The sequence below is a fragment of the Berghia stephanieae genome, chromosome 5 (assembly GCF_034508935.2).
Source record: "Berghia stephanieae isolate SIO BIC M18660-M18661 chromosome 5, UCSD_Bste_1.3, whole genome shotgun sequence".
In the NCBI taxonomy this organism is placed as follows: Eukaryota; Metazoa; Mollusca; class Gastropoda; order Nudibranchia; family Aeolidiidae; genus Berghia; species Berghia stephanieae.
In genome coordinates, this window is record NC_088364.1 from 67720192 (window position 1) to 67784517 (window position 64326).

The window sequence follows — 64326 nt, forward strand, 5'->3', positions numbered from 1 at the left end:
CAAGGTGGTTGGACTTATCCATTCTTTATGTTCCGATTTCTTTACCCCCAATACCTCGTGGCAAGTTGTTATGTAAACTTCCTTGATCTTTGCCCAATGTGACTCTACATCTATGTCCTCCTCGAGCTCAGTAAGAGGTTGGAATCTATTACTCAATTGTAGTTTGAATTCCTCATTCTTTTCCCCATCAAGTGCATTCACCTCGAATTTTCTTCTTGTATGTGATCTGGCCCCGTGTTTTCTGAGTCGGAGCTTAAGCTTTGCCAATAGCAGATGGTGGTCTGATCCAACATCTGCCCCTCTCCGTACTGTCACATCTTCCAATGAACGTCTGAATCTACGAGAGATACAAAAATGATCAATCTGATTCTCTGTCACACCATCTGGTGAGACCCAAGTTGCTTTGTGGATCCTCTTATGGGGGAACACTGATCCTCCAATCACCAAACTGTTGAATGCACAGAAATTTGCAAATCTCTCACCATTATCATTCATTTCTCCCATGCCATGACGTCCCATGATACCTTCATAGCCTACGTTATCCTGTCCCACTTTTGCATTAGCATCTCCCATCAATATGTTGATGTCTTTCCTTGGCAACTTGTCAATGACTTGTTGTAGCAGACCATAAAATGTATCTTTGTCCTCATCTGTTGCATCATTTGTTGGGGCATAGATCTGTACAATGTTCATGCTGATCTTCTTACTCCGTGTTGTAAAGGACGCCATGATGATCCTTTCTCCGCATTGTTCCCATCCTCTCAGTGACTTCTGGGCAAACTTGCTTAGAATTATTCCTACTCCCTGTGTATGAATCCCGTCCCCTCTCCCTGAATATAAAATCTTCTCCCCAGACTTGAGGTGTTTCTGTCCGGATTGTATCCAGTGGGTTTCGCTTACTCCAAGTATATGCAGCCTGTATCTTCTCATCTCAGTCACAACTTGAGAGCTTTTTCCTGCTTCATACATGGTGCGAACGTTCCACGACGCAATTCGAAGCTGCTTGTTTGGCGAAGACGTCATCGGGTCAGCAGAGTCCTTTCGGCTTTGTCTGTTGTCCTTCATAAATTCTGTAATTCCAGAAACTCTTCGGTCGCCCAAGCTAAAAAAAGGATTTGGTTTGTCTGTCTGTGTTTCTGTAACGGTTTGAGTTTAACGGAAAGGGGTGTTAACCCTTTGCCAACCCCCAACCTGGAGGACCAGGTGACTCAAAGATGGGGGAATCACACACCATTAGTCGCCTTTTACGACACGCTGGCTTGGCGTTGGGCTATTCTTGACCCTCTCAGTTGAGGGACCCCGGGCACCACACGGGGAATAGAAAAAATGATAACATAAATACATTACTATTTTAAAAAATCAGATCTACGGTAGAGAAATGTTAATATATTAGGCACCCATAAGCGATGGTTGGTTGGATGTGTGTATCAATTCTTCACGAAGTCCCAGGTTTGAGAGGGTTTTTTTTTTTTGCCAAGATGAGGGTCATTTAAATCGATCGACATTTGAAGGACGACGAGTTTTTTGGCCAAATTTTAAAATAAGAGTTTTTTTCCAGAGAACGGCACTATGGATAGATTGAAATTGACGTCATTCGGGTCTTTGCTATAGATAGTTCGAAGATGACGTCATTCGGGTCTTTGTTATAGTTTTTTTGCCATCCGCGTTTATGAGTAATTCTCACTAAACTGTATTAACCTGACTATAAACGTTCATCGATACACACAGTTTTGTGTGTTGGTCCATTATACTTCCGGATGGCAATGTTGTGAGCTTCTTAGCCAAGCGCATACTATCTATAGATAGATTGAAGTTGACGTCATTCGGGTCTTTGTTATAGTTTTTTTTTGCCATCCGCGTTTATGAGTAATTCTCACTAAACTGACTATATAGATAGTATGAAGTTGACGTCACTCAGGTCTTTTTTATTGCTTTTTTCACTCAGGTCTTTGTTATTGCTTTTTTATAAGCCTCACTAAACTATATTAACCAGACTATAAACGTTCACGGTTGCACATAGTTTTGTGTGTTGGTCCGTTATACTTCCGGATGGCAATGTTGTGAGCTTCTTAGCTAAGAGCATACTATGTATACAAATGCTCAATTCAATCATTGTTGAATATTCCGTTACCAAATCGATCCTCTCGCCCCCCCCCCCTCCCCCCTTCTGAACCCCCCCCCCCCCACAAAAAAAAAAAAAAAGAATCCATTAGAAATAAACCAATTAAACATATTTTTTCAAAGTATAAAATAAGTCTTGTTAGAAAGAACACCACCAGTTGGTTTTAGTTTGTCTGTTTGTTTATGTTTTTTGTTCGTGATTATTCTAGTTTCATTTTGGGTTTTTGTTTGTTTATTTGTTTTTTTGGTTTGTTGATTGATAAGATTTGTTTCGTTATATTTTTTATTCTGTCTTTGGAAGGGAGGGTGTTTTCGTTTTTGTTTTTGTCTTTTTTTTTCGTTAATGTTGTTTTTTTTGTTTTTTGTTTGTTTGTTTGTTTGCTTAAGGTGCAGAGTATTTTGATAAGATTTCTTTTTATATCTGCGTTAGATCTATATCGAAAATGGGCAAGGCGTTAAAAATGCATTACAGAATAAATAGAAAAGCGTGGGATGATTTGGTTCCGGTATCAACATCACGACAAACGACGCTGTCAAGATCCGGTTTGTAAATTTTGATTATATTTTTTAATGTACTTCATTGCAGCTATCTGGTCTAGTGGTAGGATACTCGCTTTCGGATAGGAAGGTCCGGTGTTCGATCGGGACTCGAACCCAGGACCTTTCGATCTGATGACAAGTGTCATTTCAACTAGACCACACAACCAAAGTTTTAGAAAATTTTTAAGAAGTCTGGCCAAAACGAAAGTAGGCGTATTGTCCGTGTAATAATAATAATAATAATAATAATAATAATAATAATAATAATAATAATAATAATAATAATAATAATAATAATAATAATAATAATAATAATAATAATAATAATAATAATAATATAATAATAATAATAATAATAATAATAATAATAATAATAATAATAATAATAATAATAATAATAATAACCGATGACTGGTGATAGGTTCCAATGCTTTTAATGAGATGAAGCTAGGATAGTGTACACCCCCCCTCCCCAACCCAACCCCCACCATTACACCTGAATGTAACGACCACCTGTCCCTTGGGTGGTCGTTATAGACAACTTTGACTGTACTTCGTAAAGCAAATTAATAATAAAACATTGTATTGTAAATTATCTGAACTTATGCCTTGGCTGCCACTCGAATGATTCTCATTTACCCAACGTGTACATATTTGCAGGTCTCATAACCCAACGTGATATGGTCTCATTGTTGTAATGGGAATATTCTCAAACCAACGCAAAATGTTGTCTATTATAACAATGTTATATTAGGTCTATAATTGCGTCATAATGGGGTTCCCGATAGGTCAGCTGATAGCAAAGGGACCGAGAATGATTACGAGTGAAGTCGAGATTGTTTTCTGACACCCCCCCCCCCCCCCAACCCTGTCCACCCAGCAGTGATTGGGTAGCTGCGTCTTTTAGATATCTAGCGGAAAGTACTTTGCGAATAACTAGCGTCCTATCCACTCATCGGTGGAATTGCGTTAGAATAGCGTCTTATCTAAAGGGTAGCAAAAATTGCTATTGTCCGTTTCACGCTATAGGAACCGGGATAAACTCCGGCTCCATGGGCCTAATGACTCTGAAGGAATAATTGCGTCCCATTATCAGACACGTCAAGATGTTTATACCTAACATTTACCCAAAGACGTCTGATATATAATATTCATTCACATCCGGGTTGCCGCAAATTAATGCTTTAATATTAATACAGCCGTACTCTGAAAAAACAAAAACACGTAAATTAAAATTTTGGCCAGAAAACTCTTCCTCCAAATATCGAGAGATTAAAATAACCGTCACCTTGTCAAAAGCTCTTAAACATGGAATTTTGATAAAGTCCCAGGTTTGAGAGATTTTGGCAAATGAGGATCATTTTAATCGGCCGATATTTGAAGGATGAGTTTTCTATCCAAAAATTTGAATGCGTGTTTTTTTTTTTTTTTTTTTTTTATTTGTTTTTTTTTTTTTCAGAGTACACCAGAATATGAAGTAATCTTTCCTTCAATAGAAACCTTTCAGTTTATTTTCATGTCCTGACACGGTGTCTTTGATCTACATATTATAATACATTTATTTCTGCACGAAGTAATTATTAATTTCTTTTTTTCCCCCTTTATTGCTTTCCTTTCTTTGTTTTTAAGGGTTTTACGGCGCTTGCAACACATTTAGAATATTTTGTTTCGCGATGAAATATCTTAAGTCCCGCCTTTTGAAGATTACAAAGTTCGATCAAACTGCCCATATTATTTCCAAGTCTATGAGGCTGATTTCAGTAATGAGAAGTGAAAAACAAAATCCACTAAACGTGTTCAATTCGCTTTACAAGAGTTCCCTAGCCAGCAGAAACATGTAGCATGTAAGACGAGCCATGACACTTATCAGGCGGTTTTACAATTTTTTTTTCGGACAGAGACACTGCTGTTAACGGCTGGGTATCCATTTTAAACCTGAGTCGGTGAGAGAATGTGAGTAAAGAGTCTTATCCAATGGTTCAACTATGCGCCGCTCAGAGCGTGTCTCAAACCCTGGGCCTTCCGATCTGAATGTGAGAGTCATACCACTAGACCACAAAGCCCTGTAATTGTGGTAGTGATTATAATAATGCGGTGATGGTTGTAGTAGTGGTGATAATGGGTTGTTTTTTTTTTTTGTTTTTTTTTGCATTGATTTAACTAAAAGTCCTTTAGATAACCACGCCTCTTGGACATTCGTCATAATGTAACAGTGGCAATAATTGGTAAACATAGCAAACCACACAGGTTTTACTATCGATGGTATTTGTGTAAGTAAAATACCCACTGTTCTACCGCTTGGTCAATAGATAGTATGACGTTGACGTCACTCAGGCCTTTGTTATTGTTTTTTTTTGCCATCCGCGTTTATGAGTAATTCTCACTAAACTGTATTAACCAGACTATAATCGTTCAATGTTAAACATAGTTTTGTGTGTTGGTCCGTTATATTTCCCCGGCACTTACTATCTAGAGAATCAATACAGAAAACTTTGCGTAAACTTTAACGTTTATGATATGATCGAGAAAATCGTGTGTCAGGCCATAACTTTACAAAGGCCATGCTAGAACCCTCTAGGACTGACAGTATGACGTCATTTTTTAGGTTTGTGTAGCGTCTAGTGAGTTGCCGTTAGTAGAGCTCAAGACAGCAAATTATTTCATTGGCTGAACTATTGAATACAACTCACGATTTGTTTTCTTTTGTGGCAAAATACTGGCATTTTGACGTCATTTTTTGGTCAGTGTCAGGCTATAACTTTACGATGGCTACGGTGTCAGGTTATTAGTTACCGATGGCTACGAATGGTTTATTAACTAAACATCCCTGTTTAGTTCTAAATGCAAAAGCGACGATTACTTTGATTTTTATTTTCTTATTCAAACTGTAGGCATGAAAGAAATTTTAAAAATTGTAAGCTGGAGTAGGGGTGTGGGCGAACCGACGTGCACTTATTTGCAGGTCTGATAACCCAATTCATTATGGTCTCTTTGTTGTAATGGGAAATCTCAAAAAAACAAATTGACGCAAAACATTATGGTCCATTACAATAATGTTAAACTTGGGTTCGGATGTAAGAACTGCATATGTATAGATAGAACGAAGATGACGTCAATCAAGTCTTTGTTATTGTTTTTGCCATCCACGTTTATGAGTACTTCTCACTAAACTGTATGAACCAGACTATAAAAGTTCATGGTTACACATAGTTTTGTGTGTTGGTCCGTTATACTTCCGGATGGCAATGTTATGAGCTTCTTAGCCAAGCGCATACTATCTATATGTAAACGTCTGGGCGAACCCGATGCCTGCAATTCCTTTGGCCAGAGTTCAATCGTGAAACAGTGACTCATCATTTCCAATTTTAAAACATGAACTCGAACCAAAATCTAATTTTAAATGTACATAATCTATATATAAAAAAGAAACCCTAATAATAAATAAATAAAGAAATAAAAAGAACGGTTATATTTATTCGTCAAAAAGGTCATCAGGACCTTATAGCCTGGTGTTAACATTGATTAGAATATCGCCACGCCATTTAGATTTTTCACCTTTATAAATCATTATCGTCAGAGAGTCCGTGAATACCGAAGGGCTTGCAAATAAGTATTATATATAGAACGTATTACGTTATGCGATTTTGCTATAAATTTGAAAAACAAATTATTATTTTTTAATCTGAATATATATATATATATATATATATATATATATATATATATATATATATATATATATATATATATATATAAATATATATATATATATATATATATATATTATATATATATATATATATATAACTCAATATCCACTAAACGGGCTCAAACACTTTACAGATGGTCCAGAGACAAAAGCAACACTTAAAATGTAGGACGAGATATGACGCCTGTTAGGCTATAATACATCTTTTTTTTTCCGACAGAGACACAAGGCGGTTAACGGTCGAGAACTCATTTTACACCTGAGTATGGTGAGTAAATAGCCTTTTCCAAGAACTCAACGATGCGCCGTTCAGAGCGGGACTCGAACCCTGGTTTCTGATGGAAAGGAAGCAGCTTCTAATGGTGTTACACTACTATATTAAGATGATCTATCCAGGACGCAATCTCATCACCTCAATCGCGAACCCACCCGGAAGTGTGGCTATGTGGTCTAGTGATATGACACTCGCTTTCGTATCGGAAGCGCCTGGGTTCGATCCTCGCTCGGCGCATAGTTGAGTCCTTGGAAAAGACTCTTTACTCACATTCTCTCACCGTACTCAGATGTAAAATGAGTACCTGGCCATTAACAGCGTTGTCTCTGTCCGAAAAATTGTAATATCGCCTAACAGGCGTCATGTCTCCTACGTGTTAAGTGTTGCTGTTGGCTAGGGACCCCTAGGAAAAGCGCTTTGAGCAAGTTTATTGGATATCGAGCTATATACAAGCTCATTTTTTAAAGCTTCGTAAACACAACGTTCAACTAGATGCTCTTGATCCCAACGGTTACATGTCAGACATGTGGCAAGTCCCCACTGAGGGTTGGGCACGTGATCGATCTCGGTCCTTTTGCGTGTGAAGCGAGTGCTCTACCGACTGAGCTATCGGGAGTAAGTTTAGTAGGACGGGACATGACGCCTTTTGGGCGATATAACATTTTTTTTTTCGGGCAGAGACAAAACTTTTAGCGGCCAGGTATTCATTTTTCACCTGAGTATGGTGAGAGAATGTGAGGAAAGAGTTGTTTTCCAAGGACTCAATTATGCACCACTCGGGACTCGAACCCAGGACCTTCGTACCACTAGACTACATAGCCGCACAATAATAAATTTATTTTTTGTTTTGTTTGACTGTCTTCCTCCTAGCGAAGGATCCCAGCCAGGACTTGGGGGAAAAAGAGAAATCCCCCACCTTAACAGAGTAAAAGGCTTCCTCCTAAAAGCACTTCAATGAAGTCTAACATGCGGCGTTGTTTTTTTACACGGGTATCCTGAAAAGTCTTGACGCGGCGATTGTATTTTCATATCTATAATATACAAAATTGATAAAGGTCCTTGTATTCGGTGGTTATTCCGGTTTCTATAACGCGAATTGGATTATAGCGATTGTTTGCTACTTTTTGGACAGGACGAGAGTTTATCGCAACGTACTTTCCACAATATCTAGCAGATCCAGCAGCCCAATCGCTACTGGGCGGACAGGGGGGCGTGGAGGATGGTTAGAAAATAATCACGACTTCATCAGGGATCGATCGCAATCCTCTGTGTGTGAAGCGAGCGCTCTATCAACTGAGCCTTCGGAACCCTCTATGACTCTAAAGGACTACTTTTTCCGATGTCATTTTAACTAATCGGTAACTGAACAAAAGGTTGTCTAGCCAAAGTCATTAACCCCCCCCCCCCCCCAATAAAAAAGAACAAAAATTACCCCCCCCACACCCCCCCCCCCCCACCCCCCGCAAAAAAAAATAGATAAATAAATAAAAATAACGGGCCAAAAAAAAAAAACACAACAAAGAACAGAAAAAAAAAGTAAAACAGATTGGCTACCAAATCCGCGTTCTTCGCGTTCATTTATGTATATTTTGCTTTTGTTTAATGGAAGTGGAGATTTTATTTTTAATATCCAATTGAATCTTTGATCATTAAACACGTGTTCTATAGAAGGCCGATAGCTTATTAAAAAAGACTTGTCAACTTGATTTGAGAATAAGATTAAATATTATGATCATGACATTCCAGTGTTGTGGTGCAGGAGACGAAAGCTCAGCGGGCTTGTGTGTCCTTAAGTACCATTGATAGCATAGCAGCTATACATATCTATGACAGTAATCATAATATTAATGATGCATTGCGATTAGGTAAAATACTCATAACATCCGCCAGCCGTTTTTCACGTACCAACACACAAAACAAAGTGTAACTTTTAAATTTTTTATATTCTGATTGATACAATTAAGTGAGAACTACTCATAAAAACGGCTGGTTAAAGACAATAACAAAGAGGTGAGTGACGTCAAATTCATTCTATCTATAAATAGAACGAAGTTGAGGTCACTCAGTTTATAACCGGCTGACTGATGTTGTAAGCTTTTAAATTAAACGCATAGAATCAATAAACGTTCAAGGTTACACATTGGTCTGTGTGTCGTTAAGTTATTTCCGACTGGCGAATGCTGTGAGGTTTTTGCCCGAGCGCAAAGCATCAATAATCTAGTTGATAATATTTGGTGAGTACTACTCATAAAAAATGGCTGTCTTAGAACATTATAGATAGAACGAATTGACGTCATTCGGGTCTTTGTTATAGTATTTTGCCATCCATCCATGTTTATGAGTAATTAATTCTCACGAAACTGTATTAACCAGACCATAAACCTTTAAGGTTACACATAGTTCTGTGTGTTGGTCCATTATATTTCCGGATGGCAATGTTGTGAGCTTCTTACTATCTATATAGATAGAATGCGCTTGGCCAAGGAGTTCACAACATTTCCATCCGGAAGTATAACGGACCAACTCTGTGTAACCATGAACTTTTATAGTCTGGTTAATACAGTTTAGTGAGAACAACTCACAAACGCGGATGGCAAAAACAATAACAAAGGCCTGAGTGACGTCATCTGCATACTATCTATAGATAGTGGGTAGTTGTAGGTAAAAGAATGCTGGATAATAAGGATTAGAGCATATAGATAGTTCGAAGATGACGTCACTCAGGTCTTTATTATTGTTTTTTGCCATCCGCGTTTATGAGTAATGCTCACTGAATTGTATTAACCTGACTATAAACGTTCATGGGTACATACAGTTTTGTGTGTTGGTCCGTTATACTTCCGGATGGCAATGTTATGAGCTTCTCAGCCAAGCGCATACTATCTATAGATAGAATGAAGATGACGTCATTCAGGTCTTTGTTATTGTTTTTTGTCATCCGGGTTTATGAGTAATTCTCACTAAACTGTATTAACCAGACTATAAACGTTTAAAGTTACACATAGTTTTGTGTGTAGGTCCATTATACTTCCGGATGGCAATGTTGTGAGCGTGCATCTTAGCCAAGCGCACACTATCTATAAAACGATCGTCTCGACAGAACATTGCGAGTGTTCTTATTTATTTATTTTAAATATATATATATATATATATATATATATATATATATATATATATATATATATATATATATATATATATATATGTGTTGTGTGTGTGTGTATATATATATATATATATATATATATATATATATATATATATATGTGTGTGTGTGTGTGTGTGTGTGTGTGTGTGTGCTTATAATTCCCTATACTCCGTTTTTAAATATGTAGTACTTACAAGAACGTGTCCAAATAATGTAAAAGGTAAAAGTCCCAACTGAACTTTTTTTTTTTTTTGTTTGTTTGTTGCTTTAGGTCTCTTCCAACACAATTGAGGTTATATGAGAGACCGCTGAAACAAAAAAACAAGCAATCCAACAAAAATAGTACAAATGTAAATCAAAATCATAACCTAAAGATATCATAAGCTAAATTATAAATAACCAAGAACAAACAGGCAGAAGATTTACAGAGAAAAAAAATATCCCCTGTCAAAAATACAATCACAAACCAAAGAAACAGGATAGGCTAGTAAAGAGAAGAAGAAACGACATCACTATCGGATCGTACACCCATGCGAACATCATAGGTATATGATTCAAGGATGATGCTCCCATCCAACCACCCGCTCCAACTGAACTGAAAGACACTGTAATCAATGATGACGATAACTATAATAAATTACGATAATATTATTACAATTCCACTGATCTTTGACCACACAATGAACACACTCCACAACCTTTAAACGAGGTTAAAAAATCACAGATAGTCCAAGTCTTGTCTTGTTATGTTTATTTCCCAAAGAATTCAAAATTCTTAACACACATAATCACGCAAATTGCACTTTTGAGAGGAGCATCTCTATTCTAAAAAAGTCCCAGGTTTGAGAGTTTTTTTTACAAGATATTTGAAGGACGATTTTTCTGCCCACAATTTTTAAAAATTGTTTATTGTCTGAGTACGTCAGTATTTTAAATAACTCTTGTTCTAAAATCTAAAATTCTTTTCCAAACCACGAGGCTAGCCGGGCTACTTGATAGCACCTGCTGGTTAAAACTAGGACAAGCTGATAGCAAGGAAGGGGTAGGAGGGGTGAATAGTGGGGAAGGAACCGGCGGGGGGGGGGGGGGGGGGGCTGTGAAGTGTGTTCTCTATATTGACAGAGAATCAGGGACTTCGTGATATCCATTATCAGTAAGTAGTAACTCCAACACACGATAGGTACCAAGGACATGACTCGAACTCTACTCGTTGGAAGTGGTCGAGAATACGCATCGTCATCGTTATCATTTTATAAAGCTCATCACTATCTTTAACATCCTCCACCTTCCTTCTTTAATCTATCATCATTATCATCATGAGGTCTCGATAGCTCAGTTGGTAGAGCACTCGCTTCACACGAAAGGGGGACCGAGATCGATCCCAAGTGCAGTCGAGATTTTTTTTTCTTCTGACCCCCTGTCCACCCAGCAGTGATTGAGATTTACAATTAAAGCGCACGAGGAAAGGTAAGATAAAGGGGGATTGGTTCAAAAAAGGATAACCCAGGCGTCAGCCGCAGTGCAGCGCCGCAAATTGAGCTAGGGCGAGATGACTTGCTCAAGGCCACATAGCGCAGCGGCGGGTAAACGAACTCTGTACCTTTTGGGTATGAAGCAAAGACCATACCGCTGAGCCACGCCGCCCCCTATGAAAACACCTGACATCAGTTTGGATATGAGATCCGCACAATATTTGATTATCATACGAAATCCATAGTTGTTCGTTTGTTTCTAAGAGTATTACGGCGCTTGCAACACCTTAAGGCCATATCAGTGCCAGTAAAAAGCAAGTTGTTTGTTTTGTTTTTAAGGGTTTTACGGCGCTTGCAACACATTTAGATTATATCAGCGCCAATAAAAAGGAAGAAAATGGGATAGTAAAAAGTTCTAGAATTACAAGTAAAGCACCCAAGAAAAAGTAAGACATAGGGGAACTGGGAACAAATAGGGATCAGATGTAGATTCCAAGAGCATACCACCAATGTACTTAGTTTGAGATCACCTATAAGTCTCATCCGGACACAAGCACAAAAGCCAACAAAGAGGAATAAACTCAAATGCTTACATTATACATTGAATATTACAAATATAATAACACATAACAGAGAGGTGATTTACAAGGAAAAAATATCATCTCCCAAAACAATATGCATTTGACTGTTTCCCTCCCAGCTAGGATTCCGGCCAGGGCCAGAACAAAACCAAGTAACCTCATTCCAAGACAAAGACAGAAAGCATGTTGGAAAAAAGTTATAAGGGGATAGAAGACACAGTATGTACCCCCCCCCCCCTGCCCACTATGGGAGGTAAAAGGGAAGAAAAAATGGATTAGTAACAAGTTCTAGAATTACAATTAAAGCACCTAAGAAAAGGTAAGACAAAAGGGATTTGGTTCAAAAAGGAAACATATGGATTCCAAGAGTACACTATCAAACGTACTTAGTTTGAGATCAACATATCAGTCTCATCCAGACAAAAGCACAGGTCCCCACTAAGAGGAAACACTGAAATGTTTACAAATCATATACAATATGTAAATAAAACATATTATAGTGCATAACAGAGAGATGATTTACACGACAAAATCTATTCATTTGACTGTTTCCCTCGCGGTTTGGATACCCGGTCAGGACCAGGACAAAACCAAGTAATTTCATCCCAAGACAAAGATAAAAAGCATGTTGGAAAGAAGATAAAGAGGGTTAGAAGACACGGTATGTGCCTCCATGCCCACTATGGGAGGTCAGGATCCCCACCCAGTAATCCAGAGTTGAAGGGAATGATGATTTAGAAGCAAGTATTATTATTGTTATTATTATTATTATTATTATTATTATTATTATTATTATTATTATTATTATTATTATTATTATTATGTGACTGTTTCTCTTATAAGGGATAAAACCACAATATGGAGAAAGTCAATGTTGTAAATCGGATTACTTCCCTTGAATTTTTATTTTATTTATTTAGGAGTCTTAAAATTATGTGTCGCTTCACGGCTCAAAAAATAAAAAATGCTCGACAAAGACACGTGAAGATGTTTGTTTGTTTTTAAGGGTTTTACGGCGCTTGCAACACATTTAGGTTATATCAGCGCCAGTAAAAAGGAAGAAAATGGGATAGTAAAGAGTTATAGAATTACAATTAAAGCACCCAAGAAAAAGTAAGACATAGGGGAACTGGGAACAAATAGGGATCAGATGTAGATTCCAAGAGCACACCACCAATGTACTTAGTTTGAGATCACCTAAAAGTCTCATCCGACACAAGCACAGGACCCAACTAAGAGGAATACACTCAAATGTTTAACAATTATATAATATAATATGTAAACTAAACATAATACAATGTATAACAGAGATGATTTACAAGGAAAACAATATCATCTCCCAAACCTATAACTATACATTCGACTGTTTCCCTCCCAGCCAGGAGCTCCGGCAAGGATCAGGACAAAACTAAGTAATCTCATTCCAAGACAATGAGGGGAAACAATTGGGAAATGGGTATGGGGGGATAGAAGACAGAGCATGTACCTCCCTGCCCACTATGGGAGGTCAGGATCCCCACCCAGACACGTGAAGAGGATTCCCGCAAAAAAAAAAAATAAATAAACACACAGGCATTGTTATCGAGAAATTCTATATCTCTCAAAGGTCAAGGACAATGTTTATCTAGTAATTTATTTTGCAACAGAATCTTGAAATAGAATCTTGAAATAGAAAAATATACACGAAAAAATAATTAAGCATAGTGTTGTAAAGATATTGTTTAACGATTTTAAGGGTTTTACTGCGCTTGTAGCACATCTAGGTCATTTCAGCCCCAGTAAAAAGTAAGAAAATAGGATAGTGAAAAGATTCTGGAATTACAAGTAAAGGTACCCAAGAAAATGAAAGCCAAAGAGGACTGGGAAGCTGATGTATATTCCAAGAGTATATCATCAATGTAACTTGTTTGTTCACTTGTTTTAAAGGATTTTACGGCACTTGCGACACATTTATGTCATTTCGGCGCCAGCAAAAAGGAAAAAAAATGGGATAGTTAATAAAGCTATAGATTTACAATTGAGAAAGAGTAAGACGATGGAGAAGGTAAAAATAGGGAACATACGTAGATTTCAAGAGCACACTATCAGTGTAATCAGTTTGAGATCACCTAAAAGTTTTAACCAGACACAAAAGCAGGATCTGACATGAGGAATGCACTGAAATGTTTACAAACCATTATATTTATATATTCAAACAAAAATTGTAACCGTACATAACAGGGGGATGATTTACAAGGGGAAAAAATATCATCTCCCATAACTATAGTGATACATTTGACTGTTTCTCTACCAATCAAGAACTCCAGCCTGGGCTAGGGCAAAACCAATTAATCCCATTCCAAGACAAAATCGAAAAGCAACTCAGTAAACATCTATAGGGGGATAGAAGACACAGCAAGTGACTTTGATCTACCATGGGAGGTCAAAAGACCCCACCCAGTTTAAGGTTTTTTAAAGGGTTTTACGGCGCATGTAACACATTTAGGTCATATCAGCACCAGTAAAAAGGAAGGAAATGGGATAGTAAAAAGTTCTAGAATTATTAATAAAGCACCCAAAAAAGAGTAAGACAAAGAGGAATTGGTTCAAAAAGGGAACAGATGTAGATTCCAAGAGCATGCTATCATCAGTGTATGTACTTAGTTTGAGATCACCTAAATGTCTCGTCCCGACACAAGCACATGTCCCTGCTGAGGGAACACTCTCAAATGTTAATAAATGATATAACTATAAATGTAAAACAAATACAGTGCATGACAGAGAGATGGTTTACAATTACAAGACAAAAGAATGTCAGCTCCCAAGACTGTAACTATATATTTGACTGTTTCCCTCTAAACTAGGGTATCCTGCCAGCGACAGGACAATTATCTCATTCCAAGACAACGACATAAAGCATGTTGGAAGATATAGGGGGATAAAAGACACAGTAAGCGCCTCTCTGCCCACTATGGACGGTCAGGAACCCCACCCAGAAACCCCATCACAGTTATGTGACCTTAATTCAATTGTTAAAGAAGTAACAATCTAAACAAGAAATCAAATAAGAGTAAATTGAAAATCAGAGCAGTCATTGATAAAAAATGCATTGTAAAAACTGCTGTATCAAAATAATAATAATAATAATTTCAAAAAAATTAATTAATTAATTACATAATTAAACGATAATAATAATAATAATAATAATAATAATAATAATAATAATAATAATAATAATAATAATAATAATAATAATAATAATATAATATAATAATAATAATAATAATAATAATAATAATAATAATAATAATAATAATAATAATAATATAATATAATGATATAATAATAATATAATAATAATAATAATAATAATAATAATAATAATAATAATAATAATAATAATAATAATAATAATAATAATAATAATAATAATAATAATAATAATAATAATAATAATAATAATAATAATAATAATAATAATAATAATAATAATAATAATAATTGATAATAATTATTATAATAATAATAATGATAATAATAATAAAAATAAATAATAATAATAATAATAATAATAATAATAATAATAATAATAATAATAATAATAATAATAATAATAATAATAATAATAATAATATAATAATAATAATTATAATAATAGTAATAATTATAATAATAATATAGTTATTATTATTATTATTATTATTATTATTATTATTATTATTATTATTATTATTATTATTATTATTATTATCATCATCATCATCATCATCATTATTATTATTTAAAGCACCAATACTATATCAGTGACCTTTTAATAAACAACAAAATGGCTATTATTCTAAATACAACATAGACATGGTTACATATTACTTTATGATAAAGTTAATGAAATGGGGATCAGCTTTTTGGGGGAAAAAATTATAACCAATCATTTGAACCATAAACATCAAGTTCAACCAGTTAACTTTCGGGGCTCTGGAGAAATTTGTATTTAAAAATTTGGCTAGAAAACTCGTCCTTCAAATATCGATCGATTTAAATGACCTTCATCTTGGCAAAAATTCTCAAAACTGGGACTAAGCTGTTATCCATCAAGTCCAAGGATTGAGAGTTGTTGCCAATATTAGGGTCATTTAAATCGATGGATATTTGAAGGACGAGTTTATGGCCAAAATGGAAAATATGAGTTTTTCTAGAGTACGGCAATTAATTGGTTAAGTTAACAGATTCAAAGTCTAATGATATGACAATCATCCTCTGACCTATAGGTCCATAACTCAAGTCCTACAGTGAATAGTACAAACTTGAGTCCTTGGAAAAGACTCATTACTCATTTTCTCCCACATAACTCGAATGCAAATGAGTATCTTTGTCAGTCAAAAAAAAATTAAATTGTTATAGCTTCTCACAGGCATCATATCTCGTCCTACAAGTTAAGTGTTGCTGCTGGCTTGAGATCACTTGGAAAGTGCTGTAAGCACATTTAGTGTATAATGCACTGAAGAAAAACTCAATTTAATTTTTTTCATTATCCCATTTCTATTCATTTCAAATTCAATTAAAAAAGAAAAAAAACCCCCAAAAACTTGAGCTTTTATAGAGAGCAATATCCACCAAACATGCTCAAAGCGTACAAAGGATCCCTGACCAAAAGCAACAGAAAACATGTGGAACAAGATACGAGGCCTGTTAGGCGACAGTACAATTTTTTTTTCCGACAGAGACAACGCTATTACAGGTAATCATTTTACACCTGAGCACGGTGAAAGAATGTGATTAGAGAGCCTTTTCCAAGGACTCAACTATGCACTCAACAAGGCTCGAACCAAGGACCTTCCGATCCGAAAGCGAATGTCATACCACGAGACCCAATAGCCGCACACTGTACTTCTTTTCATCCATTGCAACTTTCAGTAAATTACTTTGCTCCTCTTTGATGAGTTTGGGGGTCCCTTTAACTCAGATGGAAGAACACTCGCTTCACAATCAATGATCAAAGGGACAAAGATCGACCCCCTATCCACCCAGCAGTGATTGGGGAGCTGGGTCTGTTAGATCTGAGGAAAGTACTTTGCGATAAACTAGCATCCTATCAAAAGGGTAGCAAGCAATTGTTAGTGTCCATTTCTCGCAATAGAAACTGGGATAAATCCAGTTCTATGAGCTAATAGCTCTGAAGGACTACTTTTTTTTCTTTTTTTTATAATTTGATGAGTTTCGTTTTTAAATCAACACCAATGGTCAACTGGAATGGATGCTTCAATTCAATTATCAAAGACAGATAATGTGATTGTTTCGGGTTTCCCCTTTGTCAACAAAACACAACGTGGATGTCTATTCAGGTAGATATTTTTTGTCACAGCAAATTGTAACATGCAGCTTCAAAATGATATTATATCAGGATTAGTTAGATGAAGCAAATCTAATTCAAAATAAATAGCTATGTGGTCTAGTGATATGACACTCGTCTTCAGACTGGAAGATGCTGGGTTCGATTCACGTGCTGAGTGATAGATGGTCAAATGCTTGAAAAAGGCTCTTTACTCATATTGTCTCACCATCTCCAGATGTAAAATGAGTAATTGTACTTGTAAGCATTGTGCGTGTCGTAAAATTAATTGCAATATCGCCTACGTGGAGTCAGGCCTCATTCCTACATGGTGAGCGTAGCTGTTGGCTAGAGAGACCTTGTAAAATGCTTTTAACATGTTTAGTGGATATTGCTCTATATAAATGGAGAGGGAGGGAGGGGGGGGGGGGGGGGGGGGGGGGGGGGGGGAGGGAGGGGGGTGGAATGAAGTTTGTGGTATTTAGTGAATGCATTTCCAACCTATTCAGTCCCTTGAATGGTGGGCAATAGTAATTACAAAGATCTTACCACACGGGAATGGTATCTCAGTGTTGTCAATTGTTGTTTTTAAGAAGCTTGTGCTTTTGTGATTCTTATTCACACTGTATAGTCACCCGGAACAACTACAAAAATCTTCTATGTCATGGCACACGACTGAAGGGCTAGAGCTCAGGTGCTCGCTGGTTTTGGATAAGTAAGTGAGTGATTCTTATTCACTCATAGGAACCACCGATCCCTAGAATAACTAATGTTTGCATGTGTGATGTCCTGTTAATAGTGTTTACTGTGTTGAACAAACCAAAGGACAGAATCTGTGACCAATGTATTCTCCTAATTGAGCATAATTTGTTGAAATATACACAACAAAAAACTAGTTTTATAGTTAAAACGAAACTGACGTCCCTCAACTCTTTGTTATTATTTTTAGTCAGCCTTTCTTACGAGTAATTCTCACTAAATTCTATCAATCAAACTATAAACCTTCAAGGTTACAGATAGTTTTGTGTGTCGGTACTTTATATCCTGCTGACGGATTTTGTGAGCTTTTTGGATCAATGCAATGCATCAATATAATTTTCTGATTATTTTCACCTCAATTTCACTTTTTTTTTCACCCCGAATAAATACCGTTTTGTGACCACAAGATTTTGTTAACAAATGAGATTCAACATAAATTGTACCAATGAGTAGTACACAACAATTTCAATTCTCAAACTACACAAATCTATACCAATGTCACTGGTGTAAACATGATGACATTGATGACGATGATGATAATGATGATGGTGGTGGTGGTGGTGGTGGTGATGATGATTGGTGATTCTAGTGGCGATGATGATGATGATGACTATGGTAACGATGATGATGATGTGGTGGATTTGTTTTTTATCTTAACTACTTTTTTTCTTCAATAAAATGGAAAACATACAATATCATTCTATATCATTTTCACAAAAAACAACATATCAATATTTTAGGCACCGTAAAGATAATCACAACATCAGTGTTAACAACAATATTTAAAGTTAGATTCATTATGTTGAAATCTCACTCATTTGTAAAAACTACCTAATTTTCCCACCTCTGACAAATAAGTGACTTTTTTGTCATGATCCCAATTCCACTTCCATTCAAACATTCAAAATTTTTCAGCAACACATTCCTTAATCATATCCTTCAGGTCTTGATACCGTTTGGGAGGGGCATGGGCTTTAGAAGACTGGTACGTCTGTTGTAATTTTTCCAGCTTGGCAGCAGCTTTTCCCAGCTGTGACTGATACCGGCTGATAGCTCTTTGCTTTCGTCCATTGTCCCGCTGAAGATCGGTGTTAGACATTACATCCTCATCTGTGAAAAATTCAACACAAAAAAACAACTAAATTTTTATTTTCTCTAACGTCAATCTTTGTTTTTAAATAGTATATTCATGTTTTTTTTTTCATTTGTTTTTTTTTTTTTGTTGGCTGAGGAAGGGTTTTGAGCCCGAAAAGATACGTGCTTGGTATTTTTTTTTTTTTTTTACACTCTTATTTTCAATTTTGTTTATTTCTTTTTTCAGTTCACATCTTCTAGCAGCTTAGTATCACTTTAAAAAAACAAAATAATTTTATGTCTTGGTGGTTCTATGTCTTGACTTTTACCTTCAAGTACTGTAATGTTTAGCATAGTCAGTGGCTTGATGGGTGAAAAGGATTGTGAAAGATTTTGGTCCCCATGATTTGTTTTTGGATAAGGAGCTTTACACCCATTACCCCACTCAACTGAAGTGTGAAAGAGTACCAGTCTATAGGCAGTGATGGATATATAAATATATATATATATATATATATATATATATATATATATATATATATATTATATATATATATATATATATTATATATATATAAATGAAAAGCTTAAAAAAACATCTTTGCCTGCTATTGGTTCGTCTGAAAAGCCAGTGATATTTTTCAACTTCTTCATAAATCCAGACATCTTTCCACCCTTCCCAGAAGTCTTTGCACTAGATTCTTGTTCCTGTTGTTGTGATCCACTGGAAAAGTCTTGAGCTCTTTTTAGAAGGGATGTCATTCCACCTTAAAGAAAAGATATAGAGATGCTCTTAAGGATCTGAATAAGTGTGTATGAAAGGTGCCAGACAAAGCAAGAAAAAAAAAATACAAGAAAAATACATCTAAAAAAAAATCAGTCTACCTTGACTGGGGATCGAACCTCAGACCTCCTGATTACCGGTCAGATGTGATCTTTACTCATATCATCTCACTCTATCCAAGTATAAAATGAATGTGACAAGTAAAAGTGCTGTAACTGTCGGAAATAAATTGTAATAGGATCATACAGACGCCATGCCTTGTCTTAGATGCTGTGTTGCTGTTGGCTTGGATGCCTTGTAAAGCATTTAGAGCCCATTCAGCTTATAAAATCTTAAGTAGTGAAATGAGAAAGTATGAAATATAAATATAGTGCAATTTACAACATGTTTCAAATATAATCATGTAACATTTGTGATTAAGCATTTGAGAGCCCTCGCATTGCATCTTTGGGTGAGGCACTTTACATATCCTACTCCACTAGGGTGGAATAAGTACAATAGGCAGTAGTGAATATTGTAAGAAAACTAGTACATAAAAACACTAAAAAGCAAAAGCAACTTGTCCTGGATGAAATTGAAATTTGATTCCATTTGGCCAAAAAAATAAATAAATCTTGGTCATATAACTTTGAAAAATGTTGTAAGTGTAATAGAGTTACAAAGAGAATTTAAAAGTTTAACAAAATTCTTATTAGCTCTTGAAAGATACGATGATACGATACGAAATAAAGTATTGAAAAGCCCATTCAACATGGTAAATATGTGGAAATGCTCCATATATGTTCATAATTATTGGTTAATGCTATGATCTAAGGTTGACAGTTTGACTTTTATAATGCCAAAATTTAAAAACTTTGCATCCTTTGAAGCTGTTTTGCATGAACAAAAAATGCATTTTAGTAGTAAAAAATGATGCCTAAAACTTTTGGCATTTTTAGACCATTTAGCATCTTTCTAAAACTTGTTTGGCACTTTACGCATACATAATCTGACAACCCTGCTATGATCTAACAATATGTTTTATTTACCACTTTTTGATCCAGAATTCTGAGACTGTTGTATAGTGTTCCGAATTCCTGCAATGACTTGATCACTTGCTGTGTTCTTGATCATATCCTTGAGCTGTCCATATCGGTTGACGGAGAACGACTCTTTGGAGGCGGCATACGTGTCTTCCAGTCTTTTGAACAGCGCTTTCACTTCTTCATACTTTACGTTCAGGTTGTTTTCCTCTGCAACAAGCCGGCTGTGTTCAGCTTTGAGCTCTTCTCTTGAGTCAGATCCCCCTGATGTTCAAACACGTAATGAAAATGTGTAAATTTTGGTGAACAATTGAATGAATGTTAAGGACATTGAGATATTTTTTTTTCTGAATGGGTGCTGTACCAAAGCTATTTATTGTTATCAAATTATAGAACTTCAATCAAAATAAGTGCAAATATATAAAGAACAAAATGGACGTCACTCAACTTTTTGTTGTTATTTTTAGAAAGACATTTCGGTGAATCGTTCTCACAAATTTATCAGACTATAAAGGTTAAGTGTGTTGGTAAGTTATATCCGACTGGCGGTTGTTGTGAGTATTTTACTTAAATGCATGGCCTCAGTAAAATATTTAAAAAATGAAAAACTAGAAATGAGAGGTAAAATAATATGTACTTATGGACTGCTTTGACCTGTCCAAGTTCCAAATAGCTCTTAAGTTAAACAAATAAATGTTGTTGTCAAATGACATAAGCCGAATAACCACACCATCACCAGTTGATCACCATTAAAACACATGTCATCCTAAAGCTAAAGAATGTGTGTGTATGTGTGTGTGTGTGTGTGTGTGTATGTGTGTGTGTCACACAAATCAATAAATCAATCAACACGACATACAAATCATAATTCAGAAAAGTGAGTGATTATATATAATATACACTTACCCTTTTTATCTCCATCCTTTCCCATAATGAAATTCAATATTGTAACGCCGTTTTCAATTTCACCACTTGTCACAAAGTCATCGAGTCATTAGTCCATTGATGATGAAAGGCGTAAAGGTAGGTAACTATCTGGTTTGTCATTTACTTTTAAAAAATAAATGTAAAAAAGATAACCATGTCATTGAAATATCCAAAGGAAGAAATGATATGAATCAAAATACAGTGGAATCCTGATAAAGCCAACACCGCCGGACCAGAAAGATTGGTTGACTTTAAACAATGTTGACTTTATCCATTATCAATGGAACATTCTTAGATAAAGAACAGAATTTTTGGAACCAAATTAGTAACTGGTTGACTTTAAACAATGTTGACTTTATCCATTATCAATGGAACATTCTTAGATAAAGAACAGAATTTTTGGAACCAAATTAGTAACTGGTTGACTTTAAACAATGTTGACTTTATCCATTATCAATGGAACATTCTTAGATAAAGAACAGAATTTTTGGAACCAAATTAGTAACTTGTTGACTTTAAGCAAAGTTGACTTTATCCATTATTACTGGAACACACTTAGATAAAGAACAAAAAATTTGGAACCAAATTAGTAACTTGTTGACTTTTACCCTCTCCTACCGGCCATTTTCAGAATTTTCTCCAACACACCTAACACAAAAATATATTTTTCTTACTCAAACAGGAAAGCTACAATAACATTCTAAACATAATATTAGTAAGCAAATTGAGCGCTACAATCACTTTCAAAGTTTTATAGCGATAACAAAAAATTATTATTAAAATTTTGTGATGTAAAATTGAAATAAGAATGAGAAATTGTTGGATTTATCGTAACGAATGTGACGATTTTCCTTTGGTTGGTAAGAAGTTGCCTGTAAAGCATATATGAATTAAATGATTGTAGATAAATAAAGATAAAGGCATATACAGACAAAATGAAAAATATCATTAGATCTAGATTAATTTGCGTTTAGAATAAAACAATGTTCATATGTCTTACACATGTTGGACACGACACAACACCCCCCAGTGTTTGCAATTTGAATTTGATTAAATTAAAAACATTTCGACATCACCTAAGCCAGGTGTGGATGACTACAAACCTGACTAGACCACCCACGTACGATAGGATTTAAATTATAACCCGTGTAATGTTATAGGTATGTAATATTATAATACTGATTTTGATTCAATATGTAAATAAATGAATCAGAAAACATCTGCCGAGCCAGTGGCGGTTTGGGTCTAAAAACGCGAGTTGTCGCGACGGGGATGACACACTAACGTGTGAAATTATAGATGTATCAAGTACAAGATGCGAATTAATATCATCATCACCACCACCACCACCACCACCACCATCATCATCATCATCATCATCATCATCATCATCATCATCATCATCATCATCATCATCATCATCATCACCATCAACGTTAAAAGTTTACGTTAAAAGTCACAATTAGCTTGACTCAAAAAGGATTTCATGATCTTCAGTTTTGTACGCAATAAGACGCTCGTTGACTATCTAACTGGTGTTTAAATCTGTGAAATAAAAGAGCGTATTATCAAGGAGGCGTGAAAATGGTGTCAAGGGTCACAAAATGTAGATTTCTAATAGATAGCACTTGTGAGTTTTGATATATAGATAGTAAACTACCTACAAAAGACTAGTTATTATGGCCAGTCCTTTATTGCAACTACTAGATACCTAATTACAAAATTAATCATGCATTTGTGATGTGGTTATCCACACAATAAAGAAAGTGGCAATGTGCGTCATCCACTTCACGGCATACAATATTATTGGTCTGTGACGTCTTCATTGGTGCCTGCGCATCGTGTGTGAGTCAGATTGACTGATTATGATGATGTTGTTGTTGAGGAAGATGATGACGATGATGATGATGATGATGATGATGATGATGATGATGATGATGATGATGATGATGACGATGATGGTGGTGGTGGTGGTGGTATTGGTGGTGGTGGTGGAGATGATGATGACAATGATCTTAACCCAAAATCTCTCTAATTTTACTTGCACCACTATGAATAAAAATAATAATAATAATAATAATAATAATAATAATAATAATAATAATAATAATAATAATAATAATAATAATAATAATAATAATATTGTATAATGATGATGATGATGATGATGATGATGATGATGATGATGATGATGATGATGATGATGATGATGATGATACTACTACTACTACTACTACTACTACTAATACTACTTTACACATGAATACGCAGAGAAAATGTGATTAAAGAGACTATTCCAAGGACTCAACTATGCGCCGCTCAGAGTAGGTCTCAAACCCTGGACCTTCTTATCCGAAGGCGAGAGTCATACTACTAGACCACATAACAGTTATATATATATATATATATATATATATATATATATATATTATATATATATATATATATATACAATATGCATGTGTGAGTAGTATACATGAGTGTTTGTGTGTGTGTGTGTGTGTGTGTGAGTAATAAATTAAACTTTAAAAATGGTTGTAAGCATTGGCGTCAAACCGATAATATGATACCGTTTGAAAAAGATGGGTCACTTATTTAATATTCCACGCAAGATGTTTCAAAATCAGCGGATGTTGTGATCACGGCTTACAATGAAGGATTTCATATTTGTGATAATAAATAATAATGATAATAATGAAACTCTATAGATAACCGACATCTGTTGACACTATTTTGACACGAAAGGATTATAAACTTATGATTTAGGTACTTCTCTCGTGCATGGTGATAATAACAATAATCGACATTACAGTGGAATCCGCATATATATATATATATGAAAAAAATAAAAATGAATACGATCACTTATTTAGAGCATTTCCACGGATTAACCATGCACAATGCGCCTCACAATGCTTCATTTTTTTCCCAGGTGGACCATATGGAACCATTTTTCCATATCATACAGTACTAGTCACCTTGTCTGGCGTCCTTTTTGTACTATTACTCTAACAATATCGTCACTGCCTGTAGCCAGGTACTCATTCACTCCTAAGTAGAGTGGGGAAATGTGTGTGACGTAAATGCCTGCTTTTTGTCGCACTATTGTTCCGAAATAGAAATAAATAAAATGGTGGTGGTGGTGGTGGTGGTTGCGGCGTGTTGTGGTGGTGGTTGTGGTTGTAGTTGTAGTGGTTGTTGTTGTTGTACTTCTTTCTCTCTCTCTCAAAAAGCGTGTAGGTATAAGTCATTGATTTAGAATGATATGAGTACCTCTCTAAGTTGTTGCCATAACGCCCGACAATGCGAATAATGTTATAATGGAGGGTGCATTATTCATTATCATTATTATCTCTAATTCAAGAGACGTATGCGTGTGACACCCGCCACAGTAATTTGCTGCTCAACGGCTCTGTCGTACTCTGAAAACAAAACACCTATTTAAAATTTTGGCCAGAAAACTCGTCCTTCAAATATTTGTTGTTATGTTTTTAAAAATAATATGGCTTGTAGTGAAATATGATTGGTCTTAATTGGGCAAGAAAATGCCACGACGAGTTATCCCTTCATATATATATAGCTTTGCTTAACTTAACTGGCGAAGTCTGAGAGGAGGTAAGTATGTGTAGTAATTATATTCTCGTGTCTACACTGGAGGATTTTCTCCTCTATAATTTTAGATGGCAACATCGGTATACAGTAATTTGAGGGACAATACGTGCATGGACGTACAAACACGCACCTACACATAAGCGCGCGCACAGACATACACCGGCTTAGCTTAGACAAACGTAAGTATGAACATAAAAAATCAGATTCGGTAGATAAGAAGAAATAAATAATTATATTATACGATAAATGGATACATAGAGATAAATATTATGGTGGATGGATATTATATGTAATATGATATGTCTGGTTTGTTGGTAAGATGGATGAAATAGCGGATGGATGGATAGATGGATGGATGGTTAGATAGATGAGATGGTTAGATGGATGGATGGATGGATGGATTGATGGATAAATGGTTGGTTGGATGGATGGATGGATGGATGGATGGATAGATGGTTGGATGGATGGATGGATGGATAGATGGTTGGATGGATGGTTGGACGGATGGATGGATGGATGGATAGATGGTTGGATAGATGGTTAGATGGATGGTTGGATGGATGGATGGATAGATAGATGGATGGATGGATGGATGGATAGATGGTTAGATGGATGGATGGATGGATGGATGTATAGATGGTTGGGTATATGGTTAGATGGATGAATGGATGGATAGATGGTTGGATAGATGGATGGATAGATGGTTGGATAGATGGTTAGAAGGATGGATGGATGGATGGATGGATGGATGGATAGATGGTTGGATAGATGGTTAGATGGATGGATGGATGGTTGGATGGATAGATGGTTAGATGGATGGATGGATGGATGGATGGATGGATTGATGGATGGATATTAGATGGTTGGATAGATGGTTAGATGGATGGATAGATGGTTAGATGGATGGATGGATGTATAGATGGTTGGATAGATGGTGAGATGGATGGATGGATGGATAGATGGTTGGATGGATGCATGGATCGATGGATGGTTGGATAGAAGGTTAGATGGATGGATGGATGGATGAATAGATGGTTGGATAGATGGTTAGATGGATGGATGGATGGATGGATAGATGGTTGGATAGATGGTTAGATGGATGGATGGATGGATGGATAGATGGTTAGATGGATGGATGGATAGATGGTTAGATGGATGGATGGTTGGTTAGTTGGATGGATGGATGGATAGATGGTTAGATGGATGGATGGATGGGTGGTTAGATGGATGGATGGATGGATGGGTGGTTAGATGGATGGATGGATGGATGGGTGGTTAGGTGGATGGATGGATAGATGGTTAGGTGGATGGACGGATGGGTGGGTGGTTAGATGGATGGATGGATTGATTGGTGGTTAGATGGACGGATGGATGAAAGTCTTTTCCTAGGACTCAACTATGAACCGTTCTGAGCAGGACTCGAACCAAGAACTCCTGACCCGAATGCGAGTCTCAAATCACAAGACCACATAGGGATGGATGGATGGAGGGATATATAGCGAGAGGGAGGAGGAGTGTGGTAGCAGGCGTTTAATAAAATTAAAAATGGAGTCGGGGAGAGACGAAACAATTCTATCTAAATTCCATGGCTGTCGGAAGCTGAAACCACGGATCAGCTATAAACCTCAGATTTCTGTAGACCTGCGAAAAATTTAGAGCCCTGATACTAATAATAATACTACAAATAAGTACACAATGGGGAGGGGAAGACAAAAAATAAAAATAAAAAGACAAAATCAAAGCAGCATTTCCACCAGTGTAGTCAGAAAAACCTATCAGTCACAGATACTCAGACTGGGGCGGTAAGTATATCATGAACCTGGGACTCAGGGAAGTGTACACCATTAGGAAGTGAACATGGGACTGGGTTTCGGCGGGTTTAGTAAAAAAAGCAATTACTTTTTTACGAAACCCGACAATATCTGACTAAGATATGGGAAGTAGGCAACAGTGGGGAGTTAACCTGAGACTATGGTTTTCGACGGGTTCCATAAAAATCAATCCCAGGGAGTTTTTACTTTTTTTACGAAACCCAGTCACGGGTTCACTCCCAAATGGTGTTCACTTCCCTTAGTCCCAGGTTCACTCCCCACTGCAGTAGCTGCCTACTTCCCATAACTTTGTTGGGTTTCGTAAACAAGAAACACCGGATGATAGGATGACGTCGCTAAGGTTTATTCTCCTAAGTCCCGACCACCCGCATACGCAGCTTCCCTTATGAGACAGTGTGGCTCAGCGGTACCTTCTTTGCTTCGTACCCGAAAGGTACCGAGTTCGATCACCCGCCGCTGTCCTGTGTGGCCTTGAACAAGTCACATCACCCTAGCTCAATTTGCGGCTGACCCCTGGGTTATTCCAGTCTTCCCTAGGAATACACCCAAGAGGCACATTTCTCCCATGGGATGAATAAAGGGAATTTTTAAAAATTCTTTTTATTCCCTGACTTCGGTCGAGAAGCTGCCTCATGACACACTCCCTTCATCAGTGGAGACTTGCCACCTGCCCAACATGAACCCGTTGTGCAACTAAAGAGCCCGAAACCTCAGAGCATCTAGTTGAGCGTTGTGTTGTGAAGGAAGCTTCCGGGCGTGATTTCGGCGATGAGTTTGCGACCTGGATAGATCATCATAATATAGTAGTAGTAGTAGTAGTATGTATATATATACACCATTAGAAATTGCTGCCTTAACGAAGCCATCCTTTCATTTATCATTCGTCTTTAGCGTTTCATTCATCGTGTTTTGTTGACAAAGATTAAACCCGAAACGTCCGTATCATCTGTCTCATTTAATTATATTGAAACTTTCATTCAATTTTGAATATTTTTATTTATTTCTTCGAATTCAGGCAACTACATTTGTAACATAATCATCTATTTTGCTTATCACGCGGATCGAGTTTCGCTCCAGTTAATAAGTGTGATACCGAGCTGCTAGAAGCTGTGGACTGTTAAACGTAAGAATGTACAAAAATGAATATAACAGATTTATTTCTTTTTATGAAAAAAAAAATGAACAAAATACGCCCTAAACACGTTATTTCCTCGTCCTTAAGGTTCAGTATTCCTGTCGCCTTGGGACCCCTTGAAGAGTTGTTTGAGCAAATAATTGCAATTTATGAAAACAAACAAAACAAGAAAAAAAATAGAAAATAAAATAAATATAGGAAAGGAAAAAAAAATTTTTTTTTTAATGGAAAAGAAAGAAAGAAGCTCAATCTTACTTCGCAGTACTGTCTTTTAATGAGAGCATCCGTGGCACATGGATTAACGCCGACGCAAAAAAAACAACAAAACAATCAAAAGAAGACAAATAAAAAACAAAAGTAAAAAAACAACAACAAAAAACACACACACAAATAAAATTTAAAAAACGAAACCCACAACAACAAAAAGTTATAATTAAAAAAAAAAAGAAAACAAAAACAAGAATCCCCCCTTTTAAATAAATAAAAAAGAAGAAAAAAAACAACCACACAAAACTGTGAGCATTGTCTATCCTAAGACACGTGTTGGTAACGCTTTAAATCCGGCAACGGTATTTCAACAATACTATGCTTTAAACTATTCAAATGCTTGAATATAGACTGTAATAATCATAAAGATAATAAAAATGATGATGATGATGATGATGATAATAATAATATTTATAATGATGATAATGATGATGATGATGATTGTTTGTTTTTGTTTTTAAGAGTTTTACTGCGCTTGCAACCCATTACGGTCATATCAACGCCAGTAAAAAGGAAGAAAATTGGATAGTAAAATGTTCTAGAATTACAATTAAAGCACCCAAGAAAAGGTAAGACAAAGGGGAATTGGTTCAAATAGGAAACAGATATAGATTCCAAGAGCACACTATCAAAGTAGGTACTTAATTTGAGATCACCTAAAGGTCTCATCCAGACACAAGCACAGGTCCCAACTAAGAGGGATACACTCAAATTATAATGTTTACAAATCATACTATAATATGTAAACAAAACAATACAGTGCATAACAGAGAGATGATTTACAAGGGAAAAAATTTAATCTCCCAAAACTCTAACTATACCTACATTTGACTGTTTCCCTCCCAGCTAGGGTATCCGGCCAGGGCCTGGATAAAACCAAGTAATCTCATTCCAAGACAAAGACAGAAAGCATGTTGGAAAACAGATATAGGGGGTAGAAGACACAGTAAGTGCCTTCCTGCTCACTATGGGATGATGATGATGATGATGATGCTGATTATATACGATGATGATAATAAGTATATTATTATTATTATCATTACTTTATTATTATTATTATTATTATTATTATTATTATTATTATTATTATTATTATTATTATTATTATTATTATTATTATCATACCACCACCACCATCTTCATCATCATCACTATTATCATCATTATCTTCATCATCATCATTATTATTAATAATAATATTGTTTTTGATATTGCTATTTACAAATTCAGTATAAAGAAAATAAGCCGGCGATTAATGTTAAACAGCACGACAGGTTAGTAATGTTTGAGTTACAATAACTACAAAATGCTTTTAGATTTTGTTCTTCACGTCACCAAGTCAAACATTATGTGCAGTTCTTCACCTAGGAAAAAACAACAGAGAAGCAAACTATATAATGAAAGAAAAACCCCTGCAGAAATCCAATGGGGAAAAAGACCTAGGAGTATTTATTGATAGGAAGCTAAACTTCAAGAAGCAAATTAAAGATGTTCAATCTAAGGCTAGTAAAACACTCGGAATAGTGAAAAGAAATTTCAAGAATCTGAAAACAAAACACATGACTACCATCTACAAGACTATGGTTAGATCAAAGCTGGAATATGCTAACTGCATATGGTATCCGAAGTTTGAGGGAGACAAAGACAGTTTGGAAAGAGTGCAAAGGAGAGCAACAAAACTTATCACACACCTGAAAGACAAAACATACTGTGAGAGATTGAAAGAATTAAATCTCCCGACCTTAGATTACAGGAGAAGAAGGGGAGATATGATCCAAACATATAAAATAGTAAATATGTAGATATGTAGCCTAAATTCAAAACAAATCCATAAGACTTGACAAAGAAGGTTTAAACCGTAAATCATCCTATCTTTGTCTTAGACCAATGATATCTATGTGTCAAAAAGAAAAAACAATGACAAATAAATAAAAGGAAAACAAAATTTTATCAGGTTTGCCAATTCATTTCTTTTAATCATTGACTTTGTAAGAAAACAAAACAATGCGCCCAACACAAGAATAAAGACGAATGTTGAGGCATAGCAACATCCAATTTCTTCAGTCACAAAGACAAGATTTATGTAGAAATGATACAGGCATGCGTCTAGAGGAAGGTCTTGTCATTAGTATTCGTCTTCCTCTTCTTCTCCTTCAGCATCAGCAGAGTCAACACCAACTTCTTCGTAATCCTTCTCAAGAGCAGCCAAATCCTCACGGGCCTCGGAAAACTCACCCTCTTCCATGCCCTCTCCGACATACCTGGAAACAGAGGAAATATGGTTTGTAAAGTAAAGACTAGAATCAAGATACCAAGAACACTTCTTTAAAAATCTTGGAACTAAATCCACTGAAAGTAAAAAACTTTTTTTCTTTAAAAATCCACTAAAATAGTAGCCAATTTTTCAAAGAGCTGACACTAAAACGGGGCACCCCTATGACCCTAAACAACAAAATGTTTGGACCGTTATATAACACAATCTGGACTTTTTCTGTACCTTGTTTTAATTCGTCTAAAAATATAAAAAAAGCATACTCCAGGGACATTTTCCACACATATAAACTGTCCAACTCTTCTCCACTTTAAATTTGCATCAGATTGCCAAATCGGGATAGACCCCTGATTTTATCAGTACAGTTGGTCGTTATGAACAAATCTATGATAAATCTAACCTGAAATAGTATACTAGTAGAATCTAGGTTTTTCCAGAAAATCGATAATCAGATTTCACAGGTAGGGCTGAACTTCACTGGACATTATCTTTTTTAACACTTATTTGTTATATCTCAGAGAGAAAAACTAAAGACCCTCAAAGACAAATATAAAATATTATGATGTACACCAGTTTTCCAATGGGTTAGCAAGAACCTTCACTATTATAATTTAATCCATCAAAATGGCCCTGACAAACAGAAATGGAGGTCCTTAGTAGATGCCTTTTGCGCCCTATAACTCGATGAGGACTACGCAAGTAAGAATGGCTTTGACAAATTTTCATTTTAAATCTCCGTAATTGGAGTTTAACACAATTTATGCCAAAAATTAATAGCCATAAATCTAATCAAATACTCACCAGTGGACAAAGGCCCTCTTGGCATACATAAGATCAAACTTGTGGTCCAGTCTTGCCCAGGCCTCAGCAATGGCAGTAGTGTTACTCAACATGCATACGGCACGCTGGACCTTGGCCAGGTCTCCTCCAGGCACAACAGTGGGTGGTTGGTAGTTGATGCCCACCTAAATAAAGATAATAAGAAAATATTGAATAATTTGCCAAAAACTTGTAAATATAAACACAACTATGTGGTATTGTGACAGGACACTCACCGTCGGATCGGAAAGTCGAAGGTTCGAGTCTTGCTTTGAGCAGTGCACAAAAGAGTCCTCGAAAAAGGCTCTTTACTCACCGTACTCAGGTGTAAAATGAGCATCTGGCTATTAACAGCCGTGACTCGCTAAAAACAAAACAAACAATATGACTGCCTACCAGGTGTTGTGTCTCCATGTTAAATGTTGCTATTGGCTAGTGACCCCTTATAATATTAAAGTGCTTTGAGAACGTTTAGTGGATATTGCGCTATATAAATACTCAAGTTCGTTTTTTGCTTTGACCTAATACAACGCCAATGTATTTTAAGCACTCAGAGACTAACATCTCTAATATGTGGTGTTACGGTTATCATGCATGATTGAATACATCTGTATGACCCAAAATGAGATTTATACAGAAAAAGCTCCCCCTACAGACCTGCAAGCTTTTCACAGACATAATGCAGAACAATTCAAGGGCAAATCTGGAACTTAATTGAACATACGATGACAATGATGATGATGGCTGTCGTGGATATTTTTCCAGGAATAACAAAATACATCTTCAATACTGGGATAATGTAATAAGGGAAAACGGGGTTGAGAACCAAATATAAATTTACAGTTAAATCAGGAGAGAAGACAGGTCTATCATTATGAAATGGTAAACAATGGACTTCAAAAAGTCTTTAATCACCTTGAAACCAGTAGGACACCAGTCAACAAACTGGATGGTTCTCTTGGTTTTGATGGTGGCAATGGCAGCATTCACATCCTTGGGACGACATCACCACGGTACAGCAGACAACAGGCCATGTACTTGCCGTGACGGGGGTCACATTTCACCATCTGGTTGGCTGGTTCAAAGCAAGCGTTGGTCACTTCAGCCACTGACAGTTGCTCATGGTAGGCCTTTTCAGCAGAGATGACAGGAGCATAAGTGGCCAGAGGGAAGTGGATACGTGGGTAGGGGACCAGGTTGGTCTGAAACTCGGTCAGATCTACATTCAAGGCACCATCAAATCTGAAACGATTGATAGAAATAAGGATAGATAATGGAATTGCCAAATTAAAATCAGAGATGGACCTGACCTTAAGTTTTCTTCTTTCTCAGGACATACAGATATTATATATATATATATATATATAAATATTCCCCAAACCAACCTCTAAGATCAGCCTGACAAAATATACTTTCTAAACGTCAGACATTCTGCGGCATCATTTGAAAAACACGGACTGACCGTCTGGAATTCTCTCCCTAAGCCTTTGTGATCAATGACCTCAGCAGGGTTGTCAAATCAGGAGGCAAAAGTTAACAATTGACAGACCCTTTCTGAGTGCTGAACTCCAGTAAAAAGACATTATGTACTAACTTCTTTTCCACTCAGAAGGCGATTGGAAAATATACTGAGGTGTTTTAACATACTGAATTCTGTAAATATAGGGAAAATTGGCAACCTTGTCTCGTGAACACCAACTTCAAAAAGCATCTTTTGGACTGCGACTAATGGATTTTAAAGCATTACCCCTTCTATAAATTTTTTTTGACGCAATACAATGCAAAGCAGCCCAAGACTTTGGCAAAGATCTTTAAACAAATGCTGTCATTATCACTATTGTAATTATAATGTCAAAATAAGGAGTAAAAATAGAATCAAAATAAAGATTTTTAAAAATCCAATCATTTCTCACAACTACCAATAACTGAACTCAGGCAACAATTATATTGTTATCGTCTATGTATGTCTACAGGAAATAAGATCAAGTCTGGAATAAATTACCAAAATCTAACACCTAGACAACTACACACCTCAGAGAAGCAGTGATCGAGGAGACAATTTGACCAATCAGACGGTTGAGGTTGGTGTAGGTTGGTCTTTCAATGTCAAGGTTACGCCTGCAGATGTCATAGATGGCTTCATTGTCCACCATGAAAGCACAGTCAGAATGTTCCAGGGTGGTGTGAGTGGTCAGGATGGAGTTGTAAGGCTCTACCACGGCTGTTGACACCTGTGGAATAATTTGAGTTTATCATAAGGTATATACAGAACTCTACTCACAACACTACAGGGACACTAACATGTGATGAAATTTGAGTTTCAGTAAATCCTTATGAGGAGTTCTTTTTTATTTTGGAATTAAAGCATACAGCCACCAAGAAAAAAATATCTAAGTGTTCATCATTACTGTGAATATGCATCTTAAAAAGAAAAAAACGTATTCTAAAAACGTATTCTATTTGACCTAATTTTGGTATTTTTCTCAGGTTCTAAATGCACATAATTTTGAAACTACTGCTGTATAGAAAAGAATATGTCCATAACATCAACACAAATTTGCATAAATGAGCTGCAATCATAAAGCAAATTATTTTTAAAAGTAAAACTTTTTGGGGGCAAAAACAAAATTAGCATTTACCTGAGGAGCTGGGTAGATGGCAAATTCTAGCTTGGATTTCTTGCCATAGTCTACAGACAAACGCTCTAGGAGCAGAGAGGTGAAACCAGAGCCGGTGCCACCACCAAAGGAATGGAAGACGAGGAAACCCTGGAGTCCCGTGCACTGGTCTGCCAATTTCCTGATGCGATCCAGAGTGAGGTCAATGTGTTCTTTGCCGACAGTGTAGTGACCACGAGCATAGTTGTTGGCAGCATCTTCCTTACCCGTGATGAGCTGTTCAGGATGGAACAGCTGGCGGTACGTGCCAGTACGGACCTCATCTATGAAGCAAACAGTACGAAAGAATTTCGATTATATTACGGAAAACTAATGACAAACTATATAATAAGTGTCAGTAAAACTAAAAGTTAAAAGAGGGAATTATTGTTGTATAATTTAGATAACTTTTATCTATGTATGAAAGTTACACAGAACATTTAAAGGATGTTTTTTTCAAGTCTAATTTTTGGTAAAAGATTGATATAAAGAAGTTTTTGTCTTTTTTTTTGGGGGGGGGGGGGGATGTTAGGTTTTTAACACTTTGATAAATAGATATGCTTTGTAATTTTTAAGGAAAAATTCAGATTTGTCATGCCAAAATCTTTTTAGATCTGCACTAATGAGAGCCAATTCTTGCATGTACTGCAAGTGTTGGGTGACAATATGTGCTATATAAAACCCAAAAGGTTACCCATGCATTGTCCTTTACTGGTCGGGTGCTTCAACCGTTTGGAACATTTTGTTGTTTGTTTGTTTTTTTATATACTGGCGGGCGTTGGGTTTTTAACACTGATAAAATGTAGATATGATTTGTAATTTTTTATTTTAAAAAAAAATGAAAAGTTCAGATTTGTCATGCCGAAATTTTATTTAGATCTGCACTAATGAGAGCCAATTCTTGCATGTACTGCAAGTGTTGGGTGACAATATGTGCTATATAAAACCCAAAAGGTTACCTGTGCATTGTCCTTTACTACTGGTCAGATGCTTCAACTGTTTGGAACAATTTGTTTGTTTTTGTTTTTTTTTGATACTGACACTTATTATATAGTTTGTCATTAGTTTTCCGTAATATAATCGAAATTCTTTCGTACTGTTTGCTTCATAGATGAGGTCCGTACTGGCACGTACCGCCAGCTGTTCCATCCTGAACAGCTCATCACGGGTAAGGAAGATGCTGCCAACAACTATGCTCGTGGTCACTACACTGTCGGCAAAGAACACATTGACCTCACTCTGGATCGCATCAGGAAATTGGCAGACCAGTGCACGGGACTCCAGGGTTTCCTCGTCTTCCATTCCTTTGGTGGTGGCACCGGCTCTGGTTTCACCTCTCTGCTCCTAGAGCGTTTGTCTGTAGACTATGGCAAGAAATCCAAGCTAGAATTTGCCATCTACCCAGCTCCTCAGGTAAATGCTAATTTTGTTTTTGCCCCCAAAAAGTTTTACTTTTAAAAATAATTTGCTTTATGATTGCAGCTCATTTATGCAAATTTGTGTTGATGTTATGGACATATTCTTTTCTATACAGCAGTAGTTTCAAAATTATGTGCATTTAGAACCTGAGAAAAATACCAAAATTAGGTCAAATAGAATACGTTTTTAGAATACGTTTTTTTCTTTTTAAGATGCATATTCACAGTAATGATGAACACTTAGATATTTTTTTCTTGGTGGCTGTATGCTTTAATTCCAAAATAAAAAAGAACTCCTCATAAGGATTTACTGAAACTCAAATTTCATCACATGTTAGTGTCCCTGTAGTGTTGTGAGTAGAGTTCTGTATATACCTTATGATAAACTCAAATTATTCCACAGGTGTCAACAGCCGTGGTAGAGCCTTACAACTCCATCCTGACCACTCACACCACCCTGGAACATTCTGACTGTGCTTTCATGGTGGACAATGAAGCCATCTATGACATCTGCAGGCGTAACCTTGACATTGAAAGACCAACCTACACCAACCTCAACCGTCTGATTGGTCAAATTGTCTCCTCGATCACTGCTTCTCTGAGGTGTGTAGTTGTCTAGGTGTTAGATTTTGGTAATTTATTCCAGACTTGATCTTATTTCCTGTAGACATACATAGACGATAACAATATAATTGTTGCCTGAGTTCAGTTATTGGTAGTTGTGAGAAATGATTGGATTTTTAAAAATCTTTATTTTGATTCTATTTTTACTCCTTATTTTGACATTATAATTACAATAGTGATAATGACAGCATTTGTTTAAAGATCTTTGCCAAAGTCTTGGGCTGCTTTGCATTGTATTGCGTCAAAAAAAATTTATAGAAGGGGTAATGCTTTAAAATCCATTAGTCGCAGTCCAAAAGATGCTTTTTGAAGTTGGTGTTCACGAGACAAGGTTGCCAATTTTCCCTATATTTACAGAATTCAGTATGTTAAAACACCTCAGTATATTTTCCAATCGCCTTCTGAGTGGAAAAGAAGTTAGTACATAATGTCTTTTTACTGGAGTTCAGCACTCAGAAAGGGTCTGTCAATTGTTAACTTTTGCCTCCTGATTTGACAACCCTGCTGAGGTCATTGATCACAAAGGCTTAGGGAGAGAATTCCAGACGGTCAGTCCGTGTTTTTCAAATGATGCCGCAGAATGTCTGACGTTTAGAAAGTATATTTTGTCAGGCTGATCTTAGAGGTTGGTTTGGGGAATATTTATATATATATATATATATATAATATCTGTATGTCCTGAGAAAGAAGAAAACTTAAGGTCAGGTCCATCTCTGATTTTAATTTGGCAATTCCATTATCTATCCTTATTTCTATCAATCGTTTCAGATTTGATGGTGCCTTGAATGTAGATCTGACCGAGTTTCAGACCAACCTGGTCCCCTACCCACGTATCCACTTCCCTCTGGCCACTTATGCTCCTGTCATCTCTGCTGAAAAGGCCTACCATGAGCAACTGTCAGTGGCTGAAGTGACCAACGCTTGCTTTGAACCAGCCAACCAGATGGTGAAATGTGACCCCCGTCACGGCAAGTACATGGCCTGTTGTCTGCTGTACCGTGGTGATGTCGTCCCCAAGGATGTGAATGCTGCCATTGCCACCATCAAAACCAAGAGAACCATCCAGTTTGTTGACTGGTGTCCTACTGGTTTCAAGGTGATTAAAGACTTTTTGAAGTCCATTGTTTACCATTTCATAATGATAGACCTGTCTTCTCTCCTGATTTAACTGTAAATTTATATTTGGTTCTCAACCCCGTTTTCCCTTATTACATTATCCCAGTATTGAAGATGTATTTTGTTATTCCTGGAAAAATATCCACGACAGCCATCATCATCATTGTCATCGTATGTTCAATTAAGTTCCAGATTTGCCCTTGAATTGTTCTGCATTATGTCTGTGAAAAGCTTGCAGGTCTGTAGGGGGAGCTTTTTCTGTATAAATCTCATTTTGGGTCATACAGATGTATTCAATCATGCATGATAACCGTAACACCACATATTAGAGATGTTAGTCTCTGAGTGCTTAAAATACATTGGCGTTGTATTAGGTCAAAGCAAAAAACGAACTTGAGTATTTATATAGCGCAATATCCACTAAACGTTCTCAAAGCACTTTAATATTATAAGGGGTCACTAGCCAATAGCAACATTTAACATGGAGACACAACACCTGGTAGGCAGTCATATTGTTTGTTTTGTTTTTAGCGAGTCACGGCTGTTAATAGCCAGATGCTCATTTTACACCTGAGTACGGTGAGTAAAGAGCCTTTTTCGAGGACTCTTTTGTGCACTGCTCAAAGCAAGACTCGAACCTTCGACTTTCCGATCCGACGGTGAGTGTCCTGTCACAATACCACATAGTTGTGTTTATATTTACAAGTTTTTGGCAAATTATTCAATATTTTCTTATTATCTTTATTTAGGTGGGCATCAACTACCAACCACCCACTGTTGTGCCTGGAGGAGACCTGGCCAAGGTCCAGCGTGCCGTATGCATGTTGAGTAACACTACTGCCATTGCTGAGGCCTGGGCAAGACTGGACCACAAGTTTGATCTTATGTATGCCAAGAGGGCCTTTGTCCACTGGTGAGTATTTGATTAGATTTATGGCTATTAATTTTTGGCATAAATTGTGTTAAACTCCAATTACGGAGATTTAAAATGAAAATTTGTCAAAGCCATTCTTACTTGCGTAGTCCTCATCGAGTTATAGGGCGCAAAAGGCATCTACTAAGGACCTCCATTTCTGTTTGTCAGGGCCATTTTGATGGATTAAATTATAATAGTGAAGGTTCTTGCTAACCCATTGGAAAACTGGTGTACATCATAATATTTTATATTTGTCTTTGAGGGTCTTTAGTTTTTCTCTCTGAGATATAACAAATAAGTGTTAAAAAAGATAATGTCCAGTGAAGTTCAGCCCTACCTGTGAAATCTGATTATCGATTTTCTGGAAAAACCTAGATTCTACTAGTATACTATTTCAGGTTAGATTTATCATAGATTTGTTCATAACGACCAACTGTACTGATAAAATCAGGGGTCTATCCCGATTTGGCAATCTGATGCAAATTTAAAGTGGAGAAGAGTTGGACAGTTTATATGTGTGGAAAATGTCCCTGGAGTATGCTTTTTTTATATTTTTAGACGAATTAAAACAAGGTACAGAAAAAGTCCAGATTGTGTTATATAACGGTCCAAACATTTTGTTGTTTAGGGTCATAGGGGTGCCCCGTTTTAGTGTCAGCTCTTTGAAAAATTGGCTACTATTTTAGTGGATTTTTAAAGAAAAAAAGTTTTTTACTTTCAGTGGATTTAGTTCCAAGATTTTTAAAGAAGTGTTCTTGGTATCTTGATTCTAGTCTTTACTTTACAAACCATATTTCCTCTGTTTCCAGGTATGTCGGAGAGGGCATGGAAGAGGGTGAGTTTTCCGAGGCCCGTGAGGATTTGGCTGCTCTTGAGAAGGATTACGAAGAAGTTGGTGTTGACTCTGCTGATGCTGAAGGAGAAGAAGAGGAAGACGAATACTAATGACAAGACCTTCCTCTAGACGCATGCCTGTATCATTTCTACATAAATCTTGTCTTTGTGACTGAAGAAATTGGATGTTGCTATGCCTCAACATTCGTCTTTATTCTTGTGTTGGGCGCATTGTTTTGTTTTCTTACAAAGTCAATGATTAAAAGAAATGAATTGGCAAACCTGATAAAATTTTGTTTTCCTTTTATTTATTTGTCATTGTTTTTTCTTTTTGACACATAGATATCATTGGTCTAAGACAAAGATAGGATGATTTACGGTTTAAACCTTCTTTGTCAAGTCTTATGGATTTGTTTTGAATTTAGGCTACATATCTGGCTGCTGAATCGATCAGCCCCACTGTTTGTGACTTAAAGGTGATTTCAGACTAAGCATTTTGATTGTTTGCTTTTTAGGATCCTCTGAAGATCCTTATTTAAACTTGTGCCCTTTGTCTTTCTTTATCTAGAATGTTATAAATTATCTACTGTTTTTTACTGGCACTAAAATTGTTGCAAGTGCCGTAAAGTTCTTAAAGACAAAGACAAACATCCCCACAGGGTCTTGAAATATTGGCCTGCTAAGCTTATTACAGTCCACTTCCTGGGTGGGGATCCTGACCTCCCATAGTGGGCAGGGAGGTACTTACTGTGTCTTCTATCCCCTTATATCTATTTTCCGACATGCTTTCTGTCTTTGTCTTGGAATGAGATTACTTGGCCCTCTTCAGAGTCCTGGCTGGGAGGGAAACAGTCGAATGCATAGTTATTGTTTTGGGAGATGATATTTTTTTCCTTGTAAATCATCTCTTTGTTATGTTTCATATTTATTTTTTATGTATAATGTAAGCATTTGAGTGTATTCCTCTTTGTTGGATGTTGTGCTTGCGTCCGGATGAGACTTATAGGTGATCTCAAACTAAGTACATTGGTGGTATGCTCTTGGAATCTACATTTGATTCCTGTTTGTTCCTAGTTCCCCTTTTGTCTTACTTTTTCTTGGGTGCTTTAATTGTAGTTCCAGAACTTTTTACTGTCCCATTTTCTTCCTTTTTACTGGCGCTGATATAACCTAAATGTGTTGCAAGCGCCGTAAAACCCTTAAAAACAAAACGGTCCACTCCGGATAATCGTAACACCTTGGGGATCAGCGAAATTGTTGCAATATATTAAAGTCGAGTTTCCTGTCCATGATTGCGAAATTTTACACATATTGTTGTAAATTGTAAACATTGTTCTTAGGCCATCACAGACAGCGATTTGATGGAAGCAAAACCCATATGGCAGCCCTGTATAGATTTTGACAAGCAAAAGCAGCTTTGATACAACCAACATCTTTTTCAAATTGGATTACCTTTCACTCTTTTGTTCTCAACATTTTTAAGAGTCAAAGATAAGCCATGATGAGAGACAACAAGCTCTTACCAAACCCGTTGGTCACAATGCACAGTTGTTAATCCCAAAACAATGGGTATCATCCCTCAAGTCTCTCTTACAACTGTACTGTCTACCTGTTGTTTAGACCATGCCAATACTGCAAAATTCTTCCCACCTCTTTTATTTCTATTAGAGTGATGAGATGGAACGACGAGTGACCTCTTTCAGTTACCTGAAAGGGGTTCCTTATATTGGACAGGGGGGTACTTACTGTGTCTTCTATCCTATGTCTGTTTTTCAACATGCTTTCTGTCTTGGTCGTGGAATGAGATTAACTGATCCTGACTGGGAGGGAAATAATGAATTTATACATCCATGACACTACATAATTAGCATGGATACAGAAACAAAATCTTAGCACGGAACAACTCGAGACTTTTCCTGAAAGATGATAAATTTTCACAGGACTGAGTGCGTTCCATAGGCGTGGAGCAATGGATGAAAGTTTTACCAAAAGTGGATTATGATTATGAGGTGGTAACCTTTAGACTGAGATAATCTTAAATTTCGAGTGGGTTCATATTTTTTACTCAGTTCCTGCAAATATTCAGTTAGGTGCCATTCCATTCAGACATCTAAATCCATAGCACAATAACTAACTTAAATTCTATCTTAAACTTTATTATGTCTAGCGGCTTTATTTTGAATTTTTGTAGTTGATGAATTAATCTGCTTTGACGGCCAATGAGAAGGGTATTACATACTACAATAATATAATCTGCTAGTAATAAAAGAATTAACAATAACAAGCATCTTTGCAATATCCTCATCAATATACAGTGCACTCTGGATACGTCGACGTTGCCTAAGTCGATTTTTACCCAAGTCGATTTTTTTTCTTGGTCCCTCCCCCCTTCTTCCTATATAACATTAGTAAAAAAAAGAAAAACTCCACATAAGTCGATGTCGCTTAAGTCGATGTTCATATCACTCATGACTACAAAAAAAAAATCACGAATAAACAAGTATTTCCTTTGGTTAAAAAAGCTACCAGTAAGAATTTTCAGTGGTTAAGAATATCCGTGAACGATTGGTGCACATCGATGTGATGTAGGTGCTTTGCCTGACGTCCGTGTTCAATGTACATAAGCAGTATTGAATAACTTTAATTTCTCCATCTCAAATTTTACATTGTCGCAACTTCAAGTTCAAGGTTTTTTTGGTTCTAATCCCAGGCCATCCTATATAATGGCCCTCTTAATTAGTATCAATTTTATCAAGAGGAATTCAAGTCAAGTCTACAACTACAATGGCAAACCTATCGCGGAAAAGGAAGATTCGATGCATTTGGAAAGTTTGGTATGCGACAGAAAATCATCGCATAGGAAATTGGCATACCAGCTATTTCTGTCTCAACGATTTACAAGAAGCATGACCTTGACCTAGAGGCTCCTACCATTCCGCTTTTCGCGGAATAATTTCACTTAATTGGTATGCATTCCACATTCTCATCGAGGAAAATTAAAAAAAAAAATCTCTAGCGAAAAAAAAGTGAGCTCTGGCTTATTTCGTCATCTCCTATGGTCAATCAACACACATTTTGTATGTCTGATTAGTCTCTTCAAAGTGTGTGCTGCTGATGTCGGATAATATTATATGTTTGGGAGGGGGGTTGACCGAAGTATTATTATTATTATTGTGACTCCAATTCGTGAGGTCAATGACCTTGGTAATATTATATGTTGGCTTCAGTCGGTAATATTATTATTTGAGTACGGTCAGCTTCTTTCCCTATTTAATTTTAGCCCTGTGTCCGTGTGTGTGTGTGGGTACCGGCACGCGCGTTTGCTTGATTAGGTGTGTGTGGGGGGGGGGGGGAGAGGGGGGTCCTGACAAGGTTAAATCCATCCATTCAATGCTTTGCTCTCAGACGGCCAAGAGCTGTGTGTTCTCTATTATTATTTGACCCCATTCTTAGTCTTTAAGTACATTTTTACACATTTTCTATTTTTAATCATTTGAGTACTTTTGGATTGTCTATTACATTTTCTGTTGCAAAGTATGTCATAGTCAATAACAGTAAGTTGATTCCGCTTTTTTTTATATCTCAAATTCCGATTTTTATGTATTCTGATTCCTCTACGGGACTATTGGGGGTAGGAGCCTCTCATGACCACTACAGAGACCGCGCGATATGAAGGGACATACTTATTCTAGATTGGTTTGCTTTGTTCAAATGAGTTTTTGCTCATTTGGTTACACTCCGGTTAAGTTGATTTTCGGATAAGTCGATTTTTTTCTCGGTTCCCCTGGGCATCGTCTTATCCGGAGTCCACTGTAATGTCTTCCAATGTTTCTTTTGACTTATGTGACAACATTGACAGATTTTTTTTAAACATGATCTTCCATGGATAACCCTTGATCTAAATACACACAAGAACTGGGTTTATTTCACCCACTAGTATCTCATTTTTGAGAGTTGATACCTATTTCAAAAAATTATAATTTCTGTCTTGTCATCATTAAAGTTAAGTTTGTTTAGTTTCATCCAATCCTTTATGTCAGCAATACAATTTTCCATACAGATACTGATGTCAGCTCTGAATCATCATTGAGTTTTGTATATAGCTGAGTGTCATCAGCATAAAAATGACGATCAATGGGAAAGGTGGATAACATCAGAAAGGGGAGCAGTATAAATTGTAAAAAGGAGGGGGCCGACAATAGATCCATGAGGCACTCCACGCGTTAAAATGAATGGAGTGGATGCACGATTTTCTATAATTACCGACTTTCTTTCAAACAATTATTCCTTTAACTTTAACTTATACAACTCTGTGCCACTTATATAAAATTGATCACGTAGTCTAGTCGGAAGTAAATTTTGATCGGTAGTGTCGAATGCGGAATGGGTGAGTGAGTCGATTTCCTAGAAAATTTCCTCATAATTGTCTTTTGAGACAGTGAGGTCAAATACGAATTTGATTTATACTGCGTGGCGGCAGCTTTTAATGATTTCTTGTCACACTTCATACAATTACAATATTATTATGATTCTTTATCCAGGCGACGAATTCGTTGCCGCATTCTTGTACAGTCGCAAACCAACCTGGTTTCCTCGTCACTGCACAACGCTCAGCCTGCAATGTGTACATATGGGACAGGTGTTAAGTCCCCGCTAATGTGAGGTGTCGCTGTAAAACAGCTTCTAGACCTTAGTCTGTTTGCAGCCACCAAGGGCCTCCTCTTGCTGGTACAGAAACCTGGCAACTTCTCTCATTCACTTCCTCATGAACATACCATACATTATTGTGTTGACTGCGTGGCATTGTCAACAGAACAAACAAATCCTTTCACTTCGATTTCTAAGGGAAACAATTCGGGTATAAAAAGCAACTGTAATAGTTCTGTAGGAATAACGTCCCTTGATTTTTTAAAAGTTTTTTTTTTTTCTTTTAAAAGAATCGTCACAACAGGTATCTAATAATTAACAAAAATCCGCTGAATGTTGAGCTGCTAATTTTCTTTACCGTTTTTCGTTCCATAAAAAAAAAAAAAACATCAACTTCAACTACAGTCCAGTCCAGATAATTCGAAATCTGATTAACCGAATATCTTTTAAATCGAAGAAAATACGATGTAATGAATTATTTTCTTCTTTTTCTATATAAAATATTCATGGTTAATTCGAATTCGAACAGTCGTTATTCTCTTTATTCGAAGTGCAAGTGCTTGCCCATCACTAAAAAAAAACAACTCTGGAAGGTCATAACGAACTGCCTGTTCTCCGTATCCACCCTCCCACGCGTTTTAATGACTGAGCTGACTAATAATAATATTAACTAGACCCCTGAGGCATGTAATGGCGTGTTGTTCCCTCTCCGTCCCACCCGCCCTCTCTCTTCTTTCTCCAAATTGACCAGCTGTCTCGCGTCATCCCTCTCTCCTCGCGCTCTCATCACTAAGACTAACTTGTGGTCTGCTGGCCGCTGGCTAACAAAGGGGGTTGGTTATAAATAGATCTAACACACAGTGTTACAGTGGACTCCGGATAAGACGATGCCCAGGGGAACCGAGAAAAAAATCGACTTATCCGAAAATCAACTTAACCGGAGTGTAACCAAATGAGCAAAAACTCATTTGAACAAAGCAAACCAATCTAGAATAAGTATGTCCCTTCATATCGCGCGGTCTCTGTAGTGGTCATGAGAGGCTCCTACCCCCAATAGTCCCGTAGAGGAATCAGAATACATAAAAATCGGAATTTGAGATATAAAAAAAAGCGGAATCAACTTACTGTTATTGACTATGACATACTTTGCAACAGAAAATGTAATAGACAATCCAAAAGTACTCAAATGATTAAAAATAGAAAATGTGTAAAAATGTACTTAAAGACTAAGAATGGGGTCAAATAATAATAGAGAACACACAGCTCTTGGCCGTCTGAGAGCAAAGCATTGAATGGATGGATTTAACCTTGTCAGGACCCCCCTCTCCCCCCCCCCCCCACACACACCTAATCAAGCAAACGCGCGTGCCGGTACCCACACACACACACGGACACAGGGCTAAAATTAAATAGGGAAAGAAGCTGACCGTACTCAAATAATAATATTACCGACTGAAGCCAACATATAATATTACCAAGGTCATTGACCTCACGAATTGGAGTCACAATAATAATAATAATACTTCGGTCAACCCCCCTCCCAAACATATAATATTATCCGACATCAGCAGCACACACTTTGAAGAGACTAATCAGACATACAAAATGTGTGTTGATTGACCATAGGAGATGACGAAATAAGCCAGAGCTCACTTTTTTTTCGCTAGAGATTTTTTTTTTTAATTTTCCTCGATGAGAATGTGGAATGCATACCAATTAAGTGAAATTATTCCGCGAAAAGCGGAATGGTAGGAGCCTCTAGGTCAAGGTCATGCTTCTTGTAAATCGTTGAGACAGAAATAGCTGGTATGCCAATTTCCTATGCGATGATTTTCTGTCGCATACCAAACTTTCCAAATGCATCGAATCTTCCTTTTCCGCGATAGGTTTGCCATTGTAGTTGTAGACTTGACTTGAATTCCTCTTGATAAAATTGATACTAATTAAGAGGGCCATTATATAGGATGGCCTGGGATTAGAACCAAAAAAACCTTGAACTTGAAGTTGCGACAATGTAAAATTTGAGATGGAGAAATTAAAGTTATTCAATACTGCTTATGTACATTGAACACGGACGTCAGGCAAAGCACCTACATCACATCGATGTGCACCAATCGTTCACGGATATTCTTAACCACTGAAAATTCTTACTGGTAGCTTTTTTAACCAAAGGAAATACTTGTTTATTCGTGATTTTTTTTTTGTAGTCATGAGTGATATGAACATCGACTTAAGCGACATCGACTTATGTGGAGTTTTTCTTTTTTTTACTAATGTTATATAGGAAGAAGGGGGGAGGGACCAAGAAAAAAAATCGACTTGGGTAAAAATCGACTTAGGCAACGTCGACGTATCCAGAGTGCACTGTATATTGATGAGGATATTGCAAAGATGCTTGTTATTGTTAATTCTTTTATTACTAGCAGATTAGATTATTGTAGTATGTAATACCCTTCTCATTGGCCGTCAAAGCAGATTAATTCATCAACTACAAAAAATTCAAAATAAAGCCGCTAGACATAATAAAGTTTAAGATAGAATTTAAGTTAGTTATTGTGCTATGGATTTAGATGTCTGAATGGAATGGCACCTAACTGAATATTTGCAGGAACTGAGTAAAAAATATGAACCCACTCGAAATTTAAGATTATCTCAGTCTAAAGGTTACCACCTCATAATCATAATCCACTTTTGGTAAAACTTTCATCCATTGCTCCACGCCTATGGAACGCACTCAGTCCTGTGAAAATTTATCATCTTTCAGGAAAAGTCTCGAGTTGTTCCGTGCTAAGATTTTGTTTCTGTATCCATGCTAATTATGTAGTGTCATGGATGTATAAATTCATTATTTCCCTCCCAGTCAGGATCAGTTAATCTCATTCCACGACCAAGACAGAAAGCATGTTGAAAAACAGACATAGGATAGAAGACACAGTAAGTACCCCCCTGTCCAATATAAGGAACCCCTTTCAGGTAACTGAAAGAGGTCACTCGTCGTTCCATCTCATCACTCTAATAGAAATAAAAGAGGTGGGAAGAATTTTGCAGTATTGGCATGGTCTAAACAACAGGTAGACAGTACAGTTGTAAGAGAGACTTGAGGGATGATACCCATTGTTTTGGGATTAACAACTGTGCATTGTGACCAACGGGTTTGGTAAGAGCTTGTTGTCTCTCATCATGGCTTATCTTTGACTCTTAAAAATGTTGAGAACAAAAGAGTGAAAGGTAATCCAATTTGAAAAAGATGTTGGTTGTATCAAAGCTGCTTTTGCTTGTCAAAATCTATACAGGGCTGCCATATGGGTTTTGCTTCCATCAAATCGCTGTCTGTGATGGCCTAAGAACAATGTTTACAATTTACAACAATATGTGTAAAATTTCGCAATCATGGACAGGAAACTCGACTTTAATATATTGCAACAATTTCGCTGATCCCCAAGGTGTTACGATTATCCGGAGTGGACCGTTTTGTTTTTAAGGGTTTTACGGCGCTTGCAACACATTTAGGTTATATCAGCGCCAGTAAAAAGGAAGAAAATGGGACAGTAAAAAGTTCTGGAACTACAATTAAAGCACCCAAGAAAAAGTAAGACAAAAGGGGAACTAGGAACAAACAGGAATCAAATGTAGATTCCAAGAGCATACCACCAATGTACTTAGTTTGAGATCACCTATAAGTCTCATCCGGACGCAAGCACAACATCCAACAAAGAGGAATACACTCAAATGCTTACATTATACATAAAAAATAAATATGAAACATAACAAAGAGATGATTTACAAGGAAAAAAATATCATCTCCCAAAACAATAACTATGCATTCGACTGTTTCCCTCCCAGCCAGGACTCTGAAGAGGGCCAAGTAATCTCATTCCAAGACAAAGACAGAAAGCATGTCGGAAAATAGATATAAGGGGATAGAAGACACAGTAAGTACCTCCCTGCCCACTATGGGAGGTCAGGATCCCCACCCAGGAAGTGGACTGTAATAAGCTTAGCAGGCCAATATTTCAAGACCCTGTGGGGATGTTTGTCTTTGTCTTTAAGAACTTTACGGCACTTGCAACAATTTTAGTGCCAGTAAAAAACAGTAGATAATTTATAACATTCTAGATAAAGAAAGACAAAGGGCACAAGTTTAAATAAGGATCTTCAGAGGATCCTAAAAAGCAAACAATCAAAATGCTTAGTCTGAAATCACCTTTAAGTCACAAACAGTGGGGCTGATCGATTCAGCAGCCAGATATGTAGCCTAAATTCAAAACAAATCCATAAGACTTGACAAAGAAGGTTTAAACCGTAAATCATCCTATCTTTGTCTTAGACCAATGATATCTATGTGTCAAAAAGAAAAAACAATGACAAATAAATAAAAGGAAAACAAAATTTTATCAGGTTTGCCAATTCATTTCTTTTAATCATTGACTTTGTAAGAAAACAAAACAATGCGCCCAACACAAGAATAAAGACGAATGTTGAGGCATAGCAACATCCAATTTCTTCAGTCACAAAGACAAGATTTATGTAGAAATGATACAGGCATGCGTCTAGAGGAAGGTCTTGTCATTAGTATTCGTCTTCCTCTTCTTCTCCTTCAGCATCAGCAGAGTCAACACCAACTTCTTCGTAATCCTTCTCAAGAGCAGCCAAATCCTCACGGGCCTCGGAAAACTCACCCTCTTCCATGCCCTCTCCGACATACCTGGAAACAGAGGAAATATGGTTTGTAAAGTAAAGACTAGAATCAAGATACCAAGAACACTTCTTTAAAAATCTTGGAACTAAATCCACTGAAAGTAAAAAACTTTTTTTCTTTAAAATCCACTAAAATAGTAGCCAATTTTTCAAAGAGCTGACACTAAAACGGGGCACCCCTATGACCCTAAACAACAAAATGTTTGGACCGTTATATAACACAATCTGGACTTTTTCTGTACCTTGTTTTAATTCGTCTAAAAATATAAAAAAAGCATACTCCAGGGACATTTTCCACACATATAAACTGTCCAACTCTTCTCCACTTTAAATTTGCATCAGATTGCCAAATCGGGATAGACCCTGATTTTATCAGTACAGTTGGTCGTTATGAACAAATCTATGATAAATCTAACCTGAAATAGTATACTAGTAGAATCTAGGTTTTTCCAGAAAATCGATAATCAGATTTCACAGGTAGGGCTGAACTTCACTGGACATTATCTTTTTTAACACTTATTTGTTATATCTCAGAGAGAAAAACTAAAGACCCTCAAAGACAAATATAAAATATTATGATGTACACCAGTTTTCCAATGGGTTAGCAAGAACCTTCACTATTATAATTTAATCCATCAAAATGGCCCTGACAAACAGAAATGGAGGTCCTTAGTAGATGCCTTTTGCGCCCTATAACTCGATGAGGACTACGCAAGTAAGAATGGCTTTGACAAATTTTCATTTTAAATCTCCGTAATTGGAGTTTAACACAATTTATGCCAAAAATTAATAGCCATAAATCTAATCAAATACTCACCAGTGGACAAAGGCCCTCTTGGCATACATAAGATCAAACTTGTGGTCCAGTCTTGCCCAGGCCTCAGCAATGGCAGTAGTGTTACTCAACATGCATACGGCACGCTGGACCTTGGCCAGGTCTCCTCCAGGCACAACAGTGGGTGGTTGGTAGTTGATGCCCACCTAAATAAAGATAATAAGAAAATATTGAATAATTTGCCAAAAACTTGTAAATATAAACACAACTATGTGGTATTGTGACAGGACACTCACCGTCGGATCGGAAAGTCGAAGGTTCGAGTCTTGCTTTGAGCAGTGCACAAAAGAGTCCTCGAAAAAGGCTCTTTACTCACCGTACTCAGGTGTAAAATGAGCATCTGGCTATTAACAGCCGTGACTCGCTAAAAACAAAACAAACAATATGACTGCCTACCAGGTGTTGTGTCTCCATGTTAAATGTTGCTATTGGCTAGTGACCCCTTATAATATTAAAGTGCTTTGAGAACGTTTAGTGGATATTGCGCTATATAAATACTCAAGTTCGTTTTTTGCTTTGACCTAATACAACGCCAATGTATTTTAAGCACTCAGAGACTAACATCTCTAATATGTGGTGTTACGGTTATCATGCATGATTGAATACATCTGTATGACCCAAAATGAGATTTATACAGAAAAAGCTCCCCCTACAGACCTGCAAGCTTTTCACAGACATAATGCAGAACAATTCAAGGGCAAATCTGGAACTTAATTGAACATACGATGACAATGATGATGATGGCTGTCGTGGATATTTTTCCAGGAATAACAAAATACATCTTCAATACTGGGATAATGTAATAAGGGAAAACGGGGTTGAGAACCAAATATAAATTTACAGTTAAATCAGGAGAGAAGACAGGTCTATCATTATGAAATGGTAAACAATGGACTTCAAAAAGTCTTTAATCACCTTGAAACCAGTAGGACACCAGTCAACAAACTGGATGGTTCTCTTGGTTTTGATGGTGGCAATGGCAGCATTCACATCCTTGGGGACGACATCACCACGGTACAGCAGACAACAGGCCATGTACTTGCCGTGACGGGGGTCACATTTCACCATCTGGTTGGCTGGTTCAAAGCAAGCGTTGGTCACTTCAGCCACTGACAGTTGCTCATGGTAGGCCTTTTCAGCAGAGATGACAGGAGCATAAGTGGCCAGAGGGAAGTGGATACGTGGGTAGGGGACCAGGTTGGTCTGAAACTCGGTCAGATCTACATTCAAGGCACCATCAAATCTGAAACGATTGATAGAAATAAGGATAGATAATGGAATTGCCAAATTAAAATCAGAGATGGACCTGACCTTAAGTTTTCTTCTTTCTCAGGACATACAGATATTATATATATATATATATATATAAATATTCCCCAAACCAACCTCTAAGATCAGCCTGACAAAATATACTTTCTAAACGTCAGACATTCTGCGGCATCATTTGAAAAACACGGACTGACCGTCTGGAATTCTCTCCCTAAGCCTTTGTGATCAATGACCTCAGCAGGGTTGTCAAATCAGGAGGCAAAAGTTAACAATTGACAGACCCTTTCTGAGTGCTGAACTCCAGTAAAAAGACATTATGTACTAACTTCTTTTCCACTCAGAAGGCGATTGGAAAATATACTGAGGTGTTTTAACATACTGAATTCTGTAAATATAGGGAAAATTGGCAACCTTGTCTCGTGAACACCAACTTCAAAAAGCATCTTTTGGACTGCGACTAATGGATTTTAAAGCATTACCCCTTCTATAAATTTTTTTTGACGCAATACAATGCAAAGCAGCCCAAGACTTTGGCAAAGATCTTTAAACAAATGCTGTCATTATCACTATTGTAATTATAATGTCAAAATAAGGAGTAAAAATAGAATCAAAATAAAGATTTTTAAAAATCCAATCATTTCTCACAACTACCAATAACTGAACTCAGGCAACAATTATATTGTTATCGTCTATGTATGTCTACAGGAAATAAGATCAAGTCTGGAATAAATTACCAAAATCTAACACCTAGACAACTACACACCTCAGAGAAGCAGTGATCGAGGAGACAATTTGACCAATCAGACGGTTGAGGTTGGTGTAGGTTGGTCTTTCAATGTCAAGGTTACGCCTGCAGATGTCATAGATGGCTTCATTGTCCACCATGAAAGCACAGTCAGAATGTTCCAGGGTGGTGTGAGTGGTCAGGATGGAGTTGTAAGGCTCTACCACGGCTGTTGACACCTGTGGAATAATTTGAGTTTATCATAAGGTATATACAGAACTCTACTCACAACACTACAGGGACACTAACATGTGATGAAATTTGAGTTTCAGTAAATCCTTATGAGGAGTTCTTTTTTATTTTGGAATTAAAGCATACAGCCACCAAGAAAAAAATATCTAAGTGTTCATCATTACTGTGAATATGCATCTTAAAAAGAAAAAAACGTATTCTAAAAACGTATTCTATTTGACCTAATTTTGGTATTTTTCTCAGGTTCTAAATGCACATAATTTTGAAACTACTGCTGTATAGAAAAGAATATGTCCATAACATCAACACAAATTTGCATAAATGAGCTGCAATCATAAAGCAAATTATTTTTAAAAGTAAAACTTTTTGGGGGCAAAAACAAAATTAGCATTTACCTGAGGAGCTGGGTAGATGGCAAATTCTAGCTTGGATTTCTTGCCATAGTCTACAGACAAACGCTCTAGGAGCAGAGAGGTGAAACCAGAGCCGGTGCCACCACCAAAGGAATGGAAGACGAGGAAACCCTGGAGCCCCGTGCACTGGTCTGCCAATTTCCTGATGCGATCCAGAGTGAGGTCAATGTGTTCTTTGCCGACAGTGTAGTGACCACGAGCATAGTTGTTGGCAGCATCTTCCTTACCCGTGATGAGCTGTTCAGGATGGAACAGCTGGCGGTACGTGCCAGTACGGACCTCATCTATGAAGCAAACAGTACGAAAGAATTTCGATTATATTACGGAAAACTAATGACAAACTATATAATAAGTGTCAGTATCAAAAAAAAACAAAAACAAACAAATTGTTCCAAACAGTTGAAGCATCTGACCAGTAGTAAAGGACAATGCACAGGTAACCTTTTGGGTTTTATATAGCACATATTGTCACCCAACACTTGCAGTACATGCAAGAATTGGCTCTCATTAGTGCAGATCTAAATAAAATTTCGGCATGACAAATCTGAACTTTTCATTTTTTTTTAAAATAAAAAATTACAAATCATATCTACATTTTATCAGTGTTAAAAACCCAACGCCCGCCAGTATATAAAAAAACAAACAAACAACAAAATGTTCCAAACGGTTGAAGCACCCGACCAGTAAAGGACAATGCATGGGTAACCTTTTGGGTTTTATATAGCACATATTGTCACCCAACACTTGCAGTACATGCAAGAATTGGCTCTCATTAGTGCAGATCTAAAAAGATTTTGGCATGACAAATCTGAATTTTTCCTTAAAAATTACAAAGCATATCTATTTATCAAAGTGTTAAAAACCTAACATCCCCCCCCCCCAAAAAAAAAGACAAAAACTTCTTTATATCAATCTTTTACCAAAAATTAGACTTGAAAAAAACATCCTTTAAATGTTCTGTGTAACTTTCATACATAGATAAAAGTTATCTAAATTATACAACAATAATTCCCTCTTTTAACTTTTAGTTTTAGCCACAGACTGTGCCAGTTGGTAAATCGTCAACTTACTACTATTAACTGGCAAGGAGTGACGTTAATCAATATATACATTGATCCTATATATTGATAATAGAAACAATTTTATATGACAAGGCTATATAATTTTAAAACCTAGCTATTACAAATGTACCAAAAAAAAAAAGTTTGTGGCTAAGAGTAAAAGTCATCCTTGTACTTGTAATGTTTTACACCAAATCAAAAAGCCATTAAATAGGACCTGCCTAGTTTTCACCTGTAGATACAAAAAACAGACTGAAAGAATGGCAGGAATAACTTTCAACGTATGTCGCAAAACAATGGACAGCAGGGGGCTATTAACACAAAAATTTAAGAGGTTAACATCATAATTAGATATAACGCGATGTGCACATATTTGCAGGTCTGATAACAGGACACAATTATGGGCTTGTTGGAATGGACAATATTTTGCATTGGTTTGAAAGTATTGAGTTTGCCATTACAACAATAAGCCCATAACTTTGGTTATCAATACCCCAAGGGTCTCAACTCCAAATTTTGAAAACCACTGAAAATGTCTGCGATCAACAATCGAACACCACATTATACAATAAATTGAAGAAAATACGCATACATTGGTTGCTGAGACTATCAAATTATTAAAACTTAACAAATCAAAGAAATATAAAATGGGAGCTGAATTGAAACGAACAGCAAAAACTTCCGACCACTTTTACAACGAAACAAAATGTTGAAAAATGTTTCCCATTTTCTATCTAAATTCCATGGCTGTCGGAAGCTGAAACCACGGATCAGCTATAAACCTCAGATTTCTGTAGACCTGCGAAAAATTTAGAGCCCTGATACTAATAATAATACTACAAATAAGTACACAATGGGGAGGGGAAGACAAAAAATAAAAATAAAAAGACAAAATCAAAGCAGCATTTCCACCAGTGTAGTCAGAAAAACCTATCAGTCACAGATACTCAGACTGGGGCGGTAAGTATATCATCATTTGTCACACTGTGGTTGAATACATGAACAACATATTTCAGGATACTGCCCGCCTGTGATGAACAAAAATTCAACCCATCCCTTCCCCCGCTTACCTATGATCAAAAGACTATCCACTACGACATTGACATAAACTCCAACTGTTCAATCATCAGATGCAACAATCCACATTGGAAATGAATGCAAATACAACGATTGCGACCCAAAACCAATTAAGGCATCCGTTTATTCAAAATTGTTCTAAGACTATTGTAGGAACCAGACACAAACCTGGGATGCAAATTTGTAAAGACGCATGAAAAATTGCACTATGTGTCATTTATTATGTTGAGTATAGGTCAAAAGTATCGAAGTGGAGCACTGTTAATATACAATACAGCAGGTACTTATTACATTCTAGAATTAAAAAAAAAAAAAAAAAATTACAGCGGACAGATTTTAAACTAAATTGATAAGTGCTGAATTATTTTTTATTAAGTTCCGACTTGCGTCCGACCACCACAGCGGAGAAGCCAGAGGATCCGGTCAATTGCTTAAAAGCCGGAAAAGTGGTATCCCTACCAAACATGAATGAGTCATATATCAAAAGCTATTCCTACATTTCAGGCAATAACAAAGAAAAACTTCTTACCTACGACAGATGGTTCCAAATCAACAAAGACAGCCCTTGGGACGTGTTTTCCTGCACCAGTCTCACTGAAAAATGTGTTGAAGGAGTCATCGCCACCTCCAATTGTTTTGTCAGAAGGCATCTGGCCGTCTGGCTGGATTCCATGCTCCAGACAATACAATTCCCAGCATGCATTGCCAATTTGGACACCAGCCTGGCCAACATGGACAGAGATGCACTCACGCTTTTGAGGAAAGAATAAAAATAACACATTATATGAGTATGAGTATAATTTTTTTCTGAGCGATATAAATTTCAAACAAAGCTAAAGGACAAACTTCAGTCACTTTAGTTTCAAAAATAAAATATTAAATTAAATTTTATTACATTAATTAATTTCATTGAATTCTATAAGATCTAACAGTAGGTTCTAAAAACCTTTAAATGCTCTGTGTAACTTTCATATAGATAAAATTTATCAAAATTATATAACAATAATTCCCACTTAACTTTTAGTTTCAGCCACAGACTGTGTCAGTTGGTCAATCGTCAACTATCTACTACGACTACTATTAACTGCCACGGAGCGACGTCTAATATTTACTCTCATACTCATTTTCTTTCTCTCTCTCTTTCTCTCATTTCCCCTCTTTGCCTCAGACTGTGCCAGTTGGTAAATCAAATCGTCATCACTTAAGTCACGGAGAATGGAGTGAGTGACAGATATTAGTGGCACTATCATTTTTTCTTCTTTATCTACACCTGTTTCTTTTACTAATTTTTTCCTTCCCCCCCCCCCCTCCTCTCTCTCATATTTCCTTTTTTTTGTCACGGACCTTGCCAGTTGGTAAATCGTCTACTAGCTATTTACGACTAAATGCCAAGGATTGATCGCGTTACAAAAATGTTTTACGTGAATTGTATCTGTGTGCAGTAGGCCTTTAATTTCCTGTAAAACAAATGAAATCCTATTTATTTTAAAATCTAGGACTTGGCAGGGATTTGTCACTTCATCCTACTGTTTCTTCCCCAGCTGAACCCAAAAACAGTAATTTTTGTTTTTATATGATTTAAACGTCTTGGAATTCATGAAAAGACATAACATTTTTTTTTTTAAATGCCAATCAGTCCTTTCCAAAATGATTGACAAGGAATGAATGATTGGAAGAAAGAGATGGGATTCGAGATTCGAATGCGCGCAAATCAAGGCTCGACTGAAATTACTGCATGCAGCTGAAAAGTTCCAATTTGACTTCTTGGCAGGTGATGAAACATCAACTATCAAGGACTGACTCCTTGGTAATTGAGCCGGAAAAATTTCACAGATGTGAATATCTAAACTTGGAAGATTTTTCGGGAGGCCTTCCGAAAGCTCCTACATCCCCAGTATTCTTGTTCTAGTAGGGGGTTTGGGATATAATTATAATGTGGGAGAGGGTACTACCGCAAGCTCTGGGACCCAAATAATTTTGGGGGTTTGGGAGGGAGGAAACTTTAAAAAAAAGAAGTCTAGACGTCTAGTAGTGGGGGTTTGGGAGGGGAGAGACTTTTTTTTTTAAAATCCCCCCCCCCCCAAACACCCAAAATCATTTTTTTAAAAGTTTCCCCCCTCCCAAAACCCCAAAATTATTTGGGTACCCGAGTTTGCGGTAGTACCGCGGGAGGAAGGAGACTTAAAAAAAAAAAAGGTTCTCCCCTCCCAAACCCCCTACTCCTACTACTACTACTAGAACTAATTTAAAAAACAAGAATACTGGAAACGTAGGAGCTTTCGGAAGGCCCCCGCTTTTTCAAACATTTCAATTCCGTTTTATAAAAACTGAGGAATGGCCACTATTTCAACATCTTTATTCTAATTCTATATCTTGACCATTGACATTGAAATAACTTGTCCAATGTCCTTTTTCTCTAGATGATAACCAGGACAAGTTCAGTAAATAATTATCTGACATATGTCCATCCTGAACAAATCAAACTAGGCACTTTGATAACTCCAGTCCAGTGGCCGCCGATAGGCTCACTGTAAGGTGAAACTCGTTTTTTGGAACTTTATTTTTGACCCTTTACTGTGTTGGTCACCATGGCGTTATTTGTGAACCTATGTGACTAATTTTGGTATCATTATAAAGGGCACAAAACAAGCTTTCTAACGGTGTATTTCATTCTTAATTCCTGATTGTATTTCTCAGAAAGCTTATGTAATAAAAATTTATAAATTTTTGAATTACAAGAACTTTTTAAATTATGGATACATTTTAATTATACTTCATACATCGATAGACAATTAATTGAAGAATATCTCTGCCAAATTTCATCAAAATTGATACACTCGCTCATTATTTTATTTTTCCCGCCACCAACCCCACTTTTTAGGACAAAAACCTCATATTTTTTTCCATTTTCATTTATCCTTCATTTTTTCCATACTTTCCATACATGAAAATGATTTATATGAAAATAAAGCTTATTTTCTGACCTTCAAATGATATCTAACACTTTCCATTTATTTTTTAATTGAAACAAAATTACTGAAAACAATAAGTGGGCCATGTTGACTGCAAGACTCAAAATTTCCCGATAGCCGCGAGATGCTGGTTTTGAGGCAGCAGTGAGATCACAGATTCTCTCTGTAAAATTGACAAAAAATTTCAGTAGAAAAATATAAATAACTCTGGAACCGTAGGTCGTAGAGAAACAAATAAGGTATCAAATTTTATGTTTTTTCGAGTCCCATCCCCCTGACTGAGTCAAATCAAGATATTTTGAGTTTGAAAATTTTATCAAAGTGCCTAATCAAACATCCAAATTGAAATAAATTTCATAACATTAGACTACCTACTTGGTATTTAGAGAGGAAATGGTGTGTCGATTATTCAGGGCACACTCAGAATTTAAAAAGTCAGAGCCCTTCTGTCTCTGTCTCTGTTCACCCAACCGGCAACCGGCCTCGTGTGGCCTAGAATCAGATAGCCCAACTTCCGCGTTCCGGGATTTGAATTTGAATCTCGATCTATCCACTTATATCTCTGAGCATAAAATAACTATTACAGTTTAAATGGTCGATAACTACATGAGATAATTAGGGAGGGAGGGGGTGATTATGATTAGAACAAGAATCAAACTCAAAATGAAAAACGGAACGTGGCCCATGCTCAATGCTCATCAACGGCAACGCAACGCTGTTCTTCTTAGCAATACGTCGGTTCATAAAATCCTCAATGATTTTCTTTTCAATTATAAATTTTATGTGACTATAATAATGAAACGTCGACTTACCATTTTTGAATTTAAGTGGAGATTTAATTTGATGAAAAAGGAGAAAAATATAATTCAAATAGTCCCTCTTTAGTACAACTTGATGTGTCGTCTTCGAGAGGCTGAAGTGAAATGGCGGAGGAGGGTGGCGTAGGGCGAGATGGGATGGAGATGACTAATCGGCTAAGGGGAGTGTCGGGGGAGGGGAGCGGGGGTGATGACGTTGCAATGATGACCAACAGGAAGAAAAAAGACACACATCCGCTTTCGGCCTAACCCTGAAAATGAGGCGTCTTATCTCCGTGGCAACGATACTGTTGCCTTTCACTTTCAGTCTTTAACACTCTCGAGTCCACAATGACTATAATATATATGTGGTGAATAAGAACACTCATATTTTTTGTCAAAACGATAGCTTGTATGGTGTTATTCACGTGGCTTGTCATGGAATATCTTTATCAATGATGATGCCAAGGTTTTTAACTTTATTTTTGCTTTATTATCGAGCACTCTCGTATCTACGCTGTCTTTTTTTAAAGAACAAAATATGTGCTACTTAGTTAACATATCATATGCTGTGGTTTTTGAAAACAACGGCAGTACAAGTACCCACCAACACTCATAAATATTAAGCTCCGAACAGTTGAGCACTGTCAGTACCACTAGCCAATACACAAGATCGAAACGATCGTATTGACGAAAAAAATGTGATCGTTCTTATTTATTTTATTTATTTTTCTCATTCTAACCAATATTATCGAGCACTTTCGTATCTACGAAGTACCCACCAACACTCATATATATATATATATATATATATATATATATATATATATATATATATATATATATATATATATATATATATGTATATCAATCTGTAGGTGAGCTAAATTATCTTGAATGTCTATGTTATGTTATATTATTGAAAATTGTGAAATGAAATGTTTCTCTAGGCTAGTGCTATTGGTGAGTACTGACCAATAGGTGTCAGAGATTGTTGGTCAGTACTAAATAAGATGTGCTACCGGCAATTGATCAGTAACTACTGACGAATACAAGGCCTGTTCGTCAGTGCTGATAAAGACCTTTTCGAACTTATTCGTCACTACTGGATTATTTCATTAGTAATAAAATTATATTAAAAAATCCCAGGCCAACTTATCCCATGACTGTTAGTAACACTTAGACAAATTTGATTTAAGTTTAACGCGTGGGGCAAGGGAATATTTCTCGTTGTTCTATGCCGCAATAAGATTCTTGTTATATTATGTTGTCCATTCTATTTTTGTATTAGTTTGGGTTTTTTGTTTGTTTTGTTTTGTTTTTCTTTTATAGTTTTTAGTTTTTTGTTTGTTTGTTTTTGTTTGCTCGTGTTGTTTGCGTGTTGCTGGCTTCAGTTCTATATTCATAATCAAAACCATGACGACTCAAGAAAGAGCAGATTTAGTATTTTATGACATTATTGTAAATTATTCTCACACTGGTATTGGCATGTCTCGACAATTTATCATATATTGTCTATTTGGAATGAATAGAATTATTTCTAAAGAATCCGTATGGTGTGAAGATTTTGATAAGATTCTGAGCCTTTACACAAGGGTTAGGGAACAGAGGAACACAATGGCAATAGTTCAAGCATAAGAAAAACAACCGGTTTGAAAGCCATGAAAATTTGTTACTTATTTCCTCTAAACAGTGTCATGTCGGGCTGGTTCAAAATGTTCAAAATTGATTTTATGCACAAAATCTATAAACTATTTTGTGTTTTATTAAAGAGAATGATTAAAATTTGTTAAACTGACAAAACTATAGGACGTGTTGAGTTTTTGTGTGTTTTATTAAAGATAATGATCAAAATCTGTTAAACTGACAAAATCTATAATTTTAAATGTAATGACCAATTGTTTTACTGTTAAATCCATTTTGCTATTTGGTTAATTCATATATAATACCGTTTGGAAGTTATAGGTGACATATGTTGTGAAAAGAGTTCGCAGAAAATCGATGGTTGCGGTCTGGATACGATAATATCTCGTATAGTTTGGAGGACAGAACAACTTAGATACAAAATCGTTTGAAATGTAATGAATTGAGCTCCGCGAAAATGGATGGTTATAGTTTGGAGACGACATAATAATATCACGCACAGTTTGGAGGGCATCGCTCGAACTCTCCAGTACCATCGATTTTCGACAAATTGGAGCGACAGACAGGCTTTTAGTTTACTATGTTTTGGGGAAATTGAAGTTAAGATTGAATCAATTGACTTTGTCTTGGAAACAAGATTGTTGTAACTAAGACCAGAGATTTTGATCTGGACAAATTAGAATCAAAGCGTTTGTAACACGAGATAAACTGTTTGTTATGTTGCAGTTATTGAATCAAGTTCTAAAAGCACTTCTAAAAGCCATACGGGTCAATAAGCCGGGGTTGATCCTAGATTCTATGACGTGAGATGAACTAGTAACAATCATTAATCTTGAAGTTTACCAACTGTTTAAGACACACGTTGTGATAAAAGGCACTTAATGCAAGACAATAAATGTTTCAATGTTGCACATAGTTTTCTGTGTTGGTCCGTTATATTTCCGGATGGCACTGTTGTGAGCTTCTTAGCCAATCGCACAGCATCCAATCCCGTCACCAACATATATCATCATTTGATCTCTTTATCATCATAATAGGAAACACACGTGTGATGTCAAAAAACTGATTCCGAACTCAATGGAAATGTAAAACCACTCTTCCGGAGGACTGGATACCTTGTGGAATTGATCTTCTGGTTTCAGATAAATGGCATCTTATTTTCTAGTCTAAATAAATGCTGGTCGTCTATCAAAGGTCCTCATTCCTCGCTCTTTTACGTCCCATAATCTTAAAAATCTCCCTACGGTATACATCCTGCTACTAACTGAAACTAATAAAGTTATGCACCTTATGACTCAATATGTAACCTTTTCATTATAAGTCCTCCAAAGGACTGGTCAAATCCCAGGAGTTTGGAACCGGAAGAATAGAAGATGTGACGTCACTAGTTCTCTGCCCTATTACTATCGCAACTATACTTTCTGTACTTCTCATTACTGCCTCCACCACCAATATATATTGCAACCACATATTATCACTATCACACGATAGGTGGATATTTATTTAGCACAGGGACCAACTCCCCCTCTCCTTCCAGTTCCAGTGCATCATAAAATCTTGACAGAAAGAGTTCTCATAGGCCAGTTTTAAATCTTTCGCGCCAGAAAAACAATTGACAAAAGATGATAGATGTCGAGTGGATTTTAATATGAGAGGACTAAGAAGTTGAGAGCCGACTTTAAAAAGGACAACAAAGGGGATAGAATAAACAACAATATTGACCACCCTATAATACGAATGGCAACCATAAATATACCTCAAGTCTCTAGCCCAAGACTTCGAGGAGTCGCGGGTCAAATGTGCATACGTCTCATACTCGTCCCTGGCATGGGAAAGCCACCAACAAGTGCCAGCGCCCGTGGGTCAGTACTGACCAATATCACACCGTTTTCTCTATTAAGTAATGGGGGCCAAATGACCCCCAAATCAGGAAATTGTACTTTCTGTATTTTACGCTTTGAAAGTCATGGAATCCATTTGACCCCCAGAACGGAAAATCACAAATTCCAGATGAGCATTCTCAGTGTGAGTAAACTATGCACGTGACAAGTATGAAATTTGGCATGGTCATGGACCTCATCCTTTTAGGAAAAGTCACCAAATTTCAGGTCGCTGCGTCAAAAATTGACTGTGTTATGAATAAAAAACATACCCGTGGGGTCTTTTTGGCCCCCAAGCATGAAAATCATTTGGTAATAAATCATAATGTAGGTAATATAAAAACATCGACTTACAACCATGATTCATTTTAAAAAAATGTATTTTAAGCCTTTATACACATCTGTCACAGCAGCTGTGTCATTGCTTTCCTTCTCTGTTTTCCACCTAAGAGATAGAGATAGCTAGATAGATAGATAGAGAGTTAGAGAGAGATAAAGAGAGAGAGAGAGAGATAGAGATAGATAGAGAGAGAGAAAGATAGATAAAGATAGAGAGATAGAGAGTAAGAGAGATAGAGAAAGAGTAAAAGAGAGATAGAGAATAAGAGATAGATAGATAGATAGATAGATAGATAGATAGATATATATATATATATATATATATATATATATATATATATATAGAGAGAGAGAGAGAGAGAGAGAGTAAGAGAGAGAGAGAGAGAGAGAGAGAGAGTAAAAAGAGAGATAGATAGAGAAAGATAGAGAAAGATAAAGAGAGTAAGAGAGAGAGAGATAGAAATAGAGAGATAGAAAGTAAGAGAGAGATAGAGAACAAGAGAGATAGAGAGAGAGAGAGAGAGAGAGAGAGAGAGAGAGAGAGAGAGAGAGAGAGAGAGAGAGAGAGAGAGAGAGAGAGAGATTTAACTAATTAATTGCTTTTTGGCTCGAAAAGTCGTTCTTAAAAACCGATCGATTTAAATGACCCTCAGCTCGGCAAAAACTCTCAAACTCTCAAACCTGGAACCTCGCGGCGAAGTCCCAAGTTTGAGAATTTTTGCCATTATTAGTTAGGGTCATTTAATTCGATTGATATTTGAAGGATGGGTTATCTGGCCAAATTTTTAAAGACGTGTTTTTCCCGAATATGCAGTTAACTAGTTTTTTTTCTCTCTATCTATCTCTTACTCTCTCTATCTCTCTCTTACTCTCTATCTTTGTCTTATTCTCTATCTCTCTCTTACTCTCTATCTCTGTCTTATTCTCTATCTCTGTCTTTCTCTCTATCTCTTTTACTCTTCCCCCCTCTCTATCTCTTTGTCTTTCTCTCTCTCTCTATCTCTCTTTTACTCTCTATCTCTCTCTAACTCGCTCTATCTCGCTCTCTCTCTATATATATCTCTCTTACTATCTCTCTCTCTATACCTCTCTCTATCTATCTATCTCTCTCTACCTTTCTCTCTCTCAATATATATATATATATATATATATATATATATATATATATATATATATATATATATATATTCACGACTGTTTGTGTCACAACGCCATTTTCGTGTTATGTATGTCTCTTGTGTGTTGCCGTTCCTCTTGTCGATGTAACAATTGAATCATGTCGCTAACACACCACGGTTTAATCTATTATTACTGAAGTCCTCGTGATCGAGTTTTATCTGGGTCAGGATCTGCAGCCAGTCAACCATTTATTGTAAACAAAGTCCTTTCAATTAGAGCATAACTATAACATTTTTGTTTTCCTCGCATTTGAATCAGACGCTGTGATTTCATTTTCGAAGCTAGAAAGAGAGAGAGAGAGAGAGGGAGAGAGACAACAAAAAGGGGAACGTAATTTAACATAATCTTTCAAAATGTTCTCTATGTTTTTCTTTTTATTCCTTGTGATGGCTGGATTTCAAATAAGTGTTGGTTTAGTTAGTACTCATCCACAACAAATTCACATATCTTCAGGTAAGATTCAGAATATGTTACAGTGAATGACATAATAAGTCGGATGGTGAAAATGTTTGAACTGAGATATTGCCAAGTTTAGTTAGAAGGTCAATTTTTATCAAAAAATAAGCTCTTGTCATAAATGTTTAAATCAACCCTTTTTGTAGATACATCTTCGGGAAATATCAAAGCTTAATTTCACTTCTAAATATATTTTTACAGCTGAAAAAGTATGAAATTTGAGAAAAGTTGCTGGATAACTTTCCCATACATCTGACCATAACTTCATGAAAAATCACCTGTTTTACTTTAAAATTAAGATAAAAATGCTCTGGTGAGCATATTCTTTCAGAAATGCAATAAAATGCAAATCCAAAATTTTCATCCTCCGACTGAGTATGTCATGCGCTGACACATATAATATAATGTTACCAGCCTCTACTATACACCATAAGTGGGCTTAAATATCACACTCGTTCAAGCACAAGCACACTTAATCAATGTGTACATGCTTGCAAGCTATTTAAACATAATATCATGCTGAACGTTTATGGACAGATTTAGTGAAGTTCGGATATCAATAACGAAATAAAATGCAGTACGTCCAAGAAGTCATCTTGAGGCTGATATATTTGATTGTGAGTAACGTTTATTGGTTTCCTAACGATTATACATGGAAAACAGGTCAAATTAAAGCTGGCGAATCCAAAAAGATAGTAATAATAATAATAATAATAATAATAATAATAATAATAATAATAATAATAATAATAATAATAATAATAATAATAATAATAATAATAATAATAATAATAATAATAATAATAATAATAATGATAAATGATAAGCGAAAAGAAACACACACACATAAACACACACACAC

The 64326-nt window shown here is 36.4% G+C and overlaps 4 protein-coding genes, 1 non-coding gene and 4 pseudogenes across 6 annotated transcripts in view; 3 read left to right on the top strand and 6 right to left on the bottom strand.

Annotated features, from left to right (window-relative positions):
* Positions 1-17009: 17009 nt before the first annotated feature.
* On the bottom strand, positions 17010-21841 carry LOC144973475 (uncharacterized). Its single transcript, XM_078915954.1, has 4 exons — positions 21699-21841; positions 20799-21056; positions 19592-19753; positions 17010-19022 (listed from the first exon to the last, which is right to left on the bottom strand). The coding sequence occupies exons 1-4, from the start codon at positions 21721-21723 to the stop codon at positions 18814-18816; spliced, it is 654 nt and encodes a 217-aa protein (XP_078772080.1). The 5' UTR covers positions 21724-21841; the 3' UTR covers positions 17010-18813.
* A 5246-nt stretch (positions 21842-27087) lies between these two features.
* On the bottom strand, positions 27088-27152 carry LOC144974278 (small nucleolar RNA SNORD31; annotated as a pseudogene).
* Positions 27153-30510: 3358 nt separating this feature from the next.
* LOC144973476 (tubulin alpha-1 chain-like) lies at positions 30511-34429 on the bottom strand (annotated as a pseudogene). Its single transcript, XR_013645552.1, has 5 exons — positions 34296-34429; positions 33688-33887; positions 32572-32898; positions 31639-31802; positions 30511-30826 (listed from the first exon to the last, which is right to left on the bottom strand). The product of XR_013645552.1 is annotated as a tubulin alpha-1 chain-like (transcript).
* Positions 34251-35011, bottom strand: LOC144974000 (tubulin alpha chain pseudogene; annotated as a pseudogene).
* LOC144974001 (tubulin alpha chain pseudogene) lies at positions 35010-35771 on the top strand (annotated as a pseudogene).
* On the top strand, positions 35432-39512 carry LOC144973474 (tubulin alpha-1 chain-like). The gene is made up of 5 exons (XM_078915953.1): positions 35432-35726; positions 36135-36334; positions 37124-37451; positions 38221-38384; positions 39197-39512. Exons 2-5 carry the CDS (start codon positions 36213-36215, stop codon positions 39330-39332), a joined length of 750 nt encoding a protein of 249 aa, XP_078772079.1. The 5' UTR covers positions 35432-35726; positions 36135-36212; the 3' UTR covers positions 39333-39512.
* An 8745-nt stretch (positions 39513-48257) lies between these two features.
* On the bottom strand, positions 48258-58635 carry LOC144973477 (tubulin alpha-1 chain-like). Its single transcript, XM_078915956.1, has 7 exons — positions 57982-58635; positions 54727-54949; positions 52042-52343; positions 51434-51633; positions 50317-50644; positions 49384-49547; positions 48258-48573 (listed from the first exon to the last, which is right to left on the bottom strand). Exons 1-7 carry the CDS (start codon positions 57982-57984, stop codon positions 48438-48440), a joined length of 1356 nt encoding a protein of 451 aa, XP_078772082.1. The 5' UTR covers positions 57985-58635; the 3' UTR covers positions 48258-48437.
* LOC144974277 (small nucleolar RNA SNORD31) lies at positions 54036-54103 on the bottom strand. The gene has a single exon (XR_013645683.1). It is a non-coding gene; the product is annotated as a small nucleolar RNA SNORD31 (small nucleolar RNA).
* Positions 58636-63034: 4399 nt separating the features above from the next.
* The window catches only part of LOC144973478 (acid phosphatase type 7-like), a 21345-nt gene continuing 20053 nt past the window's right edge, over positions 63035-64326 (top strand). The window contains exon 1 of the mRNA XM_078915957.1: positions 63035-63461. Coding sequence (XP_078772083.1) covers positions 63362-63461 — 100 coding nt within the window. The 5' untranslated portion in view covers positions 63035-63361. The remainder of the gene's footprint in view (positions 63462-64326) is intronic.

Excerpts from the sequence above, each read along its gene's own strand:
- LOC144973475 (XM_078915954.1), bottom strand. The coding sequence starts at position 21,723 with ATGGGAAAGGATGGAGATAAAAAGG. Across the intron at positions 21,057-21,698 it reads AAAGGATGGAGATAAAAAGG|GGGGATCTGACTCAAGAGAA; the intron begins GTAAGTGTATAT and ends TTTGAACATCAG. Across the intron at positions 19,023-19,591 it reads TTCAGACGAACCAATAGCAG|ATGAGGATGTAATGTCTAAC; the intron begins GCAAAGATGTTT and ends AATTTTTCACAG.
- LOC144973474 (XM_078915953.1), top strand. The coding sequence starts at position 36,213 with ATGGTGGACAATGAAGCCATCTATGACATCTGCAGGCGTAACCTTGAC. Across the intron at positions 37,452-38,220 it reads GGTGTCCTACTGGTTTCAAG|GTGGGCATCAACTACCAACC; the intron begins GTGATTAAAGAC and ends ATCTTTATTTAG. Across the intron at positions 38,385-39,196 it reads AAGAGGGCCTTTGTCCACTG|GTATGTCGGAGAGGGCATGG; the intron begins GTGAGTATTTGA and ends CTCTGTTTCCAG.
- LOC144973477 (XM_078915956.1), bottom strand. Across the intron at positions 51,634-52,041 it reads CCATCTACCCAGCTCCTCAG|GTGTCAACAGCCGTGGTAGA; the intron begins GTAAATGCTAAT and ends ATTATTCCACAG. Across the intron at positions 49,548-50,316 it reads GGTGTCCTACTGGTTTCAAG|GTGGGCATCAACTACCAACC; the intron begins GTGATTAAAGAC and ends ATCTTTATTTAG.